The 72,089-nt window shown below is 39.6% G+C and overlaps 2 protein-coding genes and 1 pseudogene across 3 annotated transcripts; all 3 read left to right on the forward strand.

The window, feature by feature from the left end:
* The first annotated feature begins 34,876 nt into the window (after positions 1-34,876).
* On the forward strand, positions 34,877-36,584 carry LOC145823076 (uncharacterized; annotated as a pseudogene). Its single transcript, XR_014365181.1, has 2 exons — positions 34,877-35,398; positions 35,922-36,584. The product of XR_014365181.1 is annotated as an uncharacterized LOC145823076 (transcript).
* Positions 36,585-37,239: 655 nt separating this feature from the next.
* LOC114323095 (31 kDa ribonucleoprotein, chloroplastic) lies at positions 37,240-47,722 on the forward strand (the record flags this gene model as incomplete). The annotated part of the gene is made up of 5 exons (XM_082922115.1): positions 37,240-37,665; positions 37,762-37,863; positions 39,016-41,381; positions 41,484-41,580; positions 42,791-47,722. Coding segments are annotated over 3 exons (570 nt in total), but the record flags the coding sequence as incomplete, so codon positions are not given.
* A 6,599-nt stretch (positions 47,723-54,321) lies between these two features.
* Positions 54,322-57,352, forward strand: LOC145790755 (uncharacterized). Its single transcript, XM_082869392.1, has 7 exons — positions 54,322-55,181; positions 55,310-55,368; positions 55,466-55,534; positions 56,131-56,233; positions 56,332-56,417; positions 57,021-57,123; positions 57,222-57,352. The coding sequence occupies exons 1-7, from the start codon at positions 54,933-54,935 to the stop codon at positions 57,315-57,317; spliced, it is 765 nt and encodes a 254-aa protein (XP_082725518.1). The 5' UTR covers positions 54,322-54,932; the 3' UTR covers positions 57,318-57,352.
* The last annotated feature ends 14,737 nt before the right edge of the window (positions 57,353-72,089 follow it).

Raw genomic sequence — 72,089 nt, forward strand, 5'->3', positions numbered from 1 at the left:
TTTTATTCTAGTGAATATTTTTAAAATTTTAAACATTTTTTTCACTTTTTTAGATGCACCTTACTTAGATGTATCTAAAAAGTAAAAAAATTGTGAAAAAATATTTTAAAAAATTAATAAATACATAAAAATACAAAAAATGTAATGAATTCTTGTATTTTTTTTTTTTGTATTTTTGGTATTTAATGAATTTTTAAAATATTTTTTTACAATTTTTTTACTTTTTAGGTGTATTTATGTTAGGTGTGTCTAAAAAGTAAAAAAATTGCTTAAAATATTAAAAAAGTTCAATAAAAACAAAAAAACACGAAAAGTAAGAAAGTAGAATTTTCTGAAAAATGTTTTTGAAAAAATGGAACCAAGCAAGCTGATTACTATTCACAAATTAAAAATATTAAAAAAATATTTTATATATTTTTATAATACAAAATCTGATGGATACTGTCAGCCGTACTTGTGAAGTAGGAAGGCCATTATACACTTTTTGGGCCAAAAAAAAAATTACATACATAAAGGCACAAAGTTTGATTCAAACATTGGGCCCTTGGGGGCTTACTAAGGGTTCCGTTTTGATAATCCGAACCGTTTAATATGTAGAACTCGTCGAGTAATATATGCCTATAAAAAATCACTCTGATCGGATATTGTTAACTATATGATCAAATCAGTTTTGTATAAACAAAATGGATGGTGTGATAGTTAACTGTTGAAAAAAAAACTAATCCGATCATATAGCTATCGATATCCGATCAGCGTAATTTTTTACAAGCGTATAATACTCGACGAGTTGTACATATTAACGGTTCAGATTATTAAAATGGGACCCATGGTGGCCTCCCCGGACCGACCATCACTGTCCAAAAATTTTACCCTGAAGAAGGCAATTATTTTCTGTGTAAGACATACTAGGGCAACAGGGCAGCCGTACAACCACTCAACTTTCTTCCACTATACACTTTATTTATATAATTTTTTATTACATATTTTTTCGTAAAAAGACAAAAAGTTAACCCAAATAGTCAACTTTTTTCTCTCAATTTTTTAGTCCAAAAAGTCAAAAAATGCACTTATCTAAAAACTCAACTAACCCCCACACAATTTCGAAGAGTTTTTTTTTGTCTAGTGTATGTAACTAACTTGAATTTCAGTTTTGCGAGAAAGTAGAGGTGCCACCGGCAGCGGCAACAACTATGGTGGCTTGTTAGGGTTAGGGTTTGGAGGATGAAGATGGTGAGGATATTTTTGGTATATGTGTGGGTAATTTTCTGACCACACTGCCCGCCTAATAATCAGCTAGAGAGCACCGGCAGAATAGATGGCTTCAGCAAACCTGTAACAGAAAGAAAAGGCTCCGGCGGTGGCTCTTCCACCCGGGGGCACTCCGACGATCAAGTCAGTATATCTCTCAAAGATAATCAAGTGCTAAACTCACAAGCTTGAGTATAAAACTGTGTACCTTAGACCCACGGGGGTGCCTCTCTTTTATAGTTTACTCAATCCAAGTCCCACTAGAAGTCTGACTTCTATGGACTCCAATTCAATGTTAATTTTGGACTCTTCAAGAGATAAAGATAAACTCCCTACGAGCTTTATCCTTATCTTAGCAAAGTCTTCTCATTTATCTAGGACTCTTGCCCCTTATCCATCTATCCGCCTATCTTGGATTCCGATATCTTCGGAGATCACCTCGGTCTCGCCAAAGATAACCTCGGCATAACTACCAAGACACGTGGCACCTCGGCTGACACGTCGGCGTCACCATGCCACGTATTGGTATTCAGAAAATGCATCCTCACAACTGCCCCCTAGGTTCTATTACCTCGGCATTCTGAGGTGATGGAACCTATATCTGTATTTTCTTCCAGTACTTCGGCGTGAAAACTCTTCGGCCGAGATCATTCATTTTAGGCCGACATGCCTTCATCAGAGAACAAGAACTCAAACAAATTCCCTCACGTGCATGAGCTGTCATGCATTTCTTTTCAACCGCTCCCCCTACGTGTTCTATCATCATTGGCCCGTGTCTGTGACGCGCTTGTAAGCCGTCTTTCACCTGTCTGCGCCGTCTGACGCATACGTTCCTCCAGGCACAATAAATGCCCTGTTTTGCCGTCGTTTCAAGTTTTTTACAAAACTTTACTTTCTTTCTTCGTTTATTTACTTTTGCTCTTGATTCTCTGGCTTTCTCTCTCTCTCCCAAATCCGCCATTGCTTTAGCTTCAAGCTCTGCAACCGTCTTCATTCTTCTATTTCAGCAAGGGTTTCGCCCTTTCACTGTGTCTACAGCCGTTGCCTTACTTCGGCGACTTTCATTCCGACTTCATTTGTTCTAGTAAGCCTCTGTTCCTCTTATTCCCAATTTCTTTCATGTGCTTTCGTTTACTTACTGCCATTATTGCGCTATTCAAACCTTTGATTTGCTGAACTATTCATCTGGATGCGTCTATTCCATGATTTTACTCATCTCTTGAACACTTGCACTGTTTTAATACTTTTCTTGCCATTGTTCTTGACCTTTTACTTCTGTATTTCTTTCGCTTTTGAGAACCATACCTCTGTTCTTTGTTTCTGAAACGTCATTCTTTGTTTCTTGTTTTCTGTTTTTCCTTTCCAGATCTATGCCTTTGATCTTCATCTTCATAGTTCTTAGGCTTAGGATTTGTTTGTAAAACCTTTAATTTAGGGAAAACTGAAACAAGCCTTACCAACATATACCTAGGGTTTTGCCGAGGTCCCGATAACCCCTTAAGAACACCTTCTTTCTTAAACCTAGCCCTCTGTCTTTAGGCTGACGTTATGGGTATGTGGACACATAGGATAGATACCCTGACCAAACTCGAGTACTTTAGGCGGGAGTTCTCTATTCCTGCCGATGTTCATCTGAGGCTAGCTGAAGATAATGACTCTATCATGCCCATAGATGATTCAATGCCCTTTCCTATAATAGCTTTTACTAAGTGCGGACTTCGGCTCCCACTTAACATTCTCTTTCGCGAAATTCTTCACTTTTACAAGTTGAACCCTATGCAACTTGCCATAAACTCTTATCGAGTGATCAATGGCATCATAGCTTTAGCTAAGCAAGAGAACGCTAGGATTACCCTGGCCGACATTCAGTACTGTTATACCATGTGCCCCCTTAGCCTGAAGGAAAAAGGCTTCGTTTATTATCTTAAGCCGAGGTCGACAGAATACAAAATCGTAGCTGACCTCCCAGACTCTAACAAGGGGGCTGGAGATGACTATGTTATTGCTTCGGGAAATTGGGAGTTTGGCCCAGACGAGGACGCCCATCTCTACCCTCTTCCCCGAACTATTAAAGAGGGCAAGGGTAAGAGCCTAATGTCAGTACTTTAGTTGTTTCTATTCAAGCCTTCAATATTTTATCTGTTTCTAATGTTTGTTTCTTCTTGCAGATGTTCGTAAGTTACCAAAAGACTTTCGCCAATCCTACGTTCCCAGTAGAGACTTAAAGAAGCTCTTAGATCTGCCAATCCAAAAGCGCAAGGCCCCACTGGTACTGAATTTTATTCCGACGTGCAAGTCGACTTTGCCCGACGTTCCCAAACGAAAGAAGAAAAGCCTTTCTCCACCTACTGCCACAACTCAAACCACCTCTTCACGAACAGATCAAGAGTCAACATCTGACCTAGCTGATCTGCCATCTACTTCAGCCCCATATTTAATCCCAATACCAGAAAGAAAACGTCGGCGACGACTTGTCAAGACTGCTGAGATGGGTCGCCCGAAGCTAGTTGTTGTTGATCTCTTAGCAGACCTACCTGCCGACGTTGATGCTGTTCCAGCTCAATCCATGCCCCCACCAAAGCCAAAAAGAATCAAAAAAGCTCAGCCCAAGGCCAAAGCTACTGAGGTTGAGGCTGAGGATGCTCTGCCTATCTCTAAACTGGCTGAGAGTAAGAAGACTTCTTCTGCTTCTGCAAAAAGGTCTGCTGAAAACCCACCCTCTGAGTCCACACAGACAAAAAAACCAAGGTCGGCCTCAGCTACTACCTCGGGGTCCAAGAAACCGGATGTCCCTTGGGCTCCCAAAATTACTTTGGAAGACAGGCCAATTATGTCCAGTGAAAGTGCCGACGACATAAATGTCGGTGTTGCCCTCAGCACGGCGTTGTTTCTTCCGGGTGACCTCGAGCGAAATGCTGAGTACAGTGAGTACGAGAATTACGCTCTAATGCTCCAGCACTCCGTTCAAGTAAGTGTTCCTGCTTGGAATTTTCTACTTTTTTTATACTTAAAATATTTTCTAACACTTTTGTTTTCTTTCAGGCCATTCAGCATGCCCATTCGTTTTCAATGCAAGCTTTTGAAAACAGGACAAAGTTGGTCGATCTGAAGAGAGAGGTTTCTACCCTTAAAAAGGAAAACAAATCTCTTCAATTAAAGATAAATAAACTGGAAGACCAGGCTGAGGCTGCCACCAAAGCCCAAACCCTTGCCAAGGAAAAGGCTGAATCTGCCGAGGCTATTAGAAAGGTCGCTGAGGCCGAGAAGAGAGAGGCTGAGGACAAAAAGGCCCAGGCGGAAAAGGAACTCCAAGATGCTTTATCTACTAAAGATGCCGAAATCAAGGCGGCCGACGAAAAGGCCTACGCCCAGGGTATGGCCGACGTTACTGAGGAGTATAAACTTCAAGTCAGGCAGGTATGCAACAAGGGCTTCTCCCTTGGTTGGATGTCCCTGATAAAGAAACTTGATCTTCTTGCTGACTCACCCTTCCGCAATGCTGATGTTATTCCTCTGCCGTTCCCCCCTCCTCCTCCATCAAGTCAACCTGGAGGAGAATCTGAATCTGAGTCTGAGGATGCCGATAAGGAAGAGGATGAGGCTTTGGTCAGAAAACCAAAGGATGCTGATGGGGCTAAGTCCCCTCCTTAGAATGAGCAAGTCCTTGACTTGACTCAAGATGAAGAAGGTGATGAGGTTATCCCTGAAGCTGTTCCTGATACTGTTCCAGCCGACATCCCTTCCGAGGTTAAGACTGTCGAACAAACTCTTCAGGAAATTGACGCCGAAATAGCGGCAAAGAAGGAGGCCGAGGTTGTATCTGATCTCCAAATCCAACAATCTGGAGGAGAAGACCCTTAGCTTTATGTTCTTCTTTTGCTTACTTGTATTTTGTTTTTTCCTTTATCTTTTTCTGAACAATGTAAGCTTTTACGTGGCCGACGTGCCTTCCAATTTTGTAAATGTTAACTCAGCTTTCTTTTTCTTAACGCTTGAATCTTTGTCTTTTCTTTGATTGCTTCTGCATAGTTCTATACTTGGAATATTTTGTATGCCTTTCATACTTTGCCATCTTTGTGCAATCTTCTCGGGGTTACATATCTCGGGTGTAATAACTACAAGCTTTACTTCGGCAAGATACTGACCTGCAATCTTTTCATAAATTTTAACAAGTATAAAACATATACTTATTCGATGTTTAACTTTTGCAAACTTTTTCTCAAGTTTCAACAAGTATTTAAGCAGTGATCTTGGGCTAACCTACTTGTAAATTGCTACAAGTTTCAACAAGTGTTAATCATATACTGTAAATTTTTCTCAAGTTATAACAATGATCTACTTGTAAATTGCTACAAATTTCAACAAGTGTTTAAACAATATACTTAGGTTTTACCTCAACTTGTAAATTGCTGCAAATTTTAACAGATGATCACATGTCAGCTTAACATTATCTTGTAAATTGCTACAAATTTCAACAAGTGTTAAGCATCTTCTTTGGTTGGACCAACCTGTAGATTGCTTATAAGTGTGCAAGCTATAACCTCGGTTTCACTTCGACTTGTAAATTGCTACAAGTTTCAACAAGTGAAGAGAACCAGTAATCTCGGCTTAACTTCAACTTGTAAATTGCTACAAATTTCAACAAGTGAAGATAAGGAATCAGCTTAATTCCAACTTGTAAATTGCTACAAATTTCAACAAGTGAATTAAGGAATAATCTCGGCTTAACTTCGACTTGTAAATTGCTACAAATTTCAACAAGTGAAGATAAGGAATCAGCTTAATTCCAACTTGTAAATTGCTACAAATTTCAACAAGTGAATTAAGGAATAATCTCGGCTTAACTTCGACTTGTAAATTGCTACAAATTTCAACAAGTGAAGATAAGGAATCAGCTTAATTCCAACTTGTAAATTGCTACAAATTTCAACAAGTGAATTAAGGAATAATCTCGGCTTAATTTCGACTTGTAAATTGCTACAAATTTTAACAAGTGAAGATAAGGAATCAGCTTAATTCCAACTTGTAAATTGCTACAAATTTCAACAAGTGAAGATAAGGAATCAGCTTAATTCCAACTTGTAAATTGTTACAAATTTCAACAAGTGAATTAAGGAATAATCTCGGCTTAACTTCGACTTGTAAATTGCTATAAATTTCAACAAGTGAAGATAAGGAATCAGCTTAATTCCAACTTGTAAATTGTTACAAATTTCAACAAGTGAATTAAGGAATAATCTCGGCTTAACTTCGACTTGTAAATTGCTACAAATTTCAACAAGTGAATTAAGGAATAATCTGTCTTCTCTCTGCCCCCAATGTGAACCTGAGTTCTACTTGGGTTCTCATTATTCATGTCTCCAAAAATACCAATATGTAACTTTAAATATATGTGCTTTAAGAAAAAGGGGAAAGATTTTATTGATGACATCGGCCAAAAATACTGCACATCTAATGATAGAAGAATTTCAAATTACAAGTGTTCCAAGGTCTTGGCAGTGCTTTGCCCTCGTTATCTTCAAGCCGATAAGCTCCAGTGCCTAATACCGAAGTAATTTTGTAGGGTCCTTCCCAGTTTGGGCCAAGCTTGCCCTCTCTGGGATCTTTCTTGTTGCTGACGACTTTTCTCAGGACTAGTCGCCGACTTGAAAATCTCTTGGATTGACCTTCTTGTTGTAAGCTCTAGCAAGCTGTTGCTGGTATACTGCGAGCTGAATTGCAGCTTTCTCTCTTCGTTCTTCCAAAAGATCCAGATCTCGGGCTAAGATTATATCATTGGTGCCATTCTCTACTCCCTGGGTTCTGATCCCTGGGATGCCGATCTCCAATGGGATGACTGCTTCTGTGCCATAAGCCATGGCAAAGGGGGATTCCCTTGTTGATCTTCTCGGCGTAGTCCGATATGCCCAAAGTACGTTGGGCAATTCGTCTACCCACTTTCCTTTTGCTGCCTGCATCCTCTTCTTTATTCCATCCAAAATTACTTTGTTGGATGCTTCTGCTTGCCCATTACTTTGGGGAAAACTTGGTGTTGAGAAGTAATTTTTGATCTTGAATTACGCACAAAAGTTCTTGATGAGTTTGCTGTCAAACTGTGTTCCGTTGTCGGCAACTATTGCTCTTGGAATCCCAAATCTGGTGATGATGTTTCTCCATATAAAGTTCTTGACGTCCACATCTCGGATTTTGGCAAGAGGTTCTGCCTCTATCTATTTTGTAAAGTAATCTGTTGCCACCAGCAAGTATTTTCTCTGCCCAGTTGCCTGGGGAAGTTTCCCAACCAGATCCATGCCCCATTGGGCAAACGGCCAAGGGCTGGACACTGTGTTTAGGTCAGCAGCTGGCTGATGTATCAAAGGTGCAAACTTTTGGCATTGTTCACACTTCTTTACGTAGGCTTCAGCATCCTTCTGTATGTAGGGCCACCAATACCCCTGGGTAATGGCCCTGTGGGCTAATGATCTGCCCCCAGCATGGCTTCCACAAATTCCTTCATGAATTTCATACAAGAAATCTTCAACCTGTAAAGGGTGTATGCACCTTAAAAGTGGTCCAGTGAAGGACCTTCTGTAGAGGTGTCCATCTTCTGTCAGACAGAATCTTGCCGATTTCAGTCTGACTTTGTGTGCCTCCTTACGATCTTCTGGCAGCTTTCCTTCTTTCAGGAATGCAACAATTGCATCCATCCAGCTTGGCCCCATGTCCACACACATTGCTTGCTGCTTTGTGTTCTCTGGTTCTATGCTCGGGCCCGACATATAGTCGATCATAATTGTCCTTGTTTTTCCAGTCTGCATTGAACTTGCCAGGTTAGCCAACGCGTCGGCGTGGGTGTTGTCATCTCGGCTAACTTGGAGTAGTCGGCAGTTCTGAAATAGGGCTGCCAATCTGATGACCTCTTTTGCATATGCCGACATCCTTTCGTCCCTGGCTGCAAATTCACCTGTGGACTGGTTAACAATAAGTTGTGAATCACAAAAAACTATTACCTCATCTGCTTCTGCTGCTGCTGCCAGTTTTAGCCATGCAATTAATGCTTCGTATTCCGCTTCATTGTTTGAGGCCTTGAACCCCAAACGGATGGACTGTTCTATTATTTCTCCATCTAGAGATATCAGCAGTACTCCTGCCCCCGCTCCTTGTCGGTTCGAACTTCCATCAACGAACAGTCTGAATGAATCGCCGATGTAGATGCTGCAGGGTCTGAGTTTTTCCTTCCTTTGTTCTTTTGCCCTAGGCTAGGATTCTTTTTGCTTGCTGGGACAATGCTCATCCTGGCTCAACGGAGCCCGATGTTCGATGGTTTCGGGTGTGAATTCTGCCACGAAGTCGGCCAAAACTTGGCCTTTAATTGCTGTTTGTGGCCTGAACTCCAGGTCATACTAGCCCAGGGCTACTGCCCATCTTGCTACCCTTCCTGTTAAGTCTCCTTGTTGCAACAAGGACTTCAGTGGGTGCTCTGTTAGGACCACAATCTTGTGCGCCTGAAAGTAATGGTTCAACTTCTTTGAAGCCATTACTAAGGCTAGCATTAATTTCTCCAGTGGTAGATACCTTGTTTCTGCATCGGCCAAGGTTTTACTAACATAATAAACAGTTTTTTGCTCCCCTTTTTCTTCTCGGATTAGTACTGCACTTACTGCGTGTTCTGAAACTGCCAAGTACAAAAACAGTTCTTCCCCTGGTTCTGGATTGGAAAGAACCGGAGTTATGGTCAAGTACTTCTTTAGGTCGGTCAAAGCGGCTTCGCATTCTTCTGTCCACAGAAAGTCTGTGGCTTTTTTCACCAAGTTGAAGAAGGGTCTGCATTTATCTAAGCTTCTGCTGATGAACCTGTTTAGGGCTGCGGCCCTTCCAGTAAGCATCTGAACCTGTTTTGCCAACGTCGGGTTCTGCAGCTCTAGGATGGCCTTGATTTGGTCTGGCCTGGCCTCAATGCCCTTTCTCGTTACCAAATACCCTAAAAACTTACCTGATCCAACTCCAAACGCGCACTTTGATGCGTTGAGTCGGAGCCGGTATGTTTTGAGTATATCAAAGACCTCTTTTAGGTCGGCAAGATGACCCTTAGATTCCTTGGTCTTCACAACCATGTCATCGATGTAGACTTCTACCGTTTTGCCAATTAGGTGCTTGAACATTTTTGTTACTAACCTTTGGTAAGTTGCTCCTGCGTTTTTTAACCCAAAAGGCATTACCTTGTAACAGTACAGGCCTTTAGGGGTGATGAACGTGGTTTTCTCCTCGTCTGGAGGGTACATGGCAATCTGGTTATACCCCCTGTATGCATCCAGAAAACTCATCCTTTCATGCCTTGAAGTAGTGTCTACGAGCTGGTCAATATTGGACAGAGGAAAGCTGTCTTTGGGGCAGGCTTTGTTGAGGCTGGTAAAGTCTACACAAACCCTCCATTTGCCATTCTTCTTCTTCACCACTACTGTGTTGGATAGCCAAGTTGGGTAGTGAACTTCTCGGATGGCCCTGGCCTCCAGAAGACTATTTACTTCTTCTTCTACTGCTTCGACGTACATCAACGTCGGTCTTCTGGCTCGTTGAATCACAGGTTTTGCCGACCTGTCGACATTCAGTCTGTGGCAAGTGACCTCGGGGTCAATGCCAGGCATCTCGTAAGGTGTCCAGGTGAACACCTCAATGTTGGCTCTCAAAAAAACTTCCAGTTCTCTTTCCTCTTCTTCGGCTAAGCCTGAGCCGAGAAGAAAGAAGCGTTCTTCGTCGCCCTCCTGGACAAGGATTTTCTTTAGTGTCTCTTCACTCTTTTCGGTTGGATCCTTGCCGACATTATCTAGGACCTCCATGTCCTCGTCTTCAATCTCTGCCTCCTTTGGCTTTCGAATGCTGCAAGTAGTCTTCATTGCTGCCATGGAGCAAGTTTTTGCCTGCAGTTGATCTCTTTAGACTTCTTCAATCCCATGCTCTGTTGGGAATCGTAGTAGTTGATGCAGTGTTGAGGGAACTGCCCCCATTGCATGCAACCATGGTCTTCCCAAGATGATGTTATATGGCGAGGGTGTGTCAATCACCATAAATTCTGTCTTGATCTTTTTAGTACTAGCTTGTACTTCCACGCTTGCTGCGTCTAGTGGCCATGTCGGCGTTCCATTGAAGTCGACCATAGGGTTGCTGGATTGTTCCAGGTCATCAGGGTGAAAGCCCAGCTCCTTGTAACATCTGACGTACATGATGTCACAAGAGCTGCCTTGATCTATCAGGATGCGTTTTACTTGGCATTCCCCAACCTGGAGGGATACTACCAAGGCATCATTATGCGGATGTTGGACCAACTCCAGGTCGGCTTCAGTGAAAGTTATCATCGGTCCTTGGCATTTTTCGGGCCGAGGTCTTTTGTATCCAACCTGGTTCACGTGCTGCAGGTGTTTTACTCTTTGGGTTTCTCCCCGAATGTCGCTTTCGTTCACCTTTGAGTGGATTACATTAACCACCCGTGGTCCTCCTGCCTGTGGTTGCTGTGCTGAGGGAGGCGGTGCTGCTGGTGCTTGAGGCAATCTTGCCTGTTCTTCTCTTGTCCTGGCCTCATCGACAAGGTCCCTCAGATGGCCTTGCCTTACTAGGTATTCTAAGTGTGCTTTTAAGACTCTGCAACCCTGAGTTGGGTGTCCTTCTTCATTATGGTAAGCACAACGCCTACCAACGTTTCTTCCCATAAATTCCCCTGGTGCTCTTGCCGGTGCCCTGAAATAGGGTTGATTTCGTATTTGATCCAGGACTTTATGGATAGGGATTCGGAACACCATCGTCACTGCCTGTTTACCCTTCAATTCTGTTTCTTGTTTGGTCGGCCCGTTGGTACCTCGGCCTCGCTTCGGCGAGCCGTTTCCCTTCTCCTGCTTCATCTCTTTGTTTCCCGACGTATCTTCCTCGGCTCTGGCGTACTTCTCGATTCTCGCCATGAGTTCCTCCATGCTTTTTGGCAATGTTTTTGCCAAAGACTTCCATAGTGGACAGTCATCTTTCAGGCCATTCTTGAAAGACACGACCGCCACTTATTGGTTTCATTCGGGTATTCGATTGAACACCTCGTAGTACCTCTTCGCGTAGGCCCTAAGGCCTTCTTCCTTGGTGATTCTTAAAGCCATCAGGGCGTCGACCCTCAAGGGTTGTAATTTATTCGTTACAAACCTGGCCACAAACATCTTGGCCAGGCCTTCCCATGTCTTTACGCTTCCCTTCGGTAGTTTATGGAACCAATCAGATGCAATTTCCCCAAAGGATGAAGAAAATACTTTGTAGAGCAACGGCTCGTTCCCACTGTATAATGCCATTGAGTTCAGGTATAGTCCAACATGAAAGTTGGGATCTGACTTACCATCATAAATTTGGAACCTTGGCATACTGAATCTCTTTGGTGCTTCAAATTTGTCCAGTTCCACCAAGAACGGTGTTCTCGGCTTAACTGGGGATGTCACCTCGACTTCAACATTCTGCTGCCTCCTTTTGAGGTAATCCCTCAAGTCTTCCTTACTCCTACCTGGAGCTCGGCTATCTCTGGACTTCAATCTTTTTGGCACACTACTTTCGGCCTCGTGGTGGGCCCATTTCGATCTTTCTCCATGGGTTGTGTCAAAGCAGAGTGCCTGCCCTTGAACATGCCGATGTTCTTTGGGCCCTAGATCCTTCATTCGATGTGTCCTTCGGGACTCTTCTTGCCTCGGCTCCTCTCGTCCGACTTCCCTGGAAGGTCGGTGTGAGTGCCTTCCACTCCTGGTGTGCTGAGGGGCTTCGGGGATTGCTTTCCTTCCTCCCTTCTGGGTGTTAATTGCTGGCATCGGCGTATCTTGCAGTGGGTATGGTGGCTGCATAACATTGTTTTGCATCATGAAGTTGACCACTGACTGTAGGTTTGCCAACTTGTTTGCCAAGTCTTTTACTTCCTCATCTCTCCGTAAGCACCTATCCCTCCATACCTGAAGGTTATCTTCGTTATAATACTTGCTTTGGTCTGTTCGCTTCGAAGTACCGCCCTCCTGGCCGACGTCTTTCTCTCCGTGACCCTGGTCATGATTTTCTGTACTGTGGTTGTCTCCTTTAACGTCAAGATCAATTGGTCTGTCGCCCCCAATGTTTTCCCTCTGTCCGTCACTGGCCATCTATTCTTCTAAGATTCCCACAGACGGTGCCAAATTGTGTGGGTAATTTTCTGACCACACTGCCCGCCTAGTAATCAGCTGGAGAGCACCGGCAGAATAGATGGCTTCAGCAAACCTGTAACAGAAAGAAAAGGCTCCGGCGGTGGCTCTTCCACCCGGGGGCACTCCGACGATCAAGTCAGTATATCTCTCAAAGATAATCAAGTGCTAAACTCACAAGCTTGAGTATAAAACTGTGTACCTTAGACCCGCGGGGGTGCCTCTCTTTTATAGTTTACTCAATCCAAGTCCCACTAGAAGTCTGATTTCTATGGACTCCAATTCAATGTTAATTTTGGACTCTTCAAAAGATAAAGATAAACTCCCTACGAGCTTTATCCTTATCTTAGCAAAGTCTTCTCTTTTATCTAGGACTCTTGCCCCTTATCCATCTATCCGCCTATCTCGGATTCCGATATCTTCGGAGATCACCTCGGCCTCGCCAAAGATAACCTCGGCATAACTACCAAGGCACGTGGCACCTCGGCTGACACGTCGGCGTCACCATGCCACGTGTTGGTATTCAGAAAATACATCCCCACAGTATGATAGAATGTGTATTGGGTGAAAGTTTATAATTTAAATTTACTTAGTGTATGTATTGAGAAAAGATGTGAAAAGAGAGAAAGTAATATGTGAAAATAGAATTTCCCAACTTTGATAGATGAAATGTACCCAAAAAAAAAAAAAACGAAAATGCCTAAGACCCCAGCTGGGGGTGCTGGGGGTCGTGCGTGTAGCCCACTGATTGGGCCAAAAAAAAAATAATTTTTTTTTTTTCAACGAATAAGGGGCTGCCACGACGTTGGGAGTCGACCCCCACTAAAGGTATGAATCACGGCCCTTTTTATATTTGTCAAAAACCTTACAGATAATTTACCCTTTTACTCTTGTGTTTTGTTAATGAGTGTGTATATACATGGTGCACGTGCAATGGAGTTTGGGACCCACAATTATTAGAGAGATAAAAATGGTTGGCATCCGGAAGATCCACTAAGCTAGCCAGCTGACTCCATATCAATTCAATTCTCACCACTGCAGTCATGGCTTCTCAAAAAGAGTCCATAGACATACAATTTTAAATTTTGGGTTCCGATTGGTAGCTCGAATAACACGGCTCGAAATTTGGCTCGACACCAAAACGACTTCGTTTTGGTGTCGAGTTTTTTTTTTTTTTTTTTCTTTCTTCCCTGGTTTTGTTGCAGAACGAAGAAGAAGAAGAAGAAGAAAAAGAAGGGAGAAGAAGAGAAGGGGGAGGGAGGAGGAGGGGAGGGGGCCATAAAAATCGGTTGGAGGAGGAGGGGAGGCTGGGCAGACGACCGGGGCTGGCAGACGACGGTGGTGCTACGACGTCGGCGGGGCTGGGCGAGGCGACGGTCTGCTGCGACGATCGGCGGCGGCGGTGGCGGTGGCGGTGGCGGTGGCGGTGGCGAGGCTCTGCTTCTCCTCTGCTTCTTCCCTTCCTCCTCTCTTCTCTCCCTCTTTCTCCTCTATTTCGTCTCTTCTCTCCCTCTTTTTCCATTTCGAGCCGTTTCGAGCCTCTAAAAGTCGAGCTACGAGGCATTTTCCTTAAATTTTTGTGCTTTCATTTAATTATTCAATTACACTAAGAATTTCTCAAAATGAGTTTATTCCATCATCTGTAAAATTTGTACATTTTAATTTTTTTAATTATAAAAATTAATCTATTCCGTTTTATGTTTTTGCAACTTATATGGTTTTATAAATAATGGGATAAGCATATACGTTATAATTAAGGGAGTGTTGTTATAATTAATTTTTTTTTTAACTCTTTTTTTTTGGAAAATTTTTTTTCTATAAAATTTATATGGAGTTCTATTAACACATGAATCAATCTCTTCACATGGTATTAGATTGATTTCATATATGGCTTCATCCTATAATTTAGTGCAGGCTTAATATTTCTTTTTTTTTGTTATCTTTTGGGTTAAGTTTAATGTTTCTTTTTTCTTATTTTGGTCAATGTAAGGTTAGAAAATATCTATATATTTTTATTTTATATGAAAATAATTTTCAAAAATTTTTAAAATTACTTTTTTGGAATTTTTTAAAAGTGGGTTATTTAAAAAAAAATCTTAAAAACAATTTGAAGAAACTAATTGGTCAAACAGTTTTTGAAGTTCTTAAAAGTGGCTGCATAGAAAACAAAAATTTTGAAGGAAAAAAGTTAGGCAAAATAGAATCAGTGGTGGATGAGTTCTTTTTTTTGAACTAGAGTGGTGGATGAGTTTGACTTAGAAATGTTATGAACAATAATGGCTTTTAATTTTGAATAGGACTAACTTCTTTAAAATTTGATGAACACTTGATGCTTTTCATGACGAACACTTGATGCTTTTCATGACGATATTTATTTTATAAATTAATAATTTAAATTTTGTCGAACTTCTTATAAATCAAACTCATTATTTAGTGAGTTAATAAGTGGATAAAATTTAAATTATTGATTAAATACAATCAACACTTGTTTATTCTTTCTCTACATATATAATTAACGAGGGGTTTCGCAAGTGTCCGTTGGCAGGGGGATGGATTCAGGATTATAATTTTGAAAACTACTCTATATAATTTTAAAATTATCTAAAAAAAAAATTTGAAATACGAATTTTTATAATTTTAAAATTTTTAATATAATATATGATGTTTTTAAAATTTTTAGAAGTAGCCCCTAGATTAATCATTGTCCGTCGGGGTTGCAATCATATCAGACATTCTTTTGAAATCATCATTATCATATATCATATCAGTGGATGTTTGTTTATAAAGCCATTTGTGCATGGGGTTTAAGCCTCTAGGTCCTGCGTTCAACTCTACTTTGGGCCAATCTCTTGGGTGTAGCACAGTTGGTTAGGAGGTTGACTTCAAGGATGTCTTATCAGTTACTTGGTGTGGGTTTAATTCTCCCCCGCTGTGCGAGTCCAGACTTAAGCGGAGCTTGTCTTGGGAGGTCGGGACAAGCTTCCAGGTTATAGTCTCTTACTCGGAACGGACAACAGGACACCCTGGTGATCTCCTCAAGGGGCGCTACCTTGAACCTGCGGGAGAGTGGAAGGATTTTCTTGTAAAAAAAAAAAAAAATCATCATTCTTTGTTTTTGTTGTATGTTCTATGTTGTTGTTGAGTTATACATACAATTCTATTTGTTAATTAAACCTGATGTGTCTTCTTCTGGTTAAGGAAAAGAAATAAATAAAGAAAGAAAAAAAAAAAAAATCTTAGGGGTTGTTTGGGATGATCTAAATAAGTGTACTTTTATCTTTTTACGAAAAGATGTGCAAAAAAATAGAAAAGTGATGTAATAAAAAAAAGATCAAAAGATGGATTATATTAGAGTTGTCAAACTTGGCCTTAGTATCTTATAAACTCAAAAAATATATTGACTATGTTTTTAGACTGAAGAGGGCTATCTGGGCCGTGAGGCTCATCACGTGTCCCATTTCAATAATTTAAATTATTTATTTTATTAGGCACTTTATATATTTCATTCACAAAAAAAAAAATTTAAGTTGATTGATAATAGTAATTTGTTTAATTTATCGTGTTTTTTATTAAAAAAATGGATGACAATTGTGTTTTTAAAAACTAATTAGTGTGTTGGATTTTAGTTTTTTGAATTCTGTTTTTTGAAATTTGAGTTTTTTGTTTTTAGTGAATATTTTTAAAATTTTAAGTAATTTTTTTACTTTTTTAGACGCACCTTACTTAGATGTTTCTCAATAGTAAAATATTTATGAAAAAATATTTTAAAAAATTAATAAATATACAAAAATACAAAAAAACGTATTGAATTTTAGTATTTTTTTTAAATATATTTTTGGGTATTTAGTGTATTTTTTAAAGATTTTTTTTCATAAATGTTATACTTTTAAGTGTATTTATGTTAAGTGTGTCTAAAAATTTAAAAAATTATTTAAAATATTAAAAAAATTATTTAAAATATTAAAAAAATTCATTGAAAACATTAAAATACGAAAAATAAAAAATTAGAATTTTCTGAAAACTCTTTTCTTAAAATTAGAACCAAACAAGCCAAATCATACTCTCTTTTTTTATGACAAAAGTAACAAATTGAACAAGTGACAGTTATCGGATCGATCTATTTTTTTTTTAGAAATAAAATATATGAAGTACGAGACATAATGAATAGTATGGTTTAGATTTTAGACTAAAGAGAATCTAACCTCCTAAAATTTAATATTTATGGCCAAGATTTAGTCAATATATGGCCCCACAATAGTAAGTTCAAATTTACACCGTTGATATAAAATTCTTAATACTTTTTTGATTTTTTTTTTCTAATACTATAGACCTTATTGGACACATATTCCGTTAATATAAAATTTATCATTGATGTATAATTATTTTTCTGCATTTACACTTAATAATAATTTTTTCTTAGTATTTAATGTGCAAAATCAATCACAGAAGTTAAAGCCCCTAGTCATGCTGTTGATTAGTCAACATTTTCAAAGCCAATTGTGCAAAATAAGTTCACTCTTTGCCGGGGGTTTTAAGATGAAAAAAAAAAGGTAAATTGCACTAACATTTTTTGAGATTTGGTTCAATTATATTTTATCTTTTGATATTTAAAAAATTACATTTTCACTTCTATGATTAATAGTCTTCTTTTACAAACTCTCTGTATATATAAAAAGTAATAACTACTAATAGAAAAATAAAGGAAATCACATTTAAAAAAAAAAGTAAAGTAAAGTAAAGTAAAGGAAAGGAAAAAAAAAATCCAGAGAAAGTAAAGTAAAACAAGAAAAGAGAGAGTGAATGAGTTCAATGTTTTCATTCCATCTAAATAATTACAATGACAAGAGATTAGTGTAATTTCTCAAACGTTAGGAGATAATATGTATTAAACCCAAATATCAGGGGTGTAAATGTAATTTATCTAAAAAAATGGGTTTGTCATACCCGACTTGGCCCAATTGACCGATGTAATGTAAGCATTTCAATCATAGTGGGCCTAAGCAATGGATCGGTCCGTGCTTTAATTCGGCCTGAGAGCCAAAAAAGGATTTGTGATTTTGGTACACTACTGCAATCCTGATAAAAAAAACTGAGATATCACAATATATAATAAATATAATTAAATAAAAGGGAGATTTGGTGATAGACCCTTCAGTGTCTAACTTGTCCTTCAAAAGGACAATAATTATATAAATTTTTTCAAAACCCTCTAGTAATTTAAAACTTATTTATTTTACTATAATACCCTCATATATATATATGTGTGTGTATTAACTTGTAATCACTTTCTCTCATTTCAATCTCTCTTCTCTCTGTCTTGCATTTATCACTATTCTCTTCATCGGTGCCATCGCTACTCTCTATCAGCACCACCGCCGCTCACCATGGAACTCTTTCTCTACCGTTTCCATCACCACCATCATTTGTTGCATTCACAACTTCAGATCTGAGATCATTCACAATTGTCGTCATTGGAAAATGACGATTTGCGATGGTTCGCAAATCTCAAATCTGAGATCCTTTATTTTCTCTCTCTCTGTGATTTTGATGGTTCGTGCTCTCTCTCTTCTTCTTCTTCTTCTTCTTCTTATTCTCTTGATCCTCTGTTTTCGAACTCTGTCTCTCTATCTTTCTTTCTTCTTCTCATGATGCTTTGTTCTTTCAACAGTAAAATTTTACTCTGGTTCATGACCCAAAACTCTTCTGTAAAGCCATCATCGTAGCTTGTTTCACAGTCAGAGTAAAATTTTACTGTTATCAAGCAGATTAGTATGATATTAACCAAAGTAAAATTTTACTGTTACGAAATAGAGTACATATTAAATGAACGAATCAGAGTCAAATTTTACTTTTAGATCTATGAACAAACAAACGAAAAACTCTTAATTTTTCATTGCAATATTTCAATTTCTCATTTTTCTATCAAATCTAAGGTTTTTTAATCTCCGATCTGAAGTTAATGATCTCAAATATGAGTTCGTAGGTATCAAATCTGAGATGGTGGTGGTTTAACAGTAAAAATGGTAGTTGCTGGCCGACGATGAGAATGAGTGACACTAATAAATGATGAAGAAATGGTATAATGGTCAAATAAAATATTCAAATAACAAATTTTGTCATTTATATAGAATTTTATAATTATAAGGGGGTTTTGAAAATACTAATTTTTTTTCTGTCCTTTTAACAAGAAAATGAAGCTAAGAGGGGTTTATGACCAAATCTCCCTAAATAAAAAGAGAAGAAACTATAGATCTCAAAGCGCAACCAAAAAAAATAAAATAATGATAAATAGAAGTTTCAGAGAGGGAGAGAGCAGAGCTTTTCTCTAGGGAGATTTTCAGCGATGTTTTGGTGGTTGTGTGGCGATATTTTGATGATTCTTTTTATATTTTTAAAGTATAGATTTACATTCTTAAAATATAGATTTATAGTTTTAGAGTGTAGATTTAGATTTTTTATATATAAAATGGGAGTTTGAAAGTTTTTTTTACTCTATTTTGACATAAATTTTTGAATTTTCTAACCCTACAATGGTTCCCTCATCTCTTAAACCTTCTCTCATACCATTGTGGGTGTACCTTCTTCTCAATTCTACCTTCTGACAGTGTTCGAAGTATGGCGGTGGTGGTGCAAAGTTGGGCAACAGCGATAGGGACGACGTTGATGGAGACATCGGGTTTTCAAGCAAATCTTACTTGATTTGATGTTGATCTTGCTTTCCAGATCACATCGTAGTTGGTCTTTTTTAACGGATTTGTTATTTTTTTCATTTTATTGTATGGTTTGTATGCCCTTTGAGATCTTATTTTGTATATTGTTGATTTTAATATAAATATTTTTCATATTCTCCACAAAAAAAATAAAATAATAATAATAATAATAATAATAATAAATAAATAATACACACTATTTTTGACGTAGACCACTTATAAAATGTCACTTCGTAAATAAATTATGACTTGAGAAACATCTATCTGACCATTTAATACGTCTAACCTAATCTACCCTGACGTCAAATAAGCAGCTTCGATGTAATGGGTGACGAATGGATATAGGTCTAGTAATTTTTTTAAAAAAAATTGTGCTTCGATCAGTTGGCACATTTAAAAGTTTCAATTTGTCAAATTCGAATTGACTGTGTGGAATTATAATTTTTTTTAAATATTGATACATGTATGTATTATTTATCTGTTCAATAAATTAAATATTAAAATCTGAAAGGGATATTTTTCACCTTTTAGTAAAAATATAAGAATTATTTTTGTAAAATTAAAATTTATTAAATCAGCCAATTCAATTCACCTAATCCGTTCACGAATTTCGAAACCAAAAGTAGTCGGATGCAAATAAGAATTTCTCAGCCCAAACTATAATTTGACCGAACCCAAGCTCTCCTACTCTCACCTCATTTCAGCGATTTACACCCTATTCTAAAAATTGCGTTAACAATCCAGATGGTTGTAGGCCACTTATCTCTCACCTTCACATATTGAAAAACTTCATCAATTATCAAAAGACTCCATGCTCACCCTTCATCCAAATTACCTCAAGCCATGGCAGTGTCACCCATCAACACCAAACCAACCCAGAAATCCCCGCTTCTCTCTCCTACCCAAATCCAGAACTCTCCATTCAAGAACCATCACATCAAACACCCTCTGTGGGGACATATTTTTTGAATACCAACACGTGGCATGGTGACGCCGACGTGTCAGCCGAGGTGCCACGTGTCCTGGTAGTTAAGCCGAGGTAATCGCGGAGAGGCCGAGGTCATCTCCTAAGATGTCGGAATCCGAAGATAAGGGACAAGAGTCCTGGAGCAAAAAGGGGACTTAATTAAGATAAGGATAAATCTCTTAGGGAGTTTATCTCTATCTCCTAAAGAGTCCAGAGTAAGCACTAAGATTGGAGTTCATAGAAGTCATACTTCTAGTTGGACTTGGATCGAGTACATTATAAAAGAAAGGCACCCCCGTGGGTCTAAGGTATGTAATTCATACTTTGAGTATTCAGTTTAATACTTGATTATCCTTGAGAATCATACTGACTTGATCGTCGGAGTGCTCCCGGGTGGAAGAACCACCGCCGGAGCTTTTCTTTTCTGTTACAGGTTGCTGGAGCCATCTATTCTGCCGGTGCTTAGCTGCTGATCACTAAACGGGCAGTGTGGTCAGATTTTTACCCACACAATTTGGCGCCGTCTGTGGGAACGAAGGAAGAATAGATGGCCAGTAACGGACAACAAGGAAACGCTGGGGACGATGCTCCTTCTGGAAGCAGCAGACCGATTAACCTTGACACCGAAGGAGACAATCGCAATACAGAAGCCCGTGACCAGGGTCACAGGGAGAACGACGATATCCAGGAAGGTGACACAACAAAAAGATCAAACCAAGGAAAATACTACAATGAAGACAACCTCCAGGTATGGAGGGACAGGTGCCTACGCAGAGACGAGGAAGTAAAGGAATTAGCAAACAAGTTGGCGGACCTCCAGTCGGTCGTCAACTTCATGATGCAGAACAATGTTATGCAACCACCATACCCGCTGCAAGATACGCCAATGCCAGCAACCAACACCCAGAAGGGTGGAGGAAAAACAATCCCCGAGGTCCCTCAACATACCAGGAGCGGAAGGCATTCTCACCGGCCTTCCAGGGAAGTCGGACGAGAAAGGCCGAGGCAAGAAGAGTCCCGAAGGACGCAACACATGAAGAATCCAGACCCCAAAGAACATCGACATGTTCAGGGGCAAGTACTCCACTTTGACACAACCCATGAAGAGAGACCCAAACGGACCCACCTCGAGGCCGAGAGCAGTATACCAAAAAGACTAAAATCAAAAGACAGCCGAGCTCCAGGGAGGAGCAAAGAAGACTTAAGGGACTACCTCAAGAGGAGGCAGCAAAATGCAGAGGCCGAGGTAAACTCCCCAGTAAAACCGAAGACAGCCTTCTCGGTAGAACTGGACAAATTCGAACCACCCAAGAGGTTCAGTATGCCGAGGTTCCAAATCTATGATGGTAAGTCAGATCCAAACTTTCATGTTGGGCTATACCTAAATTCAATGGCACTATATAGCGGGAACGAACCATTGCTCTGCAAGGTATTCCCCTCATCCTTTGGGGAAATTGCATCTGATTGGTTCCACAAGTTACCGAAAGGGAGTATAAAGACATGGGAAGGCCTGGCCGAGATGTTTGTGGCCAGGTTCGTGACCAACAAGCTGCAACCCCTGAGGGTTGATGCTTTGATGGCTCTAAGAATAACCAAGGAAGAAGGCCTTAGGGCCTATGCGAAGAGATACTACGAGGTGTTCAACCGAATACCTGAATGCAACCAGGAAGTAGCAGTCGTGTCTTTCAAGAACGGCCTGAAAGATGACTGCCCACTACGGAAGTCTTTGGCAAAAACACTGCCAAAGAGCATGGAAGAACTCATGGCACGAATTGAGAAATACGCCAGGGCCGAGGAAGATACGTCGGGAAACAAAGAGGTGAAGCAAGAAAAGGGAAACGGCTCGCCAAAGCGAGGCCGAGTCAACAATGGACCCACCAGACAAGAAATAGAATTAAGAAATAAACAGGCGGTAACCACGGTATTCCGGATCCCAATCCATAAAATCTTGGATCGGATTCGGAATCAACCATACTTCAGGGCTCCGGAAAGAGCACCAGGGGAATTCATGGGAAAAAACATCGGCAGACGTTGTGCCTACCACAATGAAGGAGGGCATCCAACTCAAGGTTGCAGAGCCTTAAAAGCACACTTGGAGGACCTAGTAAGGCAAGGCCTTCTAAGGGACCTGGTCGATGAGGCCAGAACAAGGGAAGAACAGGCAAGGTTGCCTCAAGCACCAGCAGCACCCCCTCCCCCAGCACAGCTACCACAGACAAGAGAACCAAGGGTGGTCAATGTGATCCACTCAAGGGTCAACGAAAACGAGGTCAGAGGTGAAACCCAGAGGGTAAGACATTTACAGCATATCCACCAAGTTGGGGACAAGAGACATCGGCCAGAAGAATGCCAAGGGCCAACGATAGCCTTTACCGAAGCTGACCTAGAACTGGTCCAACATCCGCATAATGATGCCTTGGTAGTATCCCTCCAGGTTGGGGAATGCCAAGTAAAACGCATCCTAATAGACCAAGGCAGCTCCTGTGATATCATGTACGTCAGATGTTACAGAGAGCTAGGCCTTCACCCCGATGACCTAGAGCAATCCAGCGGCCCGATGGTCGGCTTTAATGGGACGCCAACATGGCCACTGGGCGCAACAAGCTTGGAGGTACAAGCCGGCACTAAAAAGATCAGGACAGAATTCCTGGTTATTGACACACCCTCACCATACAACATCATCCTTGGAAGACCGTGGTTGCATACAATGGGGGCAGTTCCCTCGACGTTGCACCAACTACTCCGATTCCCAACAGAGAATGGGATTGAAGAAGTCAGAGGGGATCAACTACAAGCCAAAAATTGCTCAATGGCAGCGATAAAGTCCACCTGTAGTATACAGGAGCCAAAGAAAGCAGAAGTTGAAGAGGGAGACATGGAAGTCCTGGAAGACGTCGGGAAAGAACCGACCGAAAAAAGCGAAGAAGCGCTAAAGAAAATCCTCGTCCAGGAGGGCGACGAAGAACGATTTTTTCTTCTCGGCTCTGGCTTAGCTAAAGAGGAAGAAAAGGAACTAGAAGATTTTTTAAGGGCAAACATAGAGGCATTCGCCTGGACACCCTATGAAATGCCTGGCATTGACCCCGAGGTCACTTGCCACAGTCTGAATGTCGACAGATCGGCAAAACCAGTGATTCAACGAGCCCGAAGGCCGACGTTGTTACACGTCGAAGCGGTCGAGGAAGAGGTAGACAGACTCCTTGAAGCCAGGGCAATCCGAGAAGTTCAGTACCCAACGTGGCTGTCCAACACAGTAGTGGTAAAAAAGAAGAATGGTAAGTGGAGGGTTTGTGTGGATTTTACCAGCCTCAACAAAGCTTGCCCCAAGGACAGCTTCCCTCTGCCCAAAATCGACCAACTGGTAGACGCCACTTCGGGACACGAAAGAATGAGTTTTTTAGACGCATACAGAGGGTACCACCAGATTGCTATGTACCCTCCAGATGAGGAGAAGACCGCGTTCATCACCCCGAAAGGCCTGTACTGTTATAAGGTAATGCCTTTTGGGCTGAAAAACGCAGGAGCAACCTATCAGAGGTTAGTAACAAAGATGTTTAAACATCTGATCGGCAAAACAGTAGAAGTTTACATTGACGACATGGTCGTAAAGACCAAGGAGTCAAAAGGTCATCTTGCCGACCTAAAAGAGGTCTTTGACATACTCAAAAGGTATCGGCTCCGACTCAACGCCGCAAAGTGCGCCTTCGGAGTTGGGTCAGGTAAATTCCTAGGCTATCTCGTAACAAGAAAGGGCATAGAGGCCAGCCCAGACCAAATCAAAGCCATCCTGGAGCTACAGAGCCCAACATCGGCAAAGCAAGTCCAAATGCTCACCGGAAGGGCCGCAGCCCTGAACCGATTCATCAGCAGAAGCTCAGACAAGTGCAGACCCTTCTTTAACCTGGTAAAAAAAAACACTGACTTCCTATGGATAGAAGAATGTGAAGCTGCCTTAGCCGACCTAAAAAAGTACCTGACCTCAACCCCGGTCCTTTCTAACCCAGTCCCAGGAGAGGAATTATTTTTGTACTTAGCAGTCTCTGAACACGCAGTCAGTGCTGTGCTAATCCGAGAGGAAAAAGGAGAACAAAAGGCTGTCTATTATGTAAGCAAGACTTTGGCAAGTGCAGAAACAAGGTACCTACCATTGGAAAAACTAATGCTAGCCCTGGTAATGGCTTCAAAGAAATTAAGCCATTACTTTCAGGCACACAAGATCGTGGTTCTAACGGAGCACCCACTGAAGTCCTTATTGCATCAAGGAGACTTAACAGGAAGGATAGCAAGATGGGCAGTGACACTGGGTCAGTTTGACTTGGAATTTAGACCAAGAATAGCAATAAAGGGCCAAGTTTTGGCCGACTTCGTCGCAGAACTCACACCTGAAGCCATCACACCTCGCGCCCCGTCGAGCCAAGATGAGGACCATCCCAATAAGCAGAAAGAATCCCAGTCAAAAATCAAAAACCAAGAGAAAGAAAAACTCAGACCATGCAGCATCTACATCGGCGATTCGTTCAGACTATTTGTCGATGGAAGTTCAAACCGCCAGGGAGCAGGAGCAGGAGTACTGCTAATATCTCCAGATGGAGAGATTGTAGAACAGTCCATCCGACTGGGGTTCAAAGCCTCCAATAATGAAGCAGAATATGAGGCGTTAATTGCAGGACTAAAGCTAGCAGCAGCAGCAGAGGCAGACGAGGTAATTGTTTTTTGTGATTCGCAATTAATTGTTAACCAGTCGACAGGAGAATTTGCAGCCAGAGACGAAAGAATGTCGGCATATGCAAAGGAAGTCATCCGACTGGCGGCCCTATTCCAGAACTGCAGATTACTCCAAGTCAGCCGAGATGACAACACCCACGCCGACGCGTTAGCCAACCTGGCCAGCTCAATTCAAACTAGAAAAACAAGGACAATTATGATCGACTACATGTCGGCCCCGAGTATAGATAAACAGAGCACCGAACATAAAACAATGTGCGTGGGCCTTGGACCAAGCTGGATGGATGCAATCATTGCATTCCTAAAAGAGGGGAAGCTGCCAGAAGACCACAAAGAAGCACATAAAATTAGACTGAAATCGGCCAGATTCAGCCTAACAGCGGAAGGCCATCTCTACAGGAGGTCCTTCACTGGACCACTTTTAAGGTGCGTACACCCCTTGCAGGTTGAAGATTTTCTTTATGAGATTCATGAAGGCATTTGTGGAAGCCATGCTGGGGGCAGATCGTTAGCCCATAGGGCCATTACCCAAGGGTATTGGTGGCCCTACATGCAAAAGGATGCCGAAGCCTATGTAAAGAGGTGTGAGCAATGTCAAAGGTTTGCACCTTTGATACATCAGCCAGCTGCTGACCTAAACCCAGTATCCAGCCCTTGGCCGTTTGCCCAATGGGGCATGGATCTGATTGGACAACTCCCCCAGGCAACTGGGCAAAGAAAATATTTACTGGTAGCAACGGACTACTTCACAAAATGGATAGAGGCAGAACCTCTTGCCAAAATCCGAGATGTGGAAGTCAAGAATTTTATTTGGAGAAACATAATCACCAGATTTGGGATTCCAAGAGCAATAGTTGCCGACAACGGAACACAGTTCGACAGCAAACTTATCAAAAACTTCTGTGCGAAATTCAAGATCAAAAACTATTTCTCAACTCCAAGTTTTCCTCAAAGTAATGGGCAAGCAGAGGCATCCAACAAAATAATCCTGGATGGAATAAAGAAGAGGCTCCAAGTAGCAAAGGGAAAGTGGGTGGACGAGCTGCCCAACGTACTTTGGGCATATCGGACCACGCCGAGAAGATCAACGGGAGAATCCCCTTTTGCCATGGCCTATGGCACAGAAGCAGTCATCCCATTAGAGATCGGCATCCCAGGGATCAGAACCCAGGGAGTAGAGAATGGCACCAACGACATACTCTTAGCCCGAGACCTAGATTTACTAGAAGAACGAAGAGAGAAGGCTGCAATTCAGCTTGCAGTATACCAGCAACAACTTGCCAGAGCTTACAACAAGAAGGTTAATCCAAGGGATTTTCAAGTCGGCGACTTAGTCCTAAGAAAAGTCGTCGGAAACAAAAAGGATCCCAGGGAGGGCAAGCTTGGCCCAAATTGGGAAGGACCCTACAGAATTACTTCAGTACTAGGCAATGGAGCATATCGGCTTGAAGACAATGAGGGCAAAGCATTGCCCAGACCTTGGAATACTTGTAACTTGAAATTCTTCTATCATTAGATAAACATCATTGTTTGGCCGATATTATCAATAAAGTCTTTTCAAGATTCTTTCAACGTGTATGATTAATGGTTTATTGAAGACATATCAAACTCAGGCAAGATAAGCCGATATTTTTCCTTGATCCACTTGTTGAAATTTGTAGCAATTTACAAGTTGGAATCAAGCTGATTCCTTATCCTCACTTGTTAAAATTTGTAGCAATTTACAAGTTGAAGTTAAGCCGATGTTTTTCCTTGATCCACTTGTTGAAATTTGTAGCAATTTACAAGTTGGAATCAAGCTGATTCCTTATCTTCACTTGTTGAAATTTGTAGCAATTTACAAGCTGAAGTTAAGCCGATGTTTTTCCTTGATCCACTTGTTGAAATTTGTAGCAATTTACAAGTTGGAATCAAGCTGATTCCTTATCTTCACTTGTTGAAATTTGTAGCAATTTACAAGCTGAAGTTAAGCCGATGTTTTTCCTTGATCCACTTGTTGAAATTTGTAGCAATTTACAAGTTGGAATCAAGCTGATTCCTTATCTTCACTTGTTGAAATTTGTAGCAATTTACAAGCTGAAGTTAAGCCGATGTTATTCCTTGATCCACTTGTTAAAATTTGTAGCAATTTACAAGTTGGAATCAAGCTGATTCCCTATCTTCACTTGTTGAAATTTGTAGCAATTTACAAGTCGAAGATAGGCCGAGGTTATTGCTTAAGTTCTCATAGCAATATCTGGGTTGTATAAACCCTAGAGAAGATGCTTAACACTTGTTGAAATTTGCAGCAATTTACAAGGTTATGTTAAACCGACGTATGATCACCCGCCGAGGTATACAGAAAATTAACGGGTCGAAGCAAAGGTTAAGTATATTGTTTAAACACTTGTTGAAATTTGTAGCAATTTACAAGTAGGTTAGAACGAAATCATTGTTTAAATACTTATTGAAAACTTAAAAAAAAAAAAAAAAAAAAAAAAAAAAAAAAAAAAAGATGGCAAAAGTATACATTGAGTAGTATATGTTTAGTTCTTGACAGAATTTATACAAGGTTTGCAGGTCAGTATCTTGCCGAAGTAAAAGCCTTGCAGTTATACCCAGGGTATGTAGCCCCGAGAAGATTGCACAAAGAAAGCATGCAAAAATTTCTAAGTATAGAACTATACAGAAGCAAGCAACAGAACATCACAAGATCAAAAATATCCATTGCAAGAACAGTTGCAATTACATACTGAAAAAGGCACATCGGCCATAAGAAGGAATGTACATTGTTCAGGAATTAAAAGAAAGAACAAAGTCCAAAATCCAGAAAAGAAAGAAGGGAAAATCAAGACTCTTGAACATCAGCAGCAGCAGAAACTGGAACCTCGGATGATTCAGCTGGAATATCCTCGGCCACCTTCTCCGCTCGTATTTCGGCATCTATCTCTGCTAAAGTTGTGTCAAGACTTCTGTCAGTCAGAAGAAGGTCAGATGATGGACACCCCTGAACAGGTTCCCTGGGCACTTCCTCAGCCTCATCACCCACTTCATCTTGAGTTAAGTCTAAAATTTGCTCAGCTGGAAGAAAGGACTTGGCCTCAGTAGCGCCCTTGGGTTTTCTCACCAAGGCTTCACCTTCATCTTTCTCTTCGTCTTCACCCTCAGCTTCTACCTCGGTCTCTGATTCATCCTCAGCTTGACTTGGAGGAAGAAATGGTAGAAGATTAGCATCAACTTGGCGCAATGGCGAGTCAGCAGGGAGATCAAGCTTCTTTATCAGAGACATCCAACCAAGGGAAAATCCCCTGTTGCATGCCTGCCTGACTTGAAGTTTGTATTCTTCTGCAACGTCGGCCATACCTTGAGCATAGGCCTTTTCATCGGCCTCCTTGACTTCGGCCTCCTTGGTGGCCAGAGCTTGTTGAAGTTCTTTTTGCGCTTGGACCTTCTGAGCCTCGGCCTCCCTTTTCTCGGCTTCAGCTACTTTTTTAACGGCCTCAGCAGCTTCGGCCTTCTCAAGAGCTAAGGTTTGGTTCTTCGTCGCAGCCTCGGCTTGATCCTCTAGTTTCTTCATTTTTACTTCAAGAGCCCTTAATTCTCTCTTCATTGAGGTCGCTTTCCTCTTCATATCAACCAATCTTTGACGATTCTCAAAGGATTGCATTGAAAATGAGTGGGCATGTTGGATAGCCTGAATGCAAACAGAAGTATCAGAAAATTTTCTCAGAAAGAAAAAGAAGGAAGAAACATAAATACAAATAGAAATACTTACTTGAGCAGAGTGTTGGAGCATCAGAGCGTAATTTTCATACTCACTGAACTTGGCATTTCGCTCCAAGTCATTCGGTAGAAGAAGAGCGGTGCTAAGGGCGACAGCAACGTTGATATCATCAGCACTTTCACTAGCCATGATAGGCCTGTCCTCCAGAGAAAGATCAGGGGCCCATGGGACGTCAGGCTTCTTTGAAGCCGAGGTCGTCGCAGACGATGACCTTGGCCTCTTTGTTTGTGTAGATCCTGAGGGTTGGCCCTCAGCAGACCTTTTGGTTGAAGTAGAGGTTGATTTTTTGCTTTCAGCTAGCTTCGAAATCGGCAGAGCATCCTCAGCCTCGGCGTCTGTAGCCTTGGCCTTAGGCTGAGCCTTTTTTACTCTCTTTTGTTTGGGAGGGAGCGTTGATTGCGCCGGTGCGGCTTCGGCATCAGTTGGAATATCGGCGAGAAGGTCTTGGACGACAGGCCTCGGACGAACCATCTCGGCAGTCTTTACTAGCCTTCGTCGGCGTTTACGTTCAGGAATTGGTATTAAGAAGGGGGCCGAAGTTGATGGAAGATCGGCTGGGTCAGATGTGGACTCTTGATCTGTCCGAGATGTAGAAGCAGTTAAGGTTGTGGCTGTTGGTGGCGAGAGACTCTTCTTCCTTTTTCGAGGGACGTCGGGTAAAATAGATTTGTGTGTGGGGACAAAGTTTAATAATACTGGGGCTTTTCGTTTAAGGATTGGAAGACCAAGAAGTGTTCTCAGATCTGGTCCTGGGAAGAAGGATTGACGAAAATTTTTCGGTGGTTGATGAAGATCTGCAAAGAATCAGACGTCAGAAACAACAAAAGTATTTAAGTGTTGAATGAAAACAACTAAGTGTTGACTCAGGGCTCTTACTCTTGCCCTCTGTAAGTGTTCGAGGAAGAGGGTAAAGGTGGACATCTTCATCTGGGCCAAATTCCCAATTTCCAGAGGCAATAAGATAGTCATCTCCAGCCCCCTTGTTGGAGTCTGGAAGGTCGGCTATAATCTTGTACTGAGTGGATCTCGGCTTAAGGTAATATACAAAACCCCTATCCTTCAGATCAAGAGGGCACATGGTATAACAATATTGAAGGTCGGCGAGGGTGATTCTGAGGTTTTCTTGCCTAGCTAAGGCTATAATACCATTAATTATCCTATAGGAATTGATAGTAAGTTGCATGGGGTTTAGCTTATAGAAATAGAGAACTTGACGAAAAAGGGGATCGAGTGGAAGCCGAAGTCCACATTCGATAAAAGCAACTACTGGAAAAGGCATTGTATGGTCTGTAGGCACGATAGTGTCATTATCCCCAGCCAGCTTAAGATGAACGTCGGCTGGGATAGAGAATTCTTGCCTAAAGTATTCAAGACTTGTTGGGGTATTTACCCTGTGCCTCCACATACCCATTGTGTCGACCTAAATTAAGAGGAATATGTTTCAGAAGACGGGCGTTTTTCAGGTTTCCCTAAAGATTAAGGGTTCTACAGACAAATCCCAAATCTACGAACTATTAAGATAAAGATCGAGGGCACAGATCTGGGGCAGATACAAAAAAGAGAAAACAAAAACGAGGTTTCAGATTCAAGAACAGAGGTATAATTTTCAGAAACAATAGAGGTACAGGAAAAAATCAAGAACAGCGGCGAAAAGAATGATGGAAAAGCATAGAGGTTCAAAATATAGCCACAAAATTCAAAATACAAATAAATCCCAGACCTCGAGTAAGATCAGTAATGGCAACAGACTGACAATAGCGCATAAAGAGAATGAAAGAAATTAAAGGAAGGGGACTTACCAGGAGAAGTGAAGCCAAGGCAATACTCGTCGAACCCAGAAACCAGTTGCGACAGCAAAAAAGGCTTTGCAAGAAATACGGGACTAAGAACAGTTCCAGAGAAGAAATTGAAGCAATGGTAGATTTGAAGAGGAAGAACGAGCTTTCGGAAGAGAAAGAGTAAAGAAGATGGAAAGAAAAAGTGAAGAAAAGATAGAGGCAAAAGAAGTTTTGTCAAAAATTTGAAACGGCGGCAAAAAAAAGGGCAATTATTGCGCCTAGGGTAACGCACGCGTCAGACGGCGCAGACAAACGAACAGACAGCTTCCATGCGCGTCACTAACACGCTCCAATAAAGACGAAACACGTGGAAGGAACAGTTAGACATGAATGACAGCTCATGTGCATAGGGGAGTACGACCGAAGCCACGTTCTCCGAAGAGAACACGTCGGCTGAAAAAAGATAATCTTGGCAAAGCAGTCTTCTTGAGCCATTATTCAGAAAGGAAGTAACAAAAAAAATTCGGAATAGGTTCCATCACCTCAGAATGCCGAGGTAATAGAACCTAGGGGGCAGTTGTGGGGACATATTTTTTGAATACCAACACGTGGCATGGTGACGCCGACGTGTCAGCCGAGGTGCCACGTGTCCTGGTAGTTAAGCCGAGGTAATCGCGGAGAGGCCGAGGTCATCTCCTAAGATGTCGGAATCCGAAGATAAGGGACAAGAGTCCTGGAGCAAAAAGGGGACTTAATTAAGATAAGGATAAATCTCTTAGGGAGTTTATCTCTATCTCCTAAAGAGTCCAGAGTAAGCACTAAGATTGGAGTTCATAGAAGTCATACTTCTAGTTGGACTTGGATTGAGTACATTATAAAAGAAAGGCACCCCCGTGGGTCTAAGGTATGTAATTCATACTTTGAGTATTCAGTTTAATACTTGATTATCCTTGAGAATCATACTGACTTGATCGTCGGAGTGCCCCCGGGTGGAAGAACCACCGCCGGAGCTTTTCTTTTCTGTTACAGGTTGCTGGAGCCATCTATTCTGCCGGTGCTTAGCTGCTGATCACTAAACGGGCAGTGTGGTCAGATTTTTACCCACACAATTTGGCGCCGTCTGTGGGAACGAAGGAAGAATAGATGGCCAGTAACGGACAACAAGGAAACGCTGGGGACGATGCTCCTTCTGGAAGCAGCAGACCGATTAACCTTGACACCGAAGGAGACAATCGCAATACCGAAGCCCGTGACCAGGGTCACAGGGAGAACGACGATATCCAGGAAGGTGACACAACAAAAAGATCAAACCAAGGAAAATACTACAATGAAGACAACCTCCAGGTATGGAGGGACAGGTGCCTACGCAGAGACGAGGAAGTAAAGGAATTAGCAAACAAGTTGGCGGACCTCCAGTCGGTCGTCAACTTCATGATGCAGAACAATGTTATGCAACCACCATACCCGCTGCAAGATACGCCAATGCCAGCAACCAACACCCAGAAGGGTGGAGGAAAAACAATCCCCGAGGTCCCTCAACATACCAGGAGCGGAAGGCATTCTCACCGGCCTTCCAGGGAAGTCGGACGAGAAAGGCCGAGGCAAGAAGAGTCCCGAAGGACGCAACACATGAAGAATCCAGACCCCAAAGAACATCGACATGTTCAGGGGCAAGTACTCCACTTTGACACAACCCATGAAGAGAGACCCAAACGGACCCACCTCGAGGCCGAGAGCAGTATACCAAAAAGACTAAAATCAAAAGACAGCCGAGCTCCAGGGAGGAGCAAAGAAGACTTAAGGGACTACCTCAAGAGGAGGCAGCAAAATGCAGAGGCCGAGGTAAACTCCCCAGTAAAACCGAAGACAGCCTTCTCGGTAGAACTGGACAAATTCGAACCACCCAAGAGGTTCAGTATGCCGAGGTTCCAAATCTATGATGGTAAGTCAGATCCAAACTTTCATGTTGGGCTATACCTAAATTCAATGGCACTATATAGCGGGAACGAACCATTGCTCTGCAAGGTATTCCCCTCATCCTTTGGGGAAATTGCATCTGATTGGTTCCACAAGTTACCGAAAGGGAGTATAAAGACATGGGAAGGCCTGGCCGAGATGTTTGTGGCCAGGTTCGTGACCAACAAGCTGCAACCCCTGAGGGTTGATGCTTTGATGGCTCTAAGAATAACCAAGGAAGAAGGCCTTAGGGCCTATGCGAAGAGATACTACGAGGTGTTCAACCGAATACCTGAATGCAACCAGGAAGTAGCAGTCGTGTCTTTCAAGAACGGCCTGAAAGATGACTGCCCACTACGGAAGTCTTTGGCAAAAACACTGCCAAAGAGCATGGAAGAACTCATGGCACGAATTGAGAAATACGCCAGGGCCGAGGAAGATACGTCGGGAAACAAAGAGGTGAAGCAAGAAAAGGGAAACGGCTCGCCAAAGCGAGGCCGAGTCAACAATGGACCCACCAGACAAGAAATAGAATTAAGAAATAAACAGGCGGTAACCACGGTATTCCGGATCCCAATCCATAAAATCTTGGATCGGATTCGGAATCAACCATACTTCAGGGCTCCGGAAAGAGCACCAGGGGAATTCATGGGAAAAAACATCGGCAGACGTTGTGCCTACCACAATGAAGGAGGGCATCCAACTCAAGGTTGCAGAGCCTTAAAAGCACACTTGGAGGACCTAGTAAGGCAAGGCCTTCTAAGGGACCTGGTCGATGAGGCCAGAACAAGGGAAGAACAGGCAAGGTTGCCTCAAGCACCAACAGCACCCCCTCCCCCAGCACAGCTACCACAGACAAGAGAACCAAGGGTGGTCAATGTGATCCACTCAAGGGTCAACGAAAACGAGGTCAGAGGTGAAACCCAGAGGGTAAGACATTTACAGCATATCCACCAAGTTGGGGACAAGAGACATCGGCCAGAAGAATGCCAAGGGCCAACGATAGCCTTTACCGAAGCCGCACCGGCGCAATCAACGCTCCCTCCCAAACAAAAGAGAGTAAAAAAGGCTCAGCCTAAGGCCAAGGCTACAGACGCCGAGGCTGAGGATGCTCTGCCGACCTAGAACTGGTCCAACATCCGCATAATGATGCCTTGGTAGTATCCCTCCAGGTTGGGGAATGCCAAGTAAAACGCATCCTAATAGACCAAGGCAGCTCCTGTGATATCATGTACGTCAGATGTTACAGAGAGCTAGGCCTTCACCCCGATGACCTAGAGCAATCCAGCGGCCCGATGGTCGGCTTTAATGGGACGCCAACATGGCCACTGGGCGCAACAAGCTTGGAGGTACAAGCCGGCACTAAAAAGATCAGGACAGAATTCCTGGTTATTGACACACCCTCACCATACAACATCATCCTTGGAAGACCGTGGTTGCATACAATGGGGGCAGTTCCCTCGACGTTGCACCAACTACTCCGATTCCCAACAGAGAATGGGATTGAAGAAGTCAGAGGGGATCAACTACAAGCCAAAAATTGCTCAATGGCAGCGATAAAGTCCACCTGTAGTATACAGGAGCCAAAGAAAGCAGAAGTTGAAGAGGGAGACATGGAAGTCCTGGAAGACGTCGGGAAAGAACCGACCGAAAAAAGCGAAGAAGCGCTAAAGAAAATCCTCGTCCAGGAGGGCGACGAAGAACGATTTTTTCTTCTCGGCTCTGGCTTAGCTAAAGAGGAAGAAAAGGAACTAGAAGATTTTTTAAGGGCAAACATAGAGGCATTCGCCTGGACACCCTATGAAATGCCTGGCATTGACCCCGAGGTCACTTGCCACAGTCTGAATGTCGACAGATCGGCAAAACCAGTGATTCAACGAGCCCGAAGGCCGACGTTGTTACACGTCGAAGCGGTCGAGGAAGAGGTAGACAGACTCCTTGAAGCCAGGGCAATCCGAGAAGTTCAGTACCCAACGTGGCTGTCCAACACAGTAGTGGTAAAAAAGAAGAATGGTAAGTGGAGGGTTTGTGTGGATTTTACCAGCCTCAACAAAGCTTGCCCCAAGGACAGCTTCCCTCTGCCCAAAATCGACCAACTGGTAGACGCCACTTCGGGACACGAAAGAATGAGTTTTTTAGACGCATACAGAGGGTACCACCAGATTGCTATGTACCCTCCAGATGAGGAGAAGACCGCGTTCATCACCCCGAAAGGCCTGTACTGTTATAAGGTAATGCCTTTTGGGCTGAAAAACGCAGGAGCAACCTATCAGAGGTTAGTAACAAAGATGTTTAAACATCTGATCGGCAAAACAGTAGAAGTTTACATTGACGACATGGTCGTAAAGACCAAGGAGTCAAAAGGTCATCTTGCCGACCTAAAAGAGGTCTTTGACATACTCAAAAGGTATCGGCTCCGACTCAACGCCGCAAAGTGCGCCTTCGGAGTTGGGTCAGGTAAATTCCTAGGCTATCTCGTAACAAGAAAGGGCATAGAGGCCAGCCCAGACCAAATCAAAGCCATCCTGGAGCTACAGAGCCCAACATCGGCAAAGCAAGTCCAAATGCTACAGAGACCAAACCAATCCAGAAATCCCCGCTTCTCTCTCCTACCCAAATCCAGAACTCTCCATTCAAGAACCATCACATCAAACACCCTCCATGAAAACAACCAAACAACACAACCCTCCTCAGCAGGCAAAATCAAACGCCTAGTTCTCAGCCCAGAGGGCAGAACCAAACTCAACACCTACCCTGACCGAGATTTCTATGCCTTCCCTCGCTTTGTCACCCATGTCGACGACAACTTTATTGCCACATTGACTGAACTTTACAGAGAAAGGTTGAGCCCTGGCTCAGAGATTCTTGACCTTGCTAGCTCATGGGTTAGCCATCTACCCAAAGAAGTTGAGTACAAAAGAGTGGTGGGACATGGGCTCAATGCACAAAAGCTTGCCAAGAACCCAAGGCTTGATTATTTTTTCGTCAAGGATCTTAATTGTGATAAAAAACTTGAATTGGAGAGCGGCTGTTTGGATGCTTTGTTATGCACTGTTAGCGTGCAGTATCTTCAGCAGCCAGAAAAGGTAATTCACGAATCACGATTAATGATAGGAACACAGAATCTGATCATAGAACTGGACATAGAATGCTATGCTATGTAACTAATTTATGTGTATGTGTAAAGTTCAACTGTTAATTCACCAAAATTGATATGTGATGTGGCTTTAGTAATTCAAGGGGAAATTGAAGTTCATCATTCTCTGAAATTGCTACCCTCGACAATTTTCTTCTCTGTCAGAATGATAAATGTAAGAGAGACAACTTTGTAAGATTAACAAATGCCTACAATAGAACTGAAACTTGGGAAAGATTTGGGTGGTTTGGATCTTTTAAATTCAGAGTGTCAGGTTCATTGTAAAGCAAAATATTTGTATTTACGATTTCCATGTAAATATTTGGTTCAATATAAAATCTACTTTACAATTAATTTGAATACGAGTAATTCACTGCAGGAGTAAGGCCTAGCTGAGTTGAGTGCAAGTTTTGGAACTGAATTTCAAGACTAACTATTAGATGTAATGTAGACTAAAGTTAAATATTTTGCAGGTGTTTGCATAGGTGTTTCGGGTGCTGAGGCCAGGTGGAGTGTTCATAGTTACCTTCAGTAACCGAATGTTCTATGAAAAAGCCATCGGTGCATGGAGAGAGGGGACTGCGTATAGTCAGGTACAACTGGTCATGCAGTACTTCCAGTGCATTGAAGGATTTACAAAGCCAGAAATTGTTCGGGAATTGCCAGCCACCGGTGGTGCTCAAGAGGACAGATCGCCTTTCGGTTGGATCATGAGATTGTTGGGATTGTCCTCTGGGTCAGACCCTTTCTATGCAGTGATAGCTTACAAGAACTTCAAACCCATACACGAATGAATCCCTTTTATTTCTGAGAACACATATCAGATTGCTCATCGCTGAATACAAAGTCATGTGTCATGTGTATTTATTAATGTGTGTGCTCAAATATCTTTTGTGTTTAGTGTTAAAAAAAAGTCGTGTAAAATTTCGTTTAATGTATAATAGTACTCTTAAATACTTGAATGTTTCTTTATTGTGGGAGAGATTTTGGCATTAACCATCATCCAACCTCTGCTAATAGTTCAAAAGCAGACAATTATAAGCTTAACAAAAAGCAGTCATGACCAGGAATGCAATCTTCATGATTGAATGTAAAAACGAGTCCATGGATTGAGGAACACAAAGTTTTCGTGTGCCAATCAATGTATTTTGTCATTTGTTCATTGTTATTTCCATAGTTCTAGCTATATAAACATACTGTCCTTTTTTATTTAAGGAGTACATGATTAATATGACATTTCAAAAAATTAATAAATTAATCGTCAAAATGACCAATAGTTAAGTAGTTTTAACGATAGATCGTGCAGGCTTCAAGAATGACTCAATGATATGATGAGAAGCACATTCTAAGTTATGGGAATGCAAAACTCATTTCAAACCCCTGTACATGTTTTCACAGTAGATTATTCTCATAACTGAAGTGTTAGGGAGAGGGAATGAAAAGAAAATTGAGGGCTTGTAATGAGAAGAATTAATATTTCATGGGCCTTCAAAGTATTACTCATAAATTACGGGTCTTTTTGAAAAAAAAACAAAAAATTGGGGGTAGGAGATCATCCCTCTCCAAACCTAGAATATCTTATCCCTGCAGTCCAAACTGAGACCAGACTGTGACCCTCCCTCCCCCTTATCTTCTCTCTCTCTCTCTCTCTCTCTCTCTCTCTAACCCTCTGTAGAAATGACTTGTGGTGCTATCAAACCATTGTCAATGGCCGAGTGTTGTATAATAACCTCTGTTCCAGCACTATTCACTTCCAAAACCCAACACCCATTACTCTCAATCCCCTAAAAAACAATCAAACTCACCCATCTCTCATGCTCATTATCATCTCTTTCTGCTTCATTCCCTTCATCTTCATGGGTCTCTCTCAGACCCAAGATTACATCATCATCATCATCGGGTGTGGTCTCGTTCGTTGCGCAGACCTCAGATTGGGCCCAACAAGAGGGCGAAGAACAGAACCCAATTGATGGGTTCAAGTGGGGAGAAGAGACTTTGGCGGAAACGGAGGCCACTGCTACTTCTTGGGAAGGTGAGGGTGGAGAAGATAGAGGAGAGGGAATCAGAGATGGTGGGGTTTTGGAGGAGAGTGAAGAAGAGTCCTATCCTGAGCCATCTGAAGAGGCTAAGATTTTTGTTGGGAATTTGCCTTATGACATTGATAGTGAGAAATTGGCTCAGCTTTTTGATCAGGCTGGTATTGTTGAGATTGCTGAGGTATAATAATCTCTGTGTTTCTCTGTGTGTGATTATTGGAAATTGGGAATTTTGAGGGATGTGATTATGATGATCATTAGGTGGTTTTGATTGTAGGTAATTTACAATAGGGAAACGGATCAGAGTCGAGGTTTTGGATTCGTAACAATGAGTACTGTCGAAGAAGCTGAGAAGGCTGTTGAGATGTTCCACCGTTATGTAAGTTTGATCCTTTTCTATTCATCTTTTTTGGGTTTCTCTGTTTGGCACTTCAATTTGGAGTCATGCTAAAGATAGAATTATTTGTTCCTTTGTCATTGTTATCGGTAAATTATATTTCAAGCTTGATTCTTTTATGAAAGATTTGAATTTTTAGTTTGCTGTAGTGGATAGCTATGTGCTAGGTATCCAGTTCTCTTAATTGCAATGTGGTGTTTTGACAACACATTAAACAACACTTTAAATTGACAATCCCACTACATCCCCTAATTTTGCACCCCCAATGACGTGACTAAGACCATGTGAGCAGTCCCACACTCCTCTCTCTCATCTTCAGCCCCTCTAATTTCACGTCAACAACTTCTTTGTGAAAGTCTTGGTTGGCCTTCCTATTATGCATCTTTTTTGTCATCATTTCATTCTGATTTTTAAATTCCTTTACCTTTTTGGTGCTTAATTTATTTAGATCTCCTGATAGCTCAGTTTGCGAGTACATTTTCTTTCACCATGTTCTGGCTAACTAATTTTGGTGCTTAATTTATTTAGATCTCCTGATAGCTCAGTTTGCGAGTACATTTTCTTTCGCCATGTTCTGGCTAACTAATTGTAGGTTTAAGGGTGTGTCTCCTAACAAGCCTTTGTATCCATAGCCCATAAATTTGCAGGCAAATATATGGTTGCAGAAAATGGGTTGGTAGCTTGATCGAAATACAATGATTTCAATGGTCCAACTGTGCTTCAATAATCTCTTCTTCTTGGATTAATTTATCAAAAAAAAAAAAATCTCTTCTTCTTGGATTAAAAAAGAATAGGGATAACAAAGAAAAAGTACTTTCAATCTCTTGGTTGAAGTCACTGTCTATCCCACCTACTGTTTGCTGCCGCTAGGGGACAGTTCTCTAAAGAATGTCAAAGCTAGTTGCCATGGGGGTCCAATGGTGAGCTATATATGGCTTGCTATTGCTATATTTTGCCTTGTAGTTCCAAAAATTCTACTCCAGTGGTAAATTATATGGCTTGCTATGTATCACCTATGCCTAAACTTAGCACTTAATATAGCACCTGGTTTACCTATAGGTAATATCTTTGTCTACATCTTGATGTTCTTATTTTATGCTCTCTCTGGTTTTAACTTTTAGTTTGTGAATATAGGTATATCATATCTTGAGAAGAAAGAAGTCCGCACCCGTCTAAGAGAGGTGAGTATAGTCATGTATGTCTGCACCTGTGGTTTGATTCCTAGATTGTAACAGTTGTCATACTTCAAAAAATCCACACCCTTAATAACACATCATAAAATATCAATTAATGAAGCTCATGGATACATAATGTGGTAAACTGGCAGAATTTTCATCTAAATTCATGAATTCCTGATAATTTAAAGAAACATTTATATGGGTATTTTTTTTATCTATTATTATTATTATTATTATTATTATTATTATTATTATTTTCAGATTTGGAGGTAATTTGGTAACTTTCTTTTTAATTTAGAGAATGAACTATTTAGGTGGTTGTTTATGAGAATTATTGCGCCCTTCCCTTATTTGGAATACCTTCAAGTTCTACTTTGTCTTTGAAATGCTTGTTGGAATTTCTGGAAATTCTAGTAACTTTTTGGCTTTTTGGCTAAAATGGAGGGTTCCCAAACGAGGCCTTAGTCTAGCAAGATAGTCTTATACTTCTATGTAAAGTTAGCTTGCAGAGACAACAATACAAGTTTAGATAATGAAATTTCTCTTACATTTTTAGTGGTGGTGAGACTTCATTGAATCCTTCTAGATGAGATTCCTAGAAAATCTCAATGAGATTCAAAGGTTCTTCTTATATGTTTAAATTCCAGAAAGCCTCTGCATAAATAACAACCACATCTATCTTTTCTATCACCTTAATTGAGTCCTTAAAACCCTTAGACCTTGATCCAAACCCTAACCTTTATATTCTAACTCTTAAGACTTCTCTGTTGTCCAGAAAATTCTAGATTTACCCTACAGCCCAGAAAATCCAGTAACTTTTCTCCTTAAATTTCCAATTCAAAACGGCATCAAAGCTCAATCATTCTGACCACTATCTATGCTCAAACCCTCAATCCAATTTCCAAACCCTTGACCATTCCAAACCCACGATATTTAATTATAGGAGCATCCTTAATCCACAGGGGCTAAGGAAAACACTTGACTTTTTCTTCTTCTTATATTTGATAAGATATGTCACAAACTAACCTAAGAGGCAAAAAGCTCTGCATCATCATTTTCATGGTAAATTGATCCAGGTCGAACTTGACATGTAGACATCCTAGAAATTAAGTTGAATAAGTCAGAAGAGAGAAATCAGATTGTGACAGCAGTATAGAACACTTGAGAAATAAAAACAAGATAATAATTTAATTGTGATCTAATTTATAATCCTCCGACACAATATTAGGAAATTAATTTTACCCAGCATCAGAATAAATTCCAAGCTTGAGGCCTTTATCATGTACATAGTCAACCACAGATTTAATTCCCAATGGAAAACTTTCTGATTCGGGGACTAGTTGACCCTGCAAGACCAATTTTCAATGAAAAAAATTTTATTGCATACCTGGCTTTAAAGTTCAGTTTCTACTATTTCTGAGCTTAACAACCAATATATTTATATCAAAACTGGCCTTTAGATCCAAAGTAAACATTACTATGTTTTAAAGAAAGAAACAATATTTTCCTAATGGACCGGAAGGTATATTGTTCAGTTCTTTTTTTAGTCCAATGGTGATGGACACAATGAGAGGATAGCTATAAAAGTGGGACTGACAATTCCAATCCCAAGTCTCTAGCACCACCACCAACAGACTTTACCAATTAAACTAGATGGAAAACATGGCATAAATGTAGTAGGATTTAAATTGACCTCTGAATTTCGTTCTTGAGCCGACCAACAATCATCTGATTTGAAAAAAAATTATTTAGTATGAAACAGAACCAAGTTATGAAGGGGAACAAAACAAATAGATCATGTGAATGAATACCTATGTTAACATAAACACAACCTAAATTAGCCAAATCAGTTGCGATAAGTGCATCAGCTTTCAAAGAGGAGAACATATGTTGGTATTTGTGACATTGAGTTTTTGAAAACAGGATAAATGAAAGGACATATTTCTATTCACGCATTCAAATTTTAAATACTTTCGACAGTCCATAAGGGCTTTTGTTTGGGCAATAATAAGTGGTTGGTTCTCATGTGCAAGTTTTTAGGAGCCTCTGTTTTGTGTAAATAACGCCTCAACCCTCAAAGACCCTCAAATCAGAAACCCTCTGATATATAGAGTTACTGAGGTAGACAAAGAAAATAATCTTGTGAGGTGTATATGAGGTTTTCCTATCGCTTATATAATCTTGAAGGAACAAGTAAAAACTCAAGGTGATCAGTTGCAAACTCAAGGTATTCAGTTGCAAGCTCAAGATGCTGTAATAAACTCTTCAAAAGAGCAAGTAGCATTTTTGATGAGACAGAGACAATGTTCTAGTGGTTTGCAGGTATAACTACAAGTAAACATATTTATCTAAATGATGTATTTATCATATGTCATCCTTTTCTAAATTTATGCATACTCATGTAAACTTTATTGTATAAATTAGGCGACAGATGGATCTAGTGGCATTTCGAACCAGGCTTCTCCACAAATACATCAGAGATCCTCTTTTGGGAGTCATGAAATGCAACCTTTTAATCGGGGTAAGTCATCCTTACAATACACATACATTGACACAAATTTAGAACCAATGTTAATGACTTCTCTACCAATAAATTGTTAGTTGGGTTGGACAAAATTGGGATTTGATAGGTTGACTTTCTACTTTGCTTCCTTTACTGGTATCCGTAAAAATACCAAACAAACCAGTGAAATAGAGAATTGGGCAATCAAACAAATTTGAATATCAACAATGGATCAAACTGTAATATACAATTAAAAAATAGACCCTTGGATGTTGCTATTGGTTGCTTGATTTAGTGATTGTTACTAATGTTTGGCTTTATTGGCTGATTCAGTCTAAATGTCAACCTGTTGGCATCTTATCTTTTATTTAGATATGTTTTAACATCCTAGCTTTGGAGTCTGCCCTCAGGATATGTAAGGAAAGAGAGTCTTATATTCAAGGGCACATAGAAAAAATAGAGAGTATTATAGATAGCATGAGTAATAACTTCTTTTCATCTAAAAAAAAAAGAACACTTGTTTGTAAGAGTCTTTCAATTGTAATGTTTATGTTTATGGTATATGAATAAAAGTCCATTTTCAAAATCGTTGTTCTTTCATAATATAATCCTCTTCTTGAGTGATACACTGACTATGAGAGATTGGGAGTAGGGTGAGGCAATGAGGCTATTAGTGATTGCCTATAGGCAAGAGACCACTTGGGAAAACAGAAGCTGAAAGCAACATCCAAACTTAAAAGGCCTTGTGGAAGGTGTTCTTCATCAGAGTTCTATACTTAGTAGTAATAGCAGAGGCGAGGTGGGCACATATTTAGATATAATTTCCTAGACATTAATAATTGTTAGTTGCTTGTTTACATGTTCTAAGCCCTTTACATGTCTTCACCCATATCTAATCTTAGAAATCAACTTGCAGTGCTTAAAGAACAACAAGAAGAACTGATTGCACAAATTGAGAACAATTTGTTTCTTAAATCTTTATCCACCTTACACTTCTGCATTACTGTATTTTTTCTCTCCATTTGTTGTTGTTTTCTCTCTAAATGGCTGATCTATCTTAATATGCAAATATGATCTTCAACTTGAGTATGGTGATATTTTTTGATATGTAAACCACATACTTACCAAAAAGATAAGACTTGTCGAGAATTATTTGTAGTCTAAATTTTCTTTATAGATTTTGAAATTAAAAATGATACTTATGCTCATTCAATCATTTTTATTGTAGGAAATAAGACAACATGAAAGCATCAATCAATGGACGTCATTTCTCGATTTGAACATTTTTTATGGAGGTCTTTATAAAATGGCGTCATGAGTAATACTTTTGAGTACTATTGTCCTGTGACAAGTTTATATATACCTTTTAGATTATGGTGTGGGCTATTAGTTTGTTAGAAATATTGGATCTTTTTTGTATTACAGGCTTATGTAATGAACCTTTTAATTAAGGTGTTTTGGATATTTTGGGATTATAAAAATGCTGACTCTTTTACCTTTTACAATTATTGAGTATTGAGCCATTAGAATAAAATAATATTTTTATGGATATATAATGTGAGCAGGGATAAGTGAGAGACAACCATTAATGGTTAGTAAATCATTGAAAATTTCAAGCTATATATTATTGGTAATTGAATAGTAAACATAGCATATAACCGTGGTTAATAACTGCCGCTGCAAATAAAATTCAAAAAGAATTTTATGGTTATAGCGACAGTGTAAAACTGATGGAATAGAGTCAAGATATAGTAGTGGTTCACAAAATGTCGCAAAAGTGAAGGATATAGCAGCGGTCGACCCATCACTATAAAGTTAGCAAGTAATGGGTAAATTTAAGATATAGCGACATTTATAACTATCACTACATCGGCCGTCGCGATAAAAATAATTATACCAGCGTTTGAGGAAAACGTCACTATAAGGATATGCCGACGGGGCTTTTGCGGCGGTTTGGCCGTCGCTATTGCAACCGCGGGTAAAGATTTTCTAGTTTTTAGCGACGCTTTTTCTTGGCTTTAGCGGCATTTTGGGCCGCTGCTAAAAGTGAATTTTTTGTAGTGCTCTCTCGCTTTTGTCTCCATCATCGTCGAGTATAGGAGCATCACGGCCATCGCACACGAGCACCACCGTCAATCCACCATTGGAGCATTATCCCAAGTATGTCCTCTCTCTATCTTTCAGTCTCTCTTCTCCTAATTTCAACCTCTAGGGTTTTCTTCTTCCATTTGCATACCTTCGTACATACCCAACCCCAAATCGATCCACCCATCACCATTGATGAAAGATTGTTATTTTGGTTTTTCTTTTTTGTATACATATGTATATAAAATTTGAATTTGGGCTTTGATTTCGACGAGATTGAAGAGGTTTTCCATTGGGGAAATTGTTGAGGTAGAGTTGAATAATAAACCAAAGTTTAAGAAGAGCAGTCGACAAAGGAGTTGAAGCTTTACTTGTTGCTCTGTTTTGATCTTAGGATTGTGGGTTTGATGGCTACGTTTGTTCTTGTTTATTATTTAGGTTTTTATTTTTTTATTTTTTTAATGCTTCTGCTGTATTTTGGTGTTTCTGCTATATTTTGCTGCTTCATTTGCTCATTTGTTTGAAAATCTAATCTAATTGGAGGTACGTAGTGTGTGGCTTTTGACATGCTAATGAAGGAGCATTGTTTTGAATTTCAGCATAGAATTAAACATAAGTGAAATTAGAGATGATGTGAAACTTACTAATATAGATGCATATTGGAATTTCTTGGTCTTCATTCTTAATCACTGTGCTCTGTACTTGATTTGGAATTTCTTTTTCTTCAATTTGGAGAAGCTTGCTATTATATTCGATGATGGTTTGAATTACTTGACTGGATTTTGGAGAACTATAAGGCTACTTGACTTAGTTATACCTTCTAAATGGGCCTACAAGTAGCAAAATAGTTCTTGGGTTGTATATTTCACTTTATTTGTAACATTGTAAGGCGTTGGAACGAGGTTTGAAGAACTCTATATTTGTTGTATGCATAAGATTACTTTTTAGCCCAATATACCTTATCCTTTTCTGCAACCCTGCAAGGAAGCTGCAGTCAGAAACTTAGCAAATAGAACCTAGAATAAATTCGGCTACCACCTCTTCAACTTATGGTTGCTTTCATTAAACAGAAGGAAGTTTATCAAAAGCAGTATGAAAAGCTGGGATAATATGGTCTTAAGGCTCTTAATGGATCCCGCCACAATTGCCTTTGTCACTTCCATAATTTCCAGTGACTTTCGTAATTGCCCTCAGTCACCATAAACCAGTTGGCATTCATAGAAGCTTTAACATAGAATAGAAAAATGTTTCAGGGTAATTGATGAAGACAATCTTCTTTCAGTTATTTCTCTCATGTTTTATTTCTTTATTTATTTTTTGAATCTCTTGGTTTTCACATGAGACCTCAAAAATCATGGATTTATAATCCCATGACTTGAGTGGATTTTAGTTTCATGATTTGTCAAACCAGTTGGCATTCTTAGTTGGTGAATTATTTGGTCATGTACGGAAGAGGCAGCCTTGGGTTGACCTGAAGATTGTCAAGGTAACATTTACACATGGTAGTATATATATTTGATATGAAATGCTTTTCTTAGTTTTTAACAGATGATATAATTTCAGAGGCTTATTGAGGTATTTCAATAATCTTTTTAGTTACATTTCTTTGTTGTCTTTTGGTATAGCAACTCATAGATGCACACTTATATGCATTACTTGGGAAAAGGACTGCAACAGATGATGAAAAGCCTATTAAAAAGAAGTGTGAGAAGCCTGTTAACGTTGAGGTGGGCACAGTTGCATGCATCTTTGTTGCCCACAAATATTACTTATCAGTTGAGTTAAAGTTTTCTCACGTCTTTTGATCTATTTTCATATAACAAGTGGTGAAGCTATCAAATAAATAGCAAGAATCATTTAGGTAGTCTTTGGATCAAGGATTTGATGAGGAATTTGTGAAGGGGAAAGAAGATGGAAGGGAAAAGTGAACAAAATTTAGCTTGTATTTCAATTGCTTTTCCCTTTGTTTTTCCTTTTCCTCCACAAATCCCTACTTAAATCTTTGATCAAAACACACCCTTAACTAGTTGAAAGTAATAATATAGGACTTCTTGTTTGGAAATAGGAAAGGAACTTGCTTGTGATGCAGAAGTACTCCGTGCACACCATCTTTCATCCTAGCACAAAGGCATTGTAAGTCAGATCATAAAGTTAGCTTTGGAGAGTTGGCCAAAAAAATGCTGATGAGAATTCATAACATTTGGGGGAAAAAATAATATTCTTACATCATATTTGAATTGGAGTGATGGCCAGAAAATTCAGAGACCCCTCCCCCCCCCCCCCCCCCCCCCCCCCCCCACACACACACACACACACACACACACACACAAAAGAGAGGATGTAAGTTATCCTTTCAATTATCATTGAACATGTCAAACATTCTATGCTACTTTTTGATGTTATGGAGACACCAGTCAAACACCACCAAAAATTGTAGAGCAATACTTAGTCGAAAAGGGGTGTTCCGGGGGCAAAAATTCAAAACAGTCCCCGAACCACCATGTGAATCTCACATACAGTTTCCCCTTGACAAATAGGACTTGTGATAACTGACGGAATGTAATTCAGACCAGTAGGTTGGGAGTTAGAGCCGAAAACACCTTAAACTTAGTCAAAAAAGGGCGTTTCGCGGTTGAAAATTCAAAACAGCCCCCGAACCGCCATGTGACTCTCACGGACAGCTTCCCCTTGACAAATAAGACTTGTGACAACTGATGGAATGTAATTCGGATCCGTAGGTTGGGAGTTAGAGCTGAATACGCCTTAGAACTTAGTTGAAAAAAGGCGTTCCGAGGGTGAAAATTCAACACAGCCCCCGAACCACCGTGTGGTTCTCTCGGAAAGATTTTCCTTGACAAATAGGACTTGTGACAACTGACGAAATGTAATTCGGACCCATAGGTTGAGAGTTAGAGCCAAATACGCCTTAAACTTAGTCAGAAAAGGGCATTTTGGGGGCGAAAATTCAAAATAGCCCCCGAGCCACCGTGTGGCTCTTACAGAAAGCTTCCCCAGGACAATTACGACCTATGACAACAGACGGAATGTAATTAGGACCCGTAGGCTTGGAGTTTGAGCCGAAAACGTCTTAAACTTAGTCAAAAAAGGGCGTTCCGAGGGCGAAAATTCAAAACAGCCCCCGAACCACTGTGTGGCTCTCACGAACAGCTTCCCTTGACAAATAGGACTTGTGACAATTGACAGAATGTAATTTAGACCCGTAGGTTGAGACTTAGAGCTGAATACGCCTTAAACTTAGTCGGAAAAAGGGTGTTCCGCGGGCAAAAATTTAAAACAGCCCCTGAACCACCTTGTGGCTCTCACAGGCAGCTTCCCCTTGACAAAAGATGGAATGAAACAAAAAACAGAAGAAAAATAAATTTGGTAAGGATGCTTCATTGCATTGTTTGGGATCGTTTTGGATCGTTTTCCCAAAACGCATGACTTGTTTAATGCTAGACTTAAGTCCTTATTTTTTTTTTGTGAATTTCATTTTCCCCGAAGGAAAAACATGGGAAATATATGATTAGAGGATATGATTAGATACAAGTCTTTGTTTAACTTTGTAAAACCATTTTCCATACTTGCATTCTATAGGTTCACCTTCTAAATAGGACAATTACCCAACTTGCAGGAATGGTTTGATTTTCTTTTATATACTCTTCTTATTTGCTTGATTTGGATCTTCTATCATGTTTTTTAATTATGTGGTTCATGGAAACTGAGTTGATGTTGAAGAGCTCCCTCCGCAGTAATGCAGAGAAGTTTGAATTTCAGGCTAAGGTGTCTTGGCTTATGGACATCATTATTAACTCACTTTACAGCAAGAAAGATACCTTCTTTAGGGAGTTAATTTCCAATGCTTCTTATGCAAGTGTATTTTTCCTTGGAAATTTCCTTAACAATGATATGTTTATATCTATGTTATGTTAGGCATGAAAGAGGCTGGTTTCATCTTTTGCTATTGGCCGAGTGATATCGATCCAAGTTGAACTTGAAGCAAATTATACTTGTCAAGGGAGTAAAGTGAATTTTGCCCAACAAAAAAAAAAAAAAAAAAAAAAAAAAATCAAAATTAATTCTATTGTGTAAATTATGTACCTCATATTATGTTGTATTATTATGCGATATCTGGAATTTTCTGGAATTTTATTTTCATTCATTAGTTGTTGATCACATTAATTGTTCAATCTGTGAAGTACTAGGCTTCTACATTAAAGTAGTAGTTTATGTCAATGAAGTTTATGTGATTCAACCATTGTTGATCAATCTGTTAATGAAGTTTTGTCCCATGCTTCTACATTAATTGTTAAATCTTTGAGTTTTGCATTATAATTGATTAACACTCACTGTGCTTCATTGTTCTGTATGTCATCGTGCTTCATTGTGATGTACCTCACATTAATTATAAAGATTGCCACTTCATTGTGCTTTCTGGCCCCTTCTTTGCGTGGGCTGCTTAAAAGCTTGAAAAATCATAAATTTATTTTGTATAAATCAGGTACAAGTGAATGTAAAATAGTTTGTTTTTTGTTTGGTTTGTTTAATATTTTTCCCTAATCAATTTGTGAAGCATCTTTGATATCTACAGGTAGATTAGATTCTTTTGAGAAAAGCAAAAAATGCTTATTAGTATATAAAAATTGGATTTAATGAAACAATGCCAAAGAAATGTTATCAGTTGAATTTTGAGATTTTATTAACATAGTTTATAGTTCATAATTTCCTTTTGTTGGCGCATTATATTTTTGTTAGTTCTTCAGTGTTTGATATATTATCTTGTCAATGTGTATTAACCTCTAGCTTTCTCATTAACTCTAAATCTTTGGTAGATATATAATTGAGGTATTGATTTTGTTGTGACTTAGGTTTTCTGGTAATTTACTGATGGATTCTGTTTATTTGTATGCTCAGGCGAAGTTGACAAAAGAATTGCATTTGGCCAATTGAGAAGATTTGCTTGGTGAGAATTACAGCTAGTTACAGACGACTTTAATGAGAAAAATGTCCTTGGAAAGGGGGGTTTTGGAAAGGTTTATAAAGGAGTGCTTTCAAATAATACTAAAGTGGCTGTGAAACGATTAAATGACTATGAGAGTTCTGGTGGAGACACAGCATTCCAGCGTGAAGTTGAGATGATAAGTGTAGCAATTCACAGGAATCTATTACGTTTGATTGGGTTTTGCTCAACACCAACATAACGCCTTTGTTGTATCCCTTCATGCAGAACGCCTTTTGATTTATTCTAGTGAATTTTTGAAGTCTTTTGATTTTATATATAGCTGTGTATAGATGTCACTGGTAGCTCATATGTTTAAATATGTTTGTATGAAATTATTATTTTAAGTTGGAATATACTTTGTTTGCAATGTTGACATTTAAAAGTTATTCTTTTGTTTGGATAGTTGTAAGTGAAATAGATGCAGATTGTGGAATGAGTGATAATATATATATGTATTGTTTTGTTTGTATACATGTTACAGGTTGCATGGAATACATATAGGTTGTGGACAAATTAATTTTTTTTTAAAAAAAACAAAAAATAAAAAATTATGTTTTTGGCTACTAAACAATTGGTAGCCAAATATGGAATAAATATTTTTAGCGACTAAATAGTTAGTAGCTAAAAAAAGAATTAAATGGAAACAAACCTTTTGGCGACTAAATATGTAGTAGCCATAAACAAAAGACTTTAGGCGACTAATGATTTAGTAGCCAAAAAAAGGAAAGAAAATTAATTGGCAATTAAAACTTTAGTAGCTAAACAAAAATTAGATTTTAGGCTACTAAACCATTTAGTAGCTAAAAGAAATAAGATAAATAAAAAAGAAAATTAGTGACTAAAAGTTTGGTCGCCCTAAATGGTTAAGTTTTGGCGACATTAAACATAAGTCGCTAAAAATATAATGTTAAATTTATGATGAACTTTTGGCGACTAATTTTTTAGTCGCCAATTGAATAGTTTCAGTAACTAAGGCCAAGTTTGGGAACTTGTAAAAAAGCTAAAAAGTCAAAAAGTTACTCAAAAAGTTAAAAAGTTAACACTATTCACCAAAAGTCAACAATTACAGCTGCATAACTCTCAATTCGAATTTTTCCCTACAAATCAATTTTTACAATTTTTTATTACACATTTTTCCATAAAAAGTCAAAAAGTTAGCCCAAACATCCATATTTTCAACCTCAATTTTTTAGTCCAAAAAGACAAAAAGTGCACTTATTTAGGACACCCCAAACAACCCCTAAATAAGAATCAGCAAAAACTGTCAAATATAATCCATAAATTGGAAAAGTTCATGTTGGTTTTTTAGTGTTTCATTTAAAACAATTGATCCGGATTCGAAGGATAAGATTGTTCAGTTCGAAATCCTAAATTTGCTTTTAAAGACAAACGGAGACAAAATCAAGCAATGCCAAACAAAGAGAAAAGTCTTAGTTGTATTAAAGCAAAAGCAATTACATCGAATGACCCTTTTTGGGTACAAATTCGGGCTCATAAAAGTAAGGAATAGAATAAATAACAAGATCATGGACTTTGGTCCAGCTATAGTCAATGAATTTCTGTTCTTTCTTTATTCTGTCCTCTATTTCTTCCAGAATTGGCTGCTGAAGTTAATGTGCTCTCACTTGATAAAAGAGCTCTTCAGCCTTTTATTTCGAACAATGTTTCTTTCAATCCCTGTTCCAGCTCGTCCATATTCACGTCATCCCAGTACGCAGAATCTTTATTCTTGAAGTTATCGAATTCTTCAATGAGGTTGTTTGCTTCGTACTGGGCATGAACTCGAAGGGATGAGAGTTGGTCCAAAGATTGAGTGGTGGCCACAGAAGTTCGATGCCAGTGAAGAAGCAATGGGAGTTGGTGCAAAACATGTGAAGCTCTACTTGGGCGAGGGGGTTGAGGACGTGACCCCGAGTCAGAATGTCACAAGCCCATCGAAGGTTCTTAAGAGGGATGTCGTCCTCAAGAACATTGAAAAGCAAGTGAGAGAAGGCCGCAAGCAGAAGTTGGGCTTGATTCCGCTCAGTTGGAGTAGGGAAAGGTGGAGGCTTGTAAGGAGGAAAGACCTTATTCGCAAAGAGGGCAAGCCTCAGTCTCTCTGTCCAGCAAGGATTTGGCGGAGGAGAAGGTATGGAACCTTCCACTTCAAGAGAAGGAGCAAGGGCAGAAGAAACAAGGGCATTAATATAATCGAGCCAGTCAGAAGAGCAAAGCTTCACCTTCTGGGCTAAAAATAATAGATTGTACCCTTGTGCCTCTTTTGGGCGTCGGGTAGCGTGCACTATCTTTGTAGGCATGGGAGATGTGTACCATGCTACAAGCAGATTGTCCTCCAAACTGCGTCATCGGTCGATGGGCACGTAAGGGTAAACCACCGAGCTTCGCGCATAGGAAGGGAACTCTAAAGGATCAGTGAATTCGACAAAGTGATGGTTAATTCGCTCCCTTAAATCACAGGCCTCAGGTTCCAACCAGCTTGCCCAGTCAGAAACCCCAGAGGAAGAAGAAGCCACAGCCTTATCCCATGCAGAGGATTGTGAAGAAGAACTTCCCATGTCCATATTTGCAACTTTCTGAATCAAAGGATTGAGGGCAGTTTGTTCGTAGTCCGAGGGTGAATCAGAAGAAGAACTTCCCATGTCCATATTTGTAACTTTCTGAATCAAAGGATTAAGGGCAATGTGTTCGTAGTCCAAGGGTTGATAGTTTGCAAAGGCTTCCATGACTTAAATATAGAAAGGTGGGTAAAGGTGGCTAATTAATGCATTGAGGTTCTTTCGAGGAGGAACAACATCATCAGATGACTCTTCGTGTGCTCGATCAATGGAGGAGAAAATTGATTCGGCCATAAAAAATGTATCAGTCTATTCGAATACTAAGGTGGTGGGGGTGTTCAAAAGATTGAAGGAGAGTTTAATGTAGATGATGAATGACAGTTGCATTTTTGGAAGAATGCAAAGCCCATGCACGTTCTAAGACGTGGATAAAAGACCTTGATCCACTAATATCACCAAGTATTGGGTATATTAGTGCGGGGAGTAATGTTGGCTACATATTTTGTATAAGCCAATTACAATTCGACGCGTGGCAGAATAAGGGTAATACAGGAAGACTATTCAAGTCTTCAATCATAATCGTACACATGGCAGTTAGCATTGGTTATTACGAGATTTGAGTAGCATTGGATCAGCAAAGAGATTCAGAATGATGTGGCTTCAACGGTTACTCACATTCAAATTCAAAATTATGAGGGAAGCCTAACTGCAAGTGATGGCATAGTAGAGCTAATTATAAGGCAACATGATTAGCGATCATGGAGGAGCAGTTCGACGGTTAGAAATGCAGTTCGATAGTCATCCTTGAGAAGTATGAATAGCAGAGAAGGCCCCAGAAAAAATCCCCAGACTCAGATCCAAAAAACCAGTCTTATTCTACTTTATTTCCTTTCCAGTTTTACATTTCCTGTTCTTTATATTTCTGCACTTTAAAATTTCTGCACTGTACTTCATTCATAGGAGTAGTTTCAAGTAGATTGTTGCTGTAAACCTCTACGAGGCTGAGTTTGGATCATTGTAAGTTTTCATTTTAATGAAATGCTTCAATTGTTCTTCATTTAATTGTTATTTGCTTAATTCTCCTAAATCAAGCCACCAGTAAAAGTCCTCTTCATTGAGGCTGAAAGAACTAAAACACAATCGTCTGATAATTGGTTGGCCATTAATTTTCTATAAGGACTGATTGATCCTTGCTAGCATGCTCATAATTACAAAAGTAACATTCGAAAGCCAAAAAAGTCAACAACTATGTAAGGATTGAAAGTTTAAAAAGAATATAAAAAATAGATCCAATTGAAAAATAGATAAGTTTATTTTAAATAAGAGAGTTGCGCTATATTTATCAGTAAATAATCCTTTCAAAAATTAATCCAAGTTTTTCTCAGATCAAAAATTAATTCAAGTTAAAATTAATTTTTTTGCAATGCAACTAAAAAGCCATGGAACACCCAAAATAAAATTTTAACTAGAATGATATGAATCTCGTGTAAAACTCACACTCAAAAACTGACTTGTAAGGGGAGAATGTTTAAGAGGCTTAGGTCTCGTTTTCGTTTGGAAAGTGTTTATTTTAGTTTTAAGTTAAAAAGTTATTAAAAGATTAATAAATTATTAAAAAAAGTTAAATATTCTTTTTTTCTAAAATAAAAAAATATCATAAGTATATCAATTTTTTTACCTCATATTTTAGTCCAAAAAAAAATCAAAAATTATAAAAATAAAAAATTCACAAACGAGGTCTTATATGCACGGGTGATAATTCGGTAGTCCGAAAATACGGTCACGTGGTGTTTCATGGTAGTATAATTGGTAGAAAATGTGGAATATTAATTATTTGTATTATGGTAATATAATTAGTAGAAAAGGTGGAATATTGATTATTTATATTGGATAATTGAAGAATATAAAGAAGTATAATAAATGATGATTGGTAAAAGAATATAGTTACGTTATACTTTAGGACTATTATATAATTTTCCTATATGGACATTGGCAAAGCCTATGTTAACCAATTTGAGATTGTAACAACAAATAAAAATCCCATCCAAGAAGAATTATTTGGTTTCTTTGCATTCTAAATTCAAATCTCCAAACAAAATTTTAAGAATTTTAAAATGAAGTTGAAACAGATCAAATAAATTCTCACAAATCCTAATTTAAAGAAAATATATCAAAATCAAATTAATTTAAGGGTAATTAATAAACAAAAAAATCAATAAGTATGCAATGTAAAAAAATGTTTTCACCAACTCCTCCCCCAATTTTTAAACTATTAATCAATTGACCTATCTTTTAAAATAAAACCATCGTGAATGTGAAGGCAAACTAGTGACACTAGGCCATGGGGACTGCTGTGCAAGGAAAAGAATAAGAAGAGGAAAGAACAAGGTAAGGAGAGAATAAGGCAAGGTTTGAACAAGGAAAAGAACAAGAAAAGGAAAGAATAAGCGAGGGAGAGTAGAAGGCAGGGTTTGAACATACCTGTTAGGAGCCTATAATCTAAATATGGAATATATTAACAAAGTGAATGAACTGCATTCTCGGAGATTCCAAGATTTAGAAGAGCAAAGACGACCCCATAAGAGAATCAAAAAAAAAGAAGACCCTATACGAAGAAGATACAGAGAGAAAGAAAGAGGATTCAGGGAATCATAGGGTAGGTTTCTTTGGGTTTCTTTGAGTTTCTTTGAGTTTCTCTCTCTTCACTGCAAAGACAGAAATGGGTGAATCGCCAACTTGTCTTGTTCGATCCTTCTCTCAACCTGCTGGCACTACTTCCACTGAACCCGCAGAGGTTTGTCCAAAAAACACAATCTTCTTCATTTTCACAGAAAACCCTAGTGGGTTTTGATTTTTCTGACATGGGATTGCTATTTCTTTGTCGTTTTTTTAATATTATTTTGACAATACTTGATTTGTTACTGTTCTCAGTATTTGGTTTTTCATTTGAGTTCTTGATTTGTCCCTTTTGCTAGTTATAGTTTCTTCTTCTTCTTCTTCTTCTTCTGATTCTTCTTCTTCTGATTCTTGTGCTCCTTTCTTTACTAATAACTGCAATCATCAGCCAATTGCATGGGAATTTCATGTAATGCTTAGTCAATGTTGTTACAGCAAATTACGCCCGTAGTCTTGTAGTTTGTTTCTTGTGTCAATTTCGTTCTTATAGATAGTTCTAATTTGATCAATTCTACCCTTGAATTCTTCACATTTTGTGTCAGTTTAGTGTAATTGATAATGCCCATTTAGAAATTGAACTGAAATCAAAGGGCAAAATAGTCTATTTCAAAGTGATTGATGGATTAAAATGATTAATTCCCTTTTTAAATGTACCATTTTCTCTTTGATTTTTGTCTAATTTCTTAGCAGATGTTTATCAATTGAACTAAATTTACACAATGTGAAAGGTTAAGAGGCAAAATTAATACAATGGGAACTACAATGACTAAATTGACTAAAGAGTCAAATTATAGACACAACTGGTATAATTTGCCCATGTTTTATTAGAATCACAAAATAATAGGGTACCTTGTTAAAATGTTTCTATCACATGTGTTCTTGAAGTAGATTATATTTGGAGTTGGGTATGTATGTCTTTGCAATTCTATTTAAAATATATTAGTGGATACATGTGTAAGCTTTGATGATTTTACTAAGAAACACTTGAAAGAATCTCATTACAGGGAGATCCTTATTGTGCCCTGACAACATCAATCTCATTTCGGAGGTTCATGTTGGAATCATTGGCGTGTGAAAAATGGTCGTGTTTCTCTAACAATCAGTACTTGGAAGAAGCTAAGAAATCTTCTAAGCCACGTTTAGTTGCCCAGAGGAAAGCTTATTTCGAAGCCCTTTGCAACAGAAATGGTGCTAAGAAACCTGCAGCATTGCTTGAGGAGCAAAATGCAGCGTGTAATGAACCAAATGTTATGGAAGAGACATCCAGAGACAGCTCAAATCCTCCACGAATTCCAACTACGGTGCTTACTTTACTTCCTTGCCTTCACCTCATTCACCTTGTTTGCTGCTTTGTGCATGTGCAATAGCGTGCTAGTGCACACTGTAACACATAGCTGAGATAACGTTTTTGGTTTTTGGTAAACTGCAGGCATCAGCAAATGGGTTATCAGTGCATTCTTCAACAGCTCCTCAAGAAGAAAGAAGAAGGTTGTTTGTTAGCTTAACCCTTTAAAATTGTGCCATTTTTCTACGTGTATGTATATTCGTCTTCTTTCACTAAAATGTTTAATTTCATGGTTTACAGAAGTAAACCAGTGGATGATTGCTCAGTTTCTAGAAGGAGGATAGCAGATGGGAAATCACATGGGATAGAGTAAGATCTTAGTTTGTCTATGTTGTGGATTGTAGAGTTTTGATTAGATGCTCATATCACTATCTACTGAGTGTAAAGATTTTGTATTGCATACTAGGAACAATAGCTCCAAGAAAGTTCCAAAAGTCCTGCTAGTATTGTGTTTCTGGCACAAGGTATTGATAAGACGTGGATGCAACCTAAAAAAAGTAATAATAATAGTAATAATAAAAAAGTACTCCCAGTTTAGCGCCCATAGGATTGGGGTCTAGGAGGCATAGATTGGATACAAGCCTAACTTTGGCATTATTTGCACAAAGTGGTTACTCTCATGGTTGAACCCACAAACTATCTATCCAAAATGAAGTAGCTTCCCTTGCACTTTCTGTTATGCTGCCTTCTGTTTGTTACTACTCATGCCTAATTTATTTCATATTAAATACATATGTCAATGCCATCCTTGCCAGTTATACCATTACAGTTTATAGGAACCAATTTTGCAATTCAAGTATCACTCTTCCTCATCACATGTGAGAAAACCTAAACAAAATTTCGTGCAACACAATTACTCTAACGATGTTATGCAATAATTCTAAATTTTATTTAACACTATGCAGCCATTTGAAGACCTCAGGTGTATCTGGACCCAAAGCACGACGTCCCACAGTACCCTCCCCTTTTAGCTTGAGGTGTGAAGATAGAGCGGCAAAACGTAAAGAGGCAAGTCCAGATCCATTCACTCCATGTATATCTGCAGTTTTATTCATTTATTGTTATGCTGATGTTTTTTGCTATCTTTTTATCATTTGCTGTTTCAGTTCTTTCAAAAGCTAGAAGAGAAGACAAATGCCAAGATCTTAGTTTCTGGAAGGAGGATAGCAGATGGGAAATCACATGGGATAGAGTAAGATCTTATTTTGCCTATGTTGTGGATTGTAGAGTTCTCATTAGATGCTCATATCGCTATCTACTGAGTGTAGAGATTTTGTATTGCATACTAGGAACAATAGCTCCAAGAAAGTTCCAAAAGTCTTGCTAGTATTGTGTTTCTGGCACAAGGGATAGATAAGGCGTGGATGCAAACTAAAAAATGTAATAATAATAATAATAATAATAATAATAAAGTACTCCCAGTTTAGCGCCCATAGGATTGGGGTCTATTAGGGGTAGATTGGATACAAACCTAACCTTTGGCATTATTTACACAAAGTGGCTACTCTCATGGTCGAACTCACAAACTATCTTTCCAAAATGAAGTAGCATCTCTTACACTTTCTGTAATGCTGCCTTCTGTTTGTTACTATTCATACCTAATTTATTTCATATTAAATACATATTTCAATACCATCCATGCCAGTGATACCATTACAGTTTATAGGAACCAATTTTGCAATTCAAGTATCACTTTTCCTCAGCACATGTGAGAAAACCTAGACAAAATTTCGTGCAACACAATTACTCTAACAATGTTATGCAAGAATTCTAAATTTTATTTAACACTATGCAGCCATTTGAAGACTTCAGGTGTATCTGGACCCAAAGCACGACCTCCCACAGTACCCTCCTCTTTTAGCTTGAGGTGTGAAGAAAGAGCGGCAAAACGTAAAGAGGCAAGTCCAGATCCATTCACTCCATATATATTTGCAGTTTTACTCATTTATTGTTATGCTGATGTTTTTTACTGTCTTTTTATCATTTGCTGTTTCAGTTCTTTCAGAAGCTAGAAGAGAAGACAAATGCCAAGGAGGCAAATAAAGTGTATCTCCAAGCAAAAAATAAGGTCATCTCTCGACCTATATTTTAACGGTGATTGGATTAATTGATTGAATTTTTTTTTTCTTCTTTTTTTGACACAAGCAATGCAAATGAAATGCATACCTCTCACAGACCTGAAGAGAGGAAGTAAGAGCCATGAGAAAGTGCACCAATCTTTGCTGGTTGCGATAGAGAGTAAATAAAACAGCATCTTCGTGGTTATGCCAAGTCGGTTCTGAAAGAGCAAGCTGATCCCAAACAGAGTACATTTGAGAAAGGAAGTCATTAATGGACTGAGTGGATTCTTGGCGCATGCGATGAAGTTGATTCTGAAGTTGATATTGATGGGCAAGACCAGTAGTCTGGTATCGTTCTTTCAAAAAATCCCAGATGTCTTTGGCAGGAGTATTGACAGAGTCTAGCTGAAAGCGACCAAACTGAAGACTGATGGAGGTAATAGAGGTATTACGAAACCAGGTAATGATTTGGTAATTCTTACTGTCCCATTCCTCAAGTCGGTCTTCATATGTAGCAGTATGAGCAGTAGTTTCAGTAGTGACACTGTCTTTTACTGGTTTAGTCACATCCCCGGTGACAATTCGCCAGAGCTTCTTGCCTTTAAGAAAGGAAGACATGGCTTGGGCCCACAGAACATAGTTTGAACCATTCAGAATAACAGAAATGGGATGGGAGGTATCAAGACGATCCATAATACTAGTTAAGTAGGATTAAAGCAACAGGAAGAGACCTGTAGGAGCAAAATTTGGTAAAACAGAGTGTACCAGTGAGTCCGGAAGGTCGAAAATAGCCAGAAAAGGCTGCTGGACAGAGATGATGTCAGCGGCGCACGTTAGCAGAGTGTAGGGAGGAGCACGTTAGCAGGAAGGCGGCGGCGCACGGTAGCGAACAGGCGCAGGCGCGGCTCACAATAGCCGTTTTGGCGCACGCGGGTGCAATGTAGTGAAGCGGCGCACGAAAGGCGCATAATAGCAGGCGCGGCGTACGGGAGTGGCAGGGCTGACGTCAGCCGCGGTTGTGTGGGTGCGTGGAGGCGCGTGGCGGAGGTGAGTAGCAACAGATGGCGCGTGCGGGCGCGTGTGAGAGTGGTGGCGGAGCTGGTGACGCGCAGAAGGTAAAGGCGGCGCGTGTGGGCGCGTGGAGGGTGGTCTGAGAATGGGCTAGGTGCCGTTGGAATCGTGAGAAAATTCCGAGCGATTTGATGTATGCCACTGTGTACGGGACTAAACACCAAAATCGAAAATTGCCAGAAATGTAACACTGGGCTCTGATACCATGAAACAATAATTTGAGAGAGTGATAGAGGATTGAGAGAGAGAGAAAGAGCCACAGAATTGTTCAGTGAATGTGTATATTACAAAGAGATTTACACTCTCTTTTATAGAGAGGAAAAGTTACATAGGGTGCCAATTAGCACCGAAAGAAGAAAACAATTGGGGAACATTCATTATGACAATTGGGGAACATTCATTATGACTATCACTAATAATAAACTAACATATAGCACACTAACATGATACAATAATAAACTATACAATAATACTATACAATAATAAACTAACAAGGTAAAACATTCCAGACTTTTCTCTCAAAACTATTACCCGAAAAACCAGCCCAAAACTGTAAAACTCCATCCACTGTTGCCGGCATAACCCACTGAGATCCCCACCAGAGAAAGATATCAGCCCACACCCTCCAGACAAAGTGACACCACAACAAAACATGATTGACCGACAAAGGGACAACAAAGTTAAACACTTTCTCTTCATCACTTAAGTCTCCTTTCTGCAAAATCTCATCTAAGAAATCTCCTTTCCCAACATGCCCCACATCCCTCTTTTCCCTCTCTTTTATGATCTCTTTTAAAGTCGATGAGAGCCTTCCTCTAGCCTGCAAAATTCGGCCAATTAGTTTATAACTAACTCTACAAAAGAAGCGGCATCACTATACAAGTCGGTTCCACAGTTTTAATGTGTCAAATTACACTAAACTACAATGAAAGCAAATATGCAACTTTGACAAAATAAGAAGTCATAATTGTTTGTCAAAGCTTCATATTTGCTTTCATTGAGAAGAATTGTAGATTTTTCTTCTAGCAGTACCTTGACAGCCTTAGCATAAGGTGTCCCTGGGACATACAGTGGGATGGACACAAACCCGTTCATGAAAGTAAGAAAATCTTCCAGTATTCTTGGAGCTAGTGAGTCTTCTGGCTCAATATCCAACACATACTTCAATATCACATAAAATGTAAACTGCATTAAATCATGAAAAAGAATGAAGAATTAGAACTATTTGAAGTCTAAAACTCTAAAATTGGTTGTAAAGCCCTCACCTTTTTAGCTTCTTCGAAGACGACAACTTCTTGGTGTTCTCTCCATGACTCCATTACCAAGATTGACAGCTTCTGTACGTAACAAAGGAAGTTAGGTCTCGACCTCGACGTGCCAATGAGGCTGACAGCAATGTTTCTCAACTTTGTGTGGAGATCACCGGAGACCAGCTTTATCGACAACTTCCCAAGAATGTCAAGAATGTCAAGTAGGACTCCAACCAGAGGTATTGAGTCTTCTGGCTCAATATCCAACACATACTTCAACATCACATACAATGTAAACTGCATTAAATCATGAAAAAGAATGAAGAATTAGAACTATTTGAAGTCTAAAACTCTAAAATTGGTTGTAAAGCCCTCACCTTTTTAGCTTCTTCGAAGACGGCAACTTCTTGGTGTTCTCTCCATGACTCCATTACCAAGATTGACAACTTCCGTACGTAACAAAGGAAGTCAGGTCTCAACCTCGACGTACTAATGAGGCTGACAGCAATGTTTCTCAACTTTGTGTGGAGATCACTGGAGCCCAGCATTATCAACAACTTCCCAAGAATGTCAAGAATGTCAAGTAGGAATCCAACCAGAGGTATTGAGTCTTCTGGCTCAATATCCAACACATACTTCAACATCACATACAATGTAAACTGCATTAAATCATGAAAAAGAATGAAGAATTAGAACTATTTGAAGTCTAAAACTCTAAAATTGGTTGTAAAGCCCTCACCTTTTTAGCTTCTTCGAAGACGGCAACTTCTTGGTGTTCTCTCCATGACTCCATTACCAAGATTGACAACTTCCGTACGTAACAAAGGAAGTCAGGTCTCGACCTCGACGTACTAATGAGGCTGACAGCAATGTTTCTCAACTTTGTGTGGAGATCACCGGAGACTAGTATTATGGACAACTTCCCAAGAATGTCAAGAACGTCAAGTAGGACTCCAACCAGAGGTATTGAGTCTTCTGGCTCAATATCCAACACATACTTCAACATCACATACAATGTAAACTGCATTAAATCATGAAAAAGAATAAAGAATTAGAACTATTTGAAGTCTAAAACTCTAAAATTGGTTGTAAAGCCCTCACCTTTTTAGCTTCTTCGTAGACGGTAACTTCTAGGTGTTCTCTCCATGACTCTATTACCAAGATTGACACTTTCTGTATGTAACAAAGGAAGTCAGGTCTCGACCTCGACGTGTTAATGAAACTGACAGCAATGTTTCTCAACTTTGTGCGGAGATCATAGGAGATGAGCATTGTCGACAACTTCCCAAGAATGTCGAGAACAGGCTTGGGTATGTTTGAGGGCTCTTGTCTGACAAAGAAGAATCGAAGCATATGGAAAACCAGAGGAAGTAGGACTGCTAACAGAAGGGCAGCTGCTACTTGGAAAAGTCCTATCATGTTGGCAAACAAAGAAGAAAAGGTACTCGTGGGTTTGTCCCTCATGCTTGCTATATATATATATAGAAAAAATTGTAATCAAATCTCGGTTATTTATTGCTACAGATCCCCTTTTGACTTTCATATAATTAACTTGTATTTTTTGTTAACATTTCCTGTTTTTTCTTCATCAGTTATATCCCTTTCCTAATGTTAGAGAAAATTAAAAATGGCAAAACTAATAAAAATTGGAGATAATATAGAATATTACCAATAGAGATAATATAGAATATTACCAATAATGATTTATGATTGATGAGATTTAAAAGGTTTAAGATAAGTAAATTAGTGAAAATGAATGTTAAATGCAATATTTTAAGATTCTAATATTATTACATGTAGGAAATATAATCGATTTGGTGGTGAGGAAATTGAGGGGTGGGGGAAAAATTGCCATTCCTAGAGAAAATTTCTTCATTTAGATTCATTGCTTTTTAACTGTTTTTTTTTTTTTTTAATTTCTTATGTAAATGTTTGGAATGAAAATTCGACCATGGTATTGTAGCCATAAACCGAGTTAACGCACACATAATTTGGGCTTTTAATTTGAGATTAGAAACCCATATTTCTAGGGACCCCCTCCCAAAAGAGGCAAAAGAGAGGGATGGGAGTGAAAAATTATAATGATGTTTTTACTTTGGGTAAATTACACTCATCTTCCTTGAGATTTTTAACAAATACAGGAACCTCCCCTGTAGTTTGAATAATTACACAAACCTCGTATACTTTAATTGACATTGTCAAGATTCTCTCATATTTGAACCACCGTCCACAAGTAACAAAACATGTTGATGTCATCACCAATAAACTCAAAAATACCAATAATGCTCTCAGGCTTGTTGGACAATTATTAATATATTTTTGAAGAAAATGCGATACAAACTAATAAATATTACACATTTTTTCTTTCTTGTGTTATACAATAATAAAATTTTAGAATGATGTAATAATTGTAACATTAGTAAATAAGAAAATTTTATAAATTTTAGGGTAAATTATACTAACTACTCTTGAGATTTGGAGAATGCAATAAGCTTCACAAATTTGGTACAATTATATTATACTGCCATAATATTTTAATTTAGATAACACTTAAGCTTTTTTCCCAATAATTTGTTAGTCATATATAGAGAAAAAAAAATACGAATCGCCTCATATGGTTTTGAAACTTACATTCTACCCCTTAAGGTTTCTAATTTCATAACAAATAGTGCCTTTTTATTAATAAATCAAGTCAATTAACAGTTTTTAATGTTGTTAGAAATATGTTTCAATTAATAATTTAGATAATTTTATTAATGTATAGAAGAGTAATTATGAATTTGAATTTTTTTAGTTAATTCTGTTAAATAAAAAATTTTAACAAAGGGATATTTATAATTTTTCAAACTACAAAAGATAACCGGTTCTTTAAACAAATCTTAAGAGGTATATTTATAATTTATTCTCTTTTTTTTTACCAAGAGAACTAAAATTTCAATTTTAGCAAAGAATCATTTCACTGTAAATTAGTATACTAATTAGTATATGTAGCATCTCCGTTAAATAATTACTCATACTTGAGGATAATCAATGATGCTACACTATACTAATTAGTGTACCAACGTATGTTATAATAATATAATTTCAAAATTATAAATCTTACCTATTATATAAATTATAAAAATTTAAAATTAATAAAATCATAACATATTACCTATTAATATACTAATTGATTTATATTAATTAGTAAGTTTATCTTTATTCGAGGATAATAGGTGCTTGATTGTTTTGTTTTAAGTGTTGGTGGAGTTGTTTTTGTACTTATCCTGGTGTTCCAATCATGATTGACAGAGTTATCCCATCAAAGTTGACCATCGAGAATTTTAATGGGTGAGATTTATTTATTGAATTGATATTTTGATTTTTTTTTTCAACAATGATAGAGATCACTAATTTTGGAGCTCTAAAAAGATTACTAATGACATGGCACTCAATAAAAAAAGAAAAAAATACAACACCAAGGCCAAACCATCAAATCATTCCTGGTGAGGCCCACTGCCACATCATTAGTGATAGCACTAATTAGTGCTCTCACTCATTTTCCTTTTTTTTTTTTTTTAGTGATAATAGAGAGTTTTAGAGTTGAGAATCTAAACCTAGGTTAAGTGACTTGGAAATTCAAAAATAAAAAAAATAAGGCCAAAATATTACATCAATAGAGTAGGGTCCATCCCTAGAGCTCCTATAAAACTCATGTTTTAGAGCTTTAAAACATTTTTTGTTTTTTTGTTCTTTATTTTTTATTTATTTATTTATTACCTTGCCACCTCATTAAAGCTCTTATTAAAATTTTAAATTTAGAATTATGTATGATTGTTCTAAGTTGGCCTCCCCATTTGTCATCACTATGTTTGAACGAAAGGCATTTTTGTCTTTTTGCATGCAAGAGCAAGGGTAATATGGTTATTTTGTATAGACTACTAACGTCGCTTTTGCAAAATTGGCGAAATGAAAGAACTTTGATGGGAAATTCTATTTCCACACACTACTTCCTCTCTTTCTACACACTTAATGATTTTTTTTATTACATTTTTGTCCTAAAATTAAATTAGCAAGATATCCCTTTCCCAAAACCCTAACCCTAACTCTCTCAAACCAATCTTATTGTATATGGGTCAAAAAAAAAATCTTATTATATATATATATATATATATAGAGAGAGAGAGAGAGAGAGAGACTGACTTCAACATGCATCTATTCAAGAAAAGGGGTTGATATGAGAACAAATATGGTGCCTTACTTGATTGGTCTTTAGCAATGTGGGGATATATTTTCTGACGACCAACACGTGGCAAGGTAACGCCGACGTGTCAGCCGAGGTGCCACGTGGCAGGGTCATGACGCCGAGATGATCTCAGTTAGGCCGAGGTTATCTCCGAAGATATCGGAATCCGAGATAAGCAGATAAGGGATAAGGGACAAGAGTCCTAGAATAAAGAGGAGACTTAGTCAAGATAAGGATAAAACTCTTAGGGAGTTTATCTTTATCTCTTGAAGAGTCCAAGGTAAGTTCAGAATTGGAGTCCTTAGAAGTCAGGCTTCTAGTGGGACTAGGATTGAGTTAACTATAAAAAGAGAGGCACCCCCGTGGGTCTAAGGTACGCAATTTATGCTTTGAGCAGTGAGTTTAGCACTTGATTATCTTTGAGAGATATACTGACTTGACCGTCGGAGTGTCCTCGGGTGGAAGAACCACCGCTGGAGCCTTCTCTTTCTGTTACAGGTTAGCTGAAGCCATCTATTCTGCCGGTGCTCTCTAGCTGATTACTAAACGGGCAGTGTGATCAGAAAATCACTCACACAATTTGGCACCGTCTGTGGGAAGAATGAAGAATAGATGGCCAGTAACGGACAGAAGGAAAAGATTGAGGACGACACTCCTGCTGGAAGTGGCAGACATATCAACCTTGATATCAAAGAAGACAACCACAATGCAGAAACTCGTGACCGGGGCCACGGAGAGAAAGACGTCGGCCAGGAGGGTGACACTTCGAAGAAGACAGACCAAAGCAGGTACTATAACGAAGATAACCTCCAGGTATAGAGGGATTGGTGCCTACGGAGGGATGAAGAAGTAAAAGAATTGGCAAACAAGTTGGCAAACCTGCAGTCGGTCGTCAACTTCATGATGCAAAACAATGTCATGCAGCCACCGTACCTGCTGTAGGACACGCCGATTCCAGCAACTAATACCCAGAAAGGAGGAAGGAAAACAATCTCCGAAGCCCCTCAGCCCACCAGGAGTGGAAGGCACTCTCACCGGCCTTCCAGGGAAGTCGGACGAGAGAAGCCAAGACGAGAGGAGTCCCGAAGGACGTGTCACACGAAGGACCCAGAGCCCAAAGAACATCGACGTGTTCAAGGGTAGGCGCTCTGCTTTGACACAACCTATGGAGAAAGATCAAAATGGGCCCACCACGAGGCCAAAAGTAGTGTGCCGAAAAGATTGAAGTCCAAAGATAGCCGAGCCCCAGGGAGGAGTAAAGAAGACTTGAGAGATTACCTCAAGAGGAAGCAACAGAATGCTACAGTCGAGGTAACTTTCCCGGATAAGCCGAGGACGCCATTTTCAGTGGAATTGGACAAATTTGAAGCACCAAAAAGATTCAGTATGCCGAGGTTCCAAATATATGATGGTAAGTCAGATCCCAACTTTCACGTTGGACTATACCTGAATTCAATGGCATTATATAGTGGGAACGAGCCGTTGCTCTGCAAAGTATTCCTCTCATCCTTTGGAGAGATTGCATCAGATTGGTTCCATAAATTACCGAAGGAAAGCGTAAAGACTTGGGAAGGCCTGGCCAAGATGTTTGTGGTCAGGTTTGTGACGAACAAACTACAGCCCTTGAGGGTCGATGCTCTGATGGCTTTAAAAATCACCAAGGATGAAGGCCTTAGGGCCTACGCAAAAAGGTACTACGAGGTGTTCAATCGAATACCCAAATGCAACCAAGAGGTGGCGGTCGTGTCTTTCAAGAACGGCCTGAAAGATGACTGCCCACTACGGAAGTCTTTGGCAAAGACATTGCCAAAAAGCATGGAAGAACTCATGGCGAGAATCGAGAAGTACGCCAGAGCCGAGGAGGATACGTTGGGAAACAAAGAGACAAAGCAGGAGAAAGGAAACGGCTCGCCGAAGCGAGGCTGAGGTAACAATGGATCGATCAAACAAGAAACGGAATTGAGGGCTAAACAGGCAGCGACGACTGTGTTTCAAATCCCGGTCCACAAAGTCCTGGATCAAATACAAAACCAACTTTATTTTAGAGCACCGACAAGAGCACCAGGGAAATTTATGAAATGAAACGTCGGTAGGCGTTATGCTTACCACAATGAAGAAGGGCACCCAACTCAGGGTTGTAGAGTCCTAAAAGCACACTTAGAAGACTTGGTGAGGCAAGGCCATCTGAGGGACCTTGTCGATGAGGCCAGGACAAGAGAAGAATAGGCAAGATTGCTTTAAGCACCAGCAGCTCCGCCTCCCCCAGCACAGCAACCACAAACAGGAGGACCACGGGTGGTTAATGTAATTCACTCAAAGGTGAACGAAAACGACATACGAGGGGAGACCCAGAAGGTAAAACACCTACAGCACGTGAACCAGGTCGGACATAAAAGACCTCGGCCTGAAGAATGCCAAGGACCGACGATAGCCTTTACTGAAGCCGACCTAGAGATGGTCCAGTATCCACATAATGATGCCTTGGTAGTATCCCTCCAAGTTGGGGAGTGCCAAGTGAAACGTATCCTGATTGATCAAGGCAGCTCTTGCGACATCATGTATGTTAGATGTTACAAGGAGCTGGGCCTTCATCCTGATGACTTAGAGCAATCCAATGGCCCGATGATCGGCTTCAATGGAATGCCAACGTAGCCACTGGACGCAACAAGCTTGGAAGTATAAGCCGGCACAAAGAAGATCAAGACAGAATTCATGGTGATTGACATGCCCTCGCCATACAATATCATCTTGGGAAGGCCATGGTTGCATGCAATGGGGGCAGTTCCTTCAACGTTGCATCAACTACTACGGTTCCCAACAGAGCATGGGATTGAAGAAGTCAGAGGAGATCAACTGCAGGCAAAGAATTACTCCATGGCAGCAATGAAATCCACCTGCAAACATTCGAGAACCGGAAAAGGCAGAGATTGAAGACGAAGACATGAAGGTCCTAGATGATGTCGGCAAGGAGCCAGCCGAGAAGAGTGAAGAAGCAATGTGTGTGGACTTAGGACCAAGCTGGATGGATGCAATTGTTGCATTCCTAAAAGAGGGAGAAAGTTGTAATTCAGCTCGCAGCATACCAGCAGCAGCTTGCTAGAGCTTACAATAAGAAGGTCAATCCAAGGGATTTTCAGGTCGGCGACCTAGTCCTAAGAAAAGTTGTTGGCAACAAGAAGGATCCTAGAGAGGGCAAGCTTGGCCCAAACTAGGAAGGACCCTATAGAATTACTTCGGTATTGGGCAATGAAGCATATCGGCTTGAAGATAATGAGGGCACAGCATTGCCAAGACCCTGGAACACTTGTAATTTGAAATTTTTCTATCATTAGATGTTCTTTGTTATTTTTTGCCGACGTCATCAATAAAATCTTAGCAGAATTCTCCAAGACTTATGAATTGATAAAAGATGCATAATGTTGTTTCTGAATAATGAGAACCCAAGTGGAACTTAGGTTCACATTGGGGGCAGAGAGAAGACAAAAATGTTTAACACTTGTTGAAATTTGTAGCAATTTACGAGTTGAAGTTAAACCGAAGTAATGCTTAACGCTTGTTGAAATTTGTAGCAATTTACAAGTTGAAGTTAAGCCGAGATTATTGTTTATCTTCACTTGTTGAAATTTGTAGCAATTTACAAGTTGAAGTTAAACCAAAGTAATGCTTAACGCTTGTTAAAATTTGTAGCAATTTACAAGTTGAAGTTAAGCCGAGATTATTGTTTATCTTCACTTGTTGAAATTTGTAGCAATTTACAAGTTGAAGTTAAGCTGAGATTATTGTTTATCTTCACTTGTTGAAATTTGTAGTAATTTACAAGTTGAAGTTAAACCAAAGTAATGCTTAACGCTTGTTGAAATTTGTAGTAATTTACAAGTTGAAGTTGAGCCGAGATTATTGTTTATCTTCACTTGTTGAAATTTGTAGCAATTTACAAGTTGAAGTTAAACCAAAGTAATGCTTAACGCTTGTTAAAATTTGTAGCAATTTACAAGTTGAAGTTAAACCGAAGTAATGCATAACGCTTGTTGAAATTTGTAGTAATTTACAAGTTGAAGTTAAGCCGAGATTATTGTTTATCTTCACTTGTTGAAATTTGTAGTAATTTACAAGTTGAAGTTAAACTGAAGTAATGCTTAACGCTTGTTGAAATTTGTAGCAATTTACAAATTGAAGTTAAGCCGAAATTATTGTTTATCTTCACTTGTTGAAACTTGTAACAATTTACAAGTTGAAGTTAAACCGAAGTAATGCTTAACGCTTGTTGAAATTTGTAGCAATTTACAAGTTGAAGCTAAACCAAAATCATTGTTTGGCACTTGTTATAACTTAAGAAAAGTTTACAAAATAGAAATTAAAACAGTATATGTTAATCCTTATTGAAATTTCTAACCAATTTACAGGACAAGTACTTGCCGAGGTAAATCGTCAGGTGGCATAACCAAGGTGTGTCACCCCGAGAAGATTGTACAAAAAAGGAAGAGTACATAAGACATGCAAAATATTCTAAGTACAAAATCATGCAAGAGCAGTTAGAAGAAGACAAAGATACGAGCATTCAGAAAAAGAAAGTTGAGTTAGCATTCACAAAAAGGCACATTGGCCATGTGCAAAACTTACATCGTCTAAAGAAACAAAGAAGTACAAGAGTACAAAAGACAAGAAAAGAAAAAACATGACATCAAAACTAAGATTCCCCAACATCGGCAGCAGGGTGGGTTTGGATGTCAGAGGACTGCTGAGAAGATACCTCGGCCGCCTTCTCCGCCGTGATCTCGGCATCAATTTGGACAAGGGTCTCATCAATACTCTTATCAGCAAGAAGTGAATCCGATGATACCTTTGGAGGAATCACATCCTTGGGAACCTCCTCAACCTCCTCATCTTGAGTTAAGTCTAGGACTTGCTCATTTTGAGGAGGGGACTTGGACGCAGTAGCCTCCTTTGCTTTTCTCACCAAGGCATCATCCTCTTCCTCATCTTCAGATTCTGAATCTTCATCGGACTGAGCTGGTGGAGGAGGTGGAGGGAATGGAAGAGGAATATCATCGGCATTCCTCAGAGGCGAATCATCAGGGACATTGAGTTTTTTCAGAAGAGACATCCAACCAAGGGTGAAACCCTTGTTGCATGCCTGCTTCACTTGAAGTTCCTAAGCCTCAGTAACGTCGGCCATGCCTTGAGTGTACGCCTTTTCATCAGCTTCTTTGATTTCGGCGTCTTTGGTGGCCAGGGCCTCCTAAAGCTCCTTTTCGGCCTTTGGCCTCTTTTCTCTGGGACTCAGCAATCTTCCTTATGGCCTCGGCAGAATCGGTCTTCTCTTCGGCCTCAGTTTGGGCTTTGATAGCAGCCTCAGCCTGATCCTCCAACTTCTTCACTTTTGATTGAAGGTTTTTATTAGCCTTTTGAAGGGCAGAAAACTCCCTCTTCATGTCGACCAATTTCTCCCAATTTCAAAAAGGCTTGCATGGAGAGAGAATGGGCATGCTAAATGGCCTGAAAAAACACAAGGCAAAAGTTATTTGAAAAATTTTACCAGTATGAAAAGGAGAAAGAAAGACAAGTTACCAAGTGAAGACACTTACTTGAACAGAACGTTGAAGCATGAAAGCATAGTTCTCATACCCGCTCATCTTGGCATTCCTGTCAAGATCGCTTGGAAGAAGTAGAGCAGTACTGAGGGCGACGCCAACATTGATGTCATCGGCGCTATCACTAGCCACAACAAGCTTATCTTCTAGAGTAATTTCAGGCGCCCAGGGGACGTTTGGTATTTTGGACCCCGAGGTCGTTGCAGAGGATGACCTCAGCTTCTTTGATTTTTAAGACTCTGATGGCTGGGTTTTAGAGCGCCTCTTCCTAGTAGAGGGTTGAGATTTGTCGCTCTCAGCCAGCTTGGAAATAGGTAAGGTATCCTCAGATTCAACCTGAGTTACTTTAGCCTTTGGCTGGGCCTTTTTAACTCTTTTCGGCATCGGTGGGGGCATGGTTTGTGTTGGCTGAGTTTCAACATCAGAAGGGAGGCTAGCTAAGAGGTCTTTTGCAATTGGTTTTGGGCGGCCCATCTCGACAGTAAGGACAAGTCGTCGCCGACGTTTTCGTTCTGATATCGAGATCAGGTATGGAGCCGAGGTTGATGGCTGATCAGCTGGATCAGATGTTGATCCTTGATCTATTCGTGATGTGGATGCAGTCAATGGAGTTGTAGCAGAGGGTGGAGAAAGGCTTTTCTTCTTCCTTTTGGGAACGTCGGGCAAAGTTGACTTATATGTTAGAATAAAATTGAGAAGCACAGGCGCTTTCCTTTTATGGACTGGCAAGTCCAGAAGTTTCTTCAAATCCTTGCTGGGAACAAAGGATTGGCGAAAATTTTTCGGTGGCTTACGAACAGCTGCAAGAAGAACAGACGTCAGAAACAAACAAAGTATTCAAGACTTTGAAAGAAAACAGGCAAAGCTGAATGCTGGGCTCTTACCCTTGCCCTCTAAAACTGATCAAGGAAGAGGGTAGAGATGGATGTCCTCGTCCGGAGCAAACTCCCAATTTCCCGAGGTAATGAAATAGTAGTCTCCAGCCCCCTTGTTGGAGTCTGGGAGGTCGGCTACGATTTTGAATTCTGTAGACCTCAGCTTAAAGTAATAAATGTAGCCTTTTTCTTTCAAATTAAGGGCACACATGGTATAGCAGTATTGGATATCGGCTAGGGTGATCCTAGCATTTTTCTGTTTAGCTAAGGCTATGACACCATGGATCACTCGATAAGAGTTAATGGCTAGTTGCATGGGGTTCAACTTATAATAGTGAAGAATCTCACGAAAAAAGATGTTGAGCAGGAGCCGGAGTCCGCACTCAGTGAAATCTACAATAGGAAAGGGCATCGAATCATCTGTGGGCATGATGAAGTCGTTATCTCCAGCCAGCCTCAGATGGACATCGACAGGGATAGAGAACTCTTGCCTAAAGTACTCAAGTTTAGTCGGAGTGTCTACCCTATGTCTCCACATACCCATGGTACCAGCCTGAATTAGAAGGGTTGAAATTCAGAAAGAAGATGTTTTTTATTAATGGGACCTTGGCAAAAACCTAGGTAAGTTACTAGTTTCAGTTTTTTCCTAAATTATGGGTTCTGCACAACAAATCCCAAACCTAGATCTATGAAAGCAAGGGTTGAAGGCACGGATCTGGAAGGTAGAAAGGCGAAGACATGCTTTAGAATCAAGAACAGGGATAGGCTATCAAGAGCATAAAGAATGCGAGAAATAAAGGGTCAAGAACAGTAACAAGAGTGCAAGAAAGTGGTGAAACAGTATGTATTCAAGATATGGGCAAGATCAAAACCATTTGAATAAATATGTTCATATATGTGATTCGCAAGATTTGAAATAATAACGGCAACAAGTAATGAAGAATATCAACAGAATTGAAAACAAAAGGAACAGTGGCTTACTAGAAAAAAGTGAAGCCGGTATGAAAGATTACCGAAGTCAGACGACAGTTACAGATATAACAAAAATGACGAAAGCTTCACAGGAAGGGAGAAAGGAAGGCAGTTGCAGAGCTTGAGGACTGGAACAATGGCGTATTTAGGAGCTAAAGAGAGAAAAAGCAAAGAGAAATCGAATGCAAAAGTGAAAAATGAAGAAAGAGGGAAAGGTTTTGTCAAAAATTTGAAACGGCGGCAAAACGGAGCATTAAATGCGCCTGGAACAACACATATGTCAGACGGCGCCCATAGGCGCAAGACGGCTTGCAAGCGTGTCATAGGCACGGTCCAATGAGGTGGAGGCGCGTGAATGAAATGGTTGAGTAAATGATGCGTCTCACATACGTGAAAGAGTTCACTAGAATTCTTGTTCTCTGAAGAAAACATGTCGGCCTGAAATGAATGATCTCGGCTGAGGAGTTCTTGTGCCGATGTACAAGAAGAAGTACCGATATAAGTTCCATCACCTCAAAATGCCGAGGTAATATAACCTAGGGGCAGTCGTGGGGATATATTTTCTGAGTACCAACACGTGGCAAGGTGACGCTGACGTGTCAGCCGAGGTGCCATGTGGCAGGGTCATGACGCCGAGATGATCTCGGTTAGGCCGAGGTTATCTCCGAAGATATCAGAATCTGAGATAAGCGGATAAGGGATAAGGGACAAGAGTCCTCGAATAAAGAAGAGACTTAACCAAGAAAAGGATAAAGCTCTTAGGGAGTTTATCTTTATCTCTTGAAGAGTCCATGGTAAGTTCAGAATTGGAGTCCCTAGA

The sequence above is a fragment of the Camellia sinensis genome, chromosome 1, assembly GCF_055761805.1.
Source record: "Camellia sinensis isolate YWXY chromosome 1, ASM5576180v1, whole genome shotgun sequence".
Classification (NCBI taxonomy): domain Eukaryota; kingdom Viridiplantae; phylum Streptophyta; class Magnoliopsida; order Ericales; family Theaceae; genus Camellia; species Camellia sinensis.

Bases quoted from the DNA above. Each gene is read 5' to 3' on its own strand.
- LOC145790755 (XM_082869392.1), top strand. From the start codon at position 54,933: ATGTTGGAATCATTGGCGTGTGAAAAATGGTCGTGTTTCTCTAACAAT. The intron at 55,535-56,130 runs GTAAGATCTTAG...AACACTATGCAG, and splicing joins GGGAAATCACATGGGATAGA to CCATTTGAAGACCTCAGGTG. The intron at 56,234-56,331 runs GCAAGTCCAGAT...TTGCTGTTTCAG, and splicing joins GAGCGGCAAAACGTAAAGAG to TTCTTTCAAAAGCTAGAAGA.